Source organism: Scaptodrosophila lebanonensis, unplaced genomic scaffold (genome assembly GCF_003285725.1).
Source record: "Scaptodrosophila lebanonensis strain 11010-0011.00,11010-0021.00 unplaced genomic scaffold, SlebRS2 tig00000147-arrow-arrow-pilon, whole genome shotgun sequence".
NCBI lineage: Eukaryota > Metazoa > Arthropoda > Insecta > Diptera > Drosophilidae > Scaptodrosophila > Scaptodrosophila lebanonensis.
In genome coordinates, this window is record NW_022060591.1 from 762,228 (window position 1) to 834,316 (window position 72,089).

The 72,089-nt window shown below is 39.7% G+C and overlaps 2 protein-coding genes across 4 annotated transcripts; one reads left to right on the forward strand and one right to left on the reverse strand.

Moving 5' to 3' along the window:
* Positions 1-8,910: 8,910 nt before the first annotated feature.
* On the reverse strand, positions 8,911-31,713 carry LOC115629425 (succinate dehydrogenase [ubiquinone] flavoprotein subunit, mitochondrial). Of its 3 annotated transcripts, none has more exons than XM_030525883.1 (6): positions 31,698-31,713; positions 31,475-31,561; positions 9,796-11,190; positions 9,536-9,738; positions 9,323-9,473; positions 8,911-9,269 (listed from the first exon to the last, which is right to left on the reverse strand). In XM_030525883.1, the coding sequence occupies exons 2-6, from the start codon at positions 31,526-31,528 to the stop codon at positions 9,090-9,092; spliced, it is 1,983 nt and encodes a 660-aa protein (XP_030381743.1). In that variant the 5' UTR covers positions 31,529-31,561; positions 31,698-31,713; the 3' UTR covers positions 8,911-9,089. The 3 variants fall into 3 exon arrangements, with proteins under 3 accessions (XP_030381743.1, XP_030381740.1, XP_030381741.1); XM_030525880.1 differs by having other exon boundaries at positions 31,677-31,703; XM_030525881.1 differs by lacking the exon at positions 31,698-31,713 and adding an exon at positions 31,646-31,673.
* Positions 31,714-66,672: 34,959 nt separating this feature from the next.
* On the forward strand, positions 66,673-68,089 carry LOC115629426 (thioredoxin-related transmembrane protein 1-like). The gene is made up of 4 exons (XM_030525884.1): positions 66,673-66,857; positions 67,044-67,205; positions 67,282-67,456; positions 67,513-68,089. Exons 1-4 carry the CDS (start codon positions 66,700-66,702, stop codon positions 67,918-67,920), a joined length of 903 nt encoding a protein of 300 aa, XP_030381744.1. The 5' UTR covers positions 66,673-66,699; the 3' UTR covers positions 67,921-68,089.
* The last annotated feature ends 4,000 nt before the right edge of the window (positions 68,090-72,089 follow it).

Below are 72,089 nucleotides of genomic sequence, written 5' to 3' on the forward strand. Positions count from 1 at the left end.
CCGTCACTGAGTTATATGCGCCCATAGCAGCAAAAAGAGGAAGAAGAAGAGCGAACTTGTTGCTGCAGTTTGTGGGGGTTGTACTGGCGAGAATTTGTTTCGCTAATAACTTTTCTTAGAATTGACCGAATTGAATAAAATTTTAAACAATTTTAGACAATTATATATAAATTATGTGTGCAAAGTTTGGTTTAGGTAGCATTTGAAATGTGGACGCTATTGACGAAATTCTGTAGCGGGGGAAGGGGGGGAAAATTAAAAAAAATAAAATAAACTCGTCCTTTCTCGGACCTAGGAGAATCTGGATGCCAACTTTGGTTATTCTAGCTTTTATAGTTTCTGAGATCCTCGCGTTCATCCAGACGGACAGACGGACAGACGGACGGACGGACGGACATGTCTAGATCGATTTCTCTCGTCATGCTGATTGAGAATATATATACTTTATGGGGTCGGAGATGCTTCCTTCTGTATGTTACATACTTTGCACAAACCTAATATACCCTTTTTACCCTACGGGTACAGGGTATAAAAATCAACTTCCTCCAGTTCGAAAGGTCGCGAGAGTGTATCGGCTACAATATTGTCCTTGCCTTTCCGATGCTCAATACTAAAGTCGAACCTTTGCAGGGCCAACGACCACCGCGCTAATCGGCCGCGCAACTCCTTAAACGACATCAGCCACCGCAGGCTGGCGTGATCAGTCACCACTTTAAGCGGCATCAATTCCACGTACGGCCGGAATCTTTCGACCGCTTTTACCGCAGCCAGGCATTCCTTCTCGGTGACACTATAGTTTAGTTGAGCGCCCCGAAGCTTCGCTGAAAAGAAAGCTATTTGCCTTTCCGCACCGCCTGCATCCTGCTGGGCATCGCTTGACTCTCGTCACATTGGATCACGAACGGCTTCCGAAAGTCTGGATGCACCAACACCGGCGCACAGGTGAGTGCCCTTTTCAATTCCTGAAATGCCGCAGCCGCTTCGCCCGTAAACTGAAACTTCCCTTTTCCTTTCAGGCAGTCTGTCAACGGCGCGGAAATAGTGGACAAATTCCGGATGAAACGCCTCTACCAGCCCGCGGTCCCCAAGAATCGGCGGAGCTGCTTCGCGCTGGTCGGCGAGGAAATCGCCCGAATCGCCTCGACCTCTGGGTCTGTCTGCAACGCACCATCGCCAACTATAAACCCCAAATACTTCAGATACCTATAGCAGAACTTTGATTTTTTCAAGGAGATCGTCAAGTTGGCTACCTTCAAGGCACTCGCCACGTCCAACAGCACCCTTCAATGCTCCTCGAATGTCCCGGATATGATGAGCAGGTCGTCCAGGTAGACGAAAACGTGGTTCCTCAAACGCTGGGGAATCCCCTTATCCATCACACGGCAAAGGCGCTGCGCCGCATTGCACAGCCCAAACGGCATGGCCTTAAACTGGTACCTTCCTGGTACCGTAAACGCGGTATACTGCCGGCTTTCCTGATCCAGTTCGATCTGCCAAAACGCATGCTTCAAATCCAGGCTGCTGATGTAAACTGTGTCCTCCACTCGGCTCAAAATCGATTCAATGCTCTGGAGTGGGTAAGCATCCTTCACCGTGAGCTGATTTAGCTTTCTCGCGTCTAAGCATAACCGGTTCTTTCCTGGCTTCCTTACCAAAGTCACTCGGTTGCTCCATGGACTCTCACTTGGATCAATCACCCCTAGCCGAAGCATCTCGTCGACTTCTGCAAATAACAGCGTCTGCACTGCCGGCGACACTGGATAAAAGCGCTCTTTTACTGGCAGCGCACCCTCTGCCAACTGAATGTGGTGCTGCTCCATTGGCGTCCTACCCAGACCAGGTCCTCGAAGGACCTGAATTGGGCCACGACTCGCTCTAGCTCCTCCTGTTGCACCGCCTCTAACTCATGCGGCTCCGTGGGTGAGCTCTTTCCCAAACGCTCCTCATGTCCGACTCTGTTCCGCTATACTGCACGCGGGCCTTAACGCTGTCGATGATGTGATGCGGCGCGCCTCCTGCGGTTTTTACAGAGGATCTGGTTTCGTGAACTACCAGCCCTAGGTCCTGCACTGCTTCCATGGCACCAGCACCCAGCAGGCTTACCGATGCCCCAGTGTCCAACCATCCGGTAAATTTCCGCCCCACGATCACGACCACGGCATAGGGACGACTATCCGCGCGACCGGCCGACCGCATAGCTGCGCAAACGGCCAGCCGTTTCTGCCTGCGCTCGCTGTGCCTCCTACGCGCCCGCAGAGATACCCTAGACGCGCTTCCCGCATCTAGCTCGTGTTGCTCACCAAATATGCGGCTTCTGGCTGCTTCATACTTGCGCTGGCGCTGTTCCAGGGGCTTCCGCTGTTACCATACTTTTTCCGGTAGGACTGCTTGATTAATCTTACACACGCGTGAGTAAATATGGCTATTAATATTATCCTTATCATTACTAATTCCTATTTCTACTCTGTTGTTGTCGGAGGTACGCGGCTTATTATCTACCGGGAGTGCGACTCCTCCGGCTGCGTCGGACTCCTCTCCGAGTTTCCCGGACGGCCCTTCGGGCACTTCGGCAACGCCTGGCTGGCCACACTTATAACAAAATATATTGCGCACAGCGGCCTCGCAGTCAAAATAGGTATGCCCCGACTGTGCGCAATTCCAGCATTTGAGCTGCGACCGGCTCCCACCAGCTTCATGTAGCCTATACACTGCCTCCAAATTCTCTATTCGGACGGCCCCTGGATTTTCCGCCTCCACGTCCAGCTCGTGTACACGATGCTGCTCCCGCTGCTGTCCATAGCTCGTACTGGCTGAGGGCCGCGCCCAACGCGTTGCAAGCATTTTCTCAGCGTCTTGGCACTCTTCCCGAAGCTTTTGCAGGTTAGTTATATGCATCGGTTAGATGACTCGCGATACCGTATCCCTAATATTCGTCTTTATCACCTTAATAAGGTCATAATCCGAAAATGGACACACCAACCGAGAACGCAACACCAACATCGCCTGAATATACTCTTCTATGCTCTCGCCATGCCACTGCTTCCGCTCCCTCAGCTCCTGCTCTCTCTCAAACTCGGATCTTCGAGCTTGGAACTGCTGCTGCAGGACATACCTGCGATTCGGCCAATCGGGCACTCCCGAGGTACGTATATACATCCAGTACCAATCCCTTGCCCTTCCACTCACCAGACAATGGAAGTCACGCAGCACGTCAGACCATGGCACTTGGTACAGCGACTGTAAGTGCTCCAGGCGGAAAATAAACACAGCCACTGGCATGTCTTTGGCTTCGCCATCAAATACCAGGCCCCACTTCCTGATGTACACCATATCCGGTTTCGGATCGCCCACCTAGATCCCGCATCCACGGATCAACCGACCAGGTGTCTTCTCCTGCCTCAACGCCGCCACTGCCTCGTTGATCTCCCGCATAAAGGACAACATACTGGCCTGCATGGTGTCGCGTATGGACTGCACCTCGGATGCCAGCGACGCGCGATATGTTTCATGCGCCTGTGCCAAAGCCACGTTGATCGCAGACCGTATTTCACTTGGCAGCGCGGACTCGGCTCTGCCGACCTGTTCACTTGTTCACCACTGCTGCGTTCTTGTGCGCGCGCATCGGCCGCCGGCCCGGAACTGTTCGGCAATTCATCCGCAAATCCTCTGAATGCTGCTCCGCCTACGCTTGGCGGCGACGCTTCATCGATGAGCGCCTCGGCTGGTTTGTCCACCTCACTCAATCCTGCGTAAGGAGGCGAGTCCAAGTGCACCAACTGCCTATGCCTGCTGTACTCCTGGCTACGCCTATATATGTATACTCTATTATAACCGGGTAGGGCTTTATGCTAGAAATCCTTCTAAACCAAACAATAAACGAATAAATAAACCGACCTGTGTACGCATATGTGTCTCTAAATGGGCAGCGGGGATAATATACTCCCGCCGCTATATACACACTATATAACAGCAACACCAGCTTATCTACATAAAATAATTAAATATACAAGTATATACAAATACCAAGAAAAAGAAAACCACAAATAACCAAGAAAATGGGAATAGGTAAATACAAAAACATAAATGTACTCCACACGCAAAAACATCCAATAAATAAATAAATCGTGAATATAATATACGCCTCCGGCAAAACCAAAAAACAACTTAGACTAACAAAAATAAATAAATATGTAAATGCCCCACGCAAAAAATATGGGGATAAATAAGTAGAATAATAGTAAATATATGTCACCGAGTTCGACGATCAATAAATAAATTCAATTTAACCAAGCACGTATCCTCTACCTAACAGAATAAATACCCAAACCTAAATATCAAGAAAAACCTTATATAAATACAAATGAAACTTCAAATTCCCGCCCTACGCACAGACTCGCCAATCTGTGCCAAAATACCCTACCGATACTTATTAATATCGATGGCTCAGCCCAGGGACAGCTGTGCTAGACCGGTACCATTCACAATGGACTTCCTGTCTATTGATACTTATTTGCTGCTACGCAAATAAATAAATAAAAGGTAATTATTACACTAACTGACTATAAAACCATTCAAAAAAAAAAACAGATTCTCACAATTACAGAATCAACAACCAAACATGTAAGGGTGAGATGGGGATCCTCCGTATGACGCTGCACCACGGTACGCTGTCACTGCAGAAGGTAAACAACCAAAACAAACATATATTTATCGCATGATTTATACCTCCAAATTTCTTCCAGGCGCCCACCAAAACTCAAATCCTGCTTGGGCTATGGCGAATTGCTGCTCCCATGCTCTGCTACGTAGGGCAACGATGCTGCTTCCGCTTGGGACAGGACCCGAACCTACTACGCAGCAACACACAAGAACTCATACCAAACAAAAAAAAACACAAACAAAAAAAAACTGGGCAACTAATATATTCTTTACTTAACATTAACAGACATCCCTATCTCGATCTCTTTTGGCTCCGGGACACCCTGTAGGGCAACAATGAGTGGGTACTAAGACACCTCACGGACCTGCTACATCTGCCCCTTCGCTGCACCTATTTTGCTGGTTACTAACCTACACCGCGCTGTAAGAAGGATGCCACTGCGGCAACGATGGGCTGAGCCCTAGTGAAGCTCACCCTCGGACCTGGCAGTTGCACCGCTTCCCGCCGGCTAAGGGGCCACTAGCAGCTATTGCTGTAGAAAGTTATTTTGAACCACGTTATTAAATAAAAAAAGAAAAACAAGACTGGCTTTTCTCCTTCGCTTCTCTTCGCAACCTTTGCTAAAACGTATACCCAGGTGTATTTCTTTGGGCGCCATCTTGTTATGTCCGCCTTTGCCATTGCATCCCCTGTCGCAACGCCGGCTAGCCATCGGTCAGATTCGACCGCGACAGGGGTGCAGCAGACCAACAATCGAAATTTATATTTTTTTCAAAACACCTACTCATATTGTCGGCTGGGGACGCCTGTGGAATTTGGGTACTGTGGTGGCTACTTTAATGTCATGTAGCCGCGTGGCCCTCCCTACCTTGAGCCGATATTGGCATCTTTTGCCGGCTCCCTTAAATGACCTTGCTTTGGTTTTCCTTCTGCTCAGTGACTTTTGTCACCCCATCTCACCCCATAAATGGACTCTACTCCAGATTCATGCTCAATTTTAAATTTTATTACAATAAAAATATATTTGTGTAATTAGGCCATTGAGTTTTGGGAAGCTGCAGTTTGTTGGCTCTTTGTGCCTATTTATCTTATTCGATTTTCGAACCTCCTAACCTACCTATACTCGAGTATGTGGTTATGAGGGATATCATTACAAGGAGATAAACAAAAAAAAACTGCGCCGCTCCAATACACATTACAACATTTTATACATTTATCTTTTACTTTTTTTTTCTTGTTTTTTTAAGTATACCTTTAAATCTTTATTTACAATATGGTTACTTGTTTGGTGTTGTGTTTCTGTTTAGGGTTTTATGTTATGTGGTTATTGTTTGGGCTATGTGTGTAACAGAAAATTGTTGTTTTGTGTGTTGTATTGTATTGTATTGTATTGTAGTTTGGTGTATATAAAGGGATTATGTATGTGTAGGCTGTATATAATTTTGGTGTTTGTTTGAATTATATATATGTGTGGGTTTATGGAGTGGATATATATGAGTGTGTGATGTATATAACTTCTGTGGTGTATGTTTAAATGGATTATGTGCGTGTGGGCTGTATATAATTTTGGTGTTTGTTTGAATTGTATATATGTGTGGGTTTATGGAGTGGATATATATGAGTGTGTGATGTATATAACTTCTGTGGTGTGTGTTTAAATGGATTATGTGCGTGTGGGCTGTATATAAATTTTGTGTATGTGTTTAAATTGGGCTATGAAAATGACGGATGTATGTGTGTGGGCTGTATATAAATTTTGTGTATGTGTTTAAATTGTGCTATGAAAATGACGGATGTATGTGTGTGGGCTGTATAAAAATTTTGGTGTTCTGTTTGAAAAGAATATGCATATGTGTATAGATATATGTAAGTTGGTAGTCGTAGGGGTACTTAGCCCGAGTCCAAACGAGCACCGCTGGCTGGAATCAAATTAAAGCTGAGGCCTCATGAAGAATGATGCGTCGCCGGCCGGTGTTGGCGCTGTCGTCTGTCGTGGCTACAATGAAGCCCTCCTGCATCCAAGCTACGCTCGTTCCCCAAACCGCCCACAGCCCAATTTTCAGGCCCCCCCGTCGCTTCGGTTGCCGATCGCCTACCATGCGTAATAATATATTATTTCCTGGCATAGCTCTTTTCCGACTGACTTACCTCAGCCTAGATGTTCCCAAAGATATACTTCCTCGTCCTCTCCTTGTCCTCCAGCTATTCCTACGTTCTAAATCTTCCACTTTGCTTCCTTTTCTTCTTTCTTTCCCTGTGTGCGTTCCAACTACCACGTGCACGTCCCTTTGTCACTTGCCAAAACTGTGCCTTTGCCCTTGTCGGAAACTACTACTTGTCATTCCCAAGGAACCGATAACCTCTGTATTCCCGATTCCCGATGCTACCCCGCACTTTCTAACCCTGCTAAATGGTAGCACTTGTCCACGCACCTCACGCACGAGTACTCGGTGATGGTATCGGCGCACGCCAGCTGGCATCGTCTGACGCCATTTGAGGTTTCTCAATACTGCTGCGTCGCACAAAACAATTTTAATTTTTTGGTCCCCCTTTGGAAAAAGCTGCGGCAACTGCCGCTCTTATTCATTCGCTCACATTTTTAATTTTTCATCATCTACGCCTTTTAATTGCAAAGGCAAAATGCCAAAAGTATACAGTTACCGTCGCTAGGCAACGTCTGAGTAAGTGATAGTAAAGCAGAAACCGAATAACGAAGCTACGCATATTCTGCTTCCATTGCGGGCAGATATACATTCATACATATGTGTGTACATATGTATAAGATTTATTCTAATTGATCTCAATAAATTATAATATATTATTTAGATGTTATGTGCGGCAATCCACCAACCGCCAATAACAAGGTAGGGCAGTCGTGTGTGAGTGACAGGACAAAGGTTTACCAATCAAGGTTGGGTGGTGTCGATAAGAAAAAGAAGATCGGTTCCTTGAGAAAACGATAACCCGATCAAGGGTACAGTTTTCACAAACTCGAGTACAGGTAGGCTAGGAGACTCAGTTACGATAAAGCAATAATTGGCCAAAGAGCCCAAATATAACTGCAACGTCCCAAACAATAAAAACCATTGTTCTAAATGTCGTACTTAAATTTAATGTCAATAAATGTATGAAAAGTTAGCTAAGGATATGAAACTGGAGTAGAGTCATTTATGGGGTGAGATGAGGTAGCAAGGGTACAAACCAAAAGAAAAACCAAACTCATTAAAGGGAGCCGGCAACAAAAATGCCAATACCGGCTCACGGTAGGCTCACAAATTCCTCAGATGTGTAGGTGTGTTGAGAAAAAAATAAATATTGTTTTTGATATTGTCGAGTCCGACCCTAGGCCGCAAGCTAGCCGCCGTTGCGACAAAGATGCAATGGCAAAGGCGGACATAACCATATTCTGTTTATTGCATTCTCACCTCGATGTATCGATATCGATAGTATCAGTGGATGCAACTATCAAAAGTTTTACCCTAGCAAAGGTCAGTGCTTTTTGATCGTGGCTCATCGCTGCAAGGCAGTGACACGAGTGCGGTGTTTCATATTTCGAATTCGTGCGTGATCGTATTGACTCAATAAGTCACGAAAAGATACAAATGTAAATTAAAATTGCGATATACTCTAATAATTATTCCCTTTTTTTGAACATAGTCTATCTTAAAACGTCGCGTTAACTCAATATATATCAAACAGTTTGTCCTGACTGATTAGTGATCACGCACAACCCAAACGGTAAAAGCTAGGAAGGCGAAATTGGGACTCAAGCATCCTTTCATAGTATCCATCATAGTGTAGGTGCGCACTAAGGCTCTTGGAAAATTCGAGCTACAAAGGGGGGAAACGAGCTTAAAACATATTTGTTATAGTGGTCATATGTGTGGACGTTTAACGAACACAAATCTAACGTAAATGTAAACAATTTTTGTCAAGAACAGAAAATGTTCATTTAAATACATTAACTAATTAGGTGAAAACATATGGGTAAGTCATGCACACACAAAATAAATACATACAATTTGAAACATTATATTGAGTCGGGTTAAGAGGGTTATACCTTCTAGTTATATATATATATAGATAAGGGCTCCTATAATAAATATTGTAATTCGTCATCTATATATGTGTTGATACCCTTCGCTTGCCTATTTATTATATACACATGAGCTTACGATTCATATTGGTGTTACAGATTTGCACACCAAAAAATACACATATACCATTATACATTTCAGTAAAAAAAAATATTTTGGTCACACGTAATAATTTTTATAACAGCTCAAGTGAACTACAAATTAACACTAGTGCTTACATATGTATTACACATATATGTTTTTTTGTGACAAATTTCTCCAGAAAAATATTAGATTTGCAAAGTGCTAGGGAGGCGGCTAGTATTGTGGCCAAATTTGCTCTTGTAATCTGTCTAGTAGGATCGAATCGCTGGTGGTACGCTCTGCACCTCATTATCTAGGGTGTGATCAATAACATTTCTGTAATCCAATTGAACGTCGCCTTGATCATTACTAACCCAAGCAAGGGTGTGTTTACGCCAATGACACTCGACAGGCTTCTTATCCTGACCATCGATTGGCTTGCTGTAATCCTGTCGACACAGTTATATATAAGCAAAAAAATTACAGGTATTATGGTACTTACATATTCATCAATTCGGGTCTTAAAGTCCTCTCGTGCGTGTGCACCTCTAGACTCTTTCCGAGCTTCAGCTCCCACAATGGTCATTTGCGCATTCGCTAACAAATTCTGAAGCTCGAGGGTTTCAACGAGATCAGAGTTCCAGATTAGGGATCTAATATTTAGATTATTTGTTTGTATTTGTATGATTTGAAATCGATGATATTATATACACACTTGTCGACTACTTTAATGTCCTTAAATTGCTTGTATATTTCTTGCATTTTGGAAACTCCCTCCTGCAGTATAGGACCATCCCGGAAAACCGCGGCATGGTGCTGCATAGTTTTCTGCATCTTCAAGCGCAAGTCAGCAGTAGTGATTTGGCCGTTAGCATGACGTAACTTATCTAAGTTGGCAACAGAAGCTTCACCGGCGCCCTGCAAATATATACAAATAAATATACAAATATATTCTCACAAAGTTAAGATACGTACATCCTTCAATGATGGTATTTTGGCACCCGGTTTATTTTCTTCTGCAATAGTTTTGGCACAAGCACGACCAAAAACTACCAGATCAAGTAGGGAGTTGGCACCCAATCGATTTGCACCATGGACAGAGCTAGAGGCTGCCTCTCCAGCCGCATATAGCCCAGGAACAATAACATCCTTACCATCTTTTCCCACAGTTAGTACCTGACCACGATAATTGGTGGGAATTCCACCCATGTTGTAGTGCACTGTAGGCAATACTGGTATGGGCTCGCGAGTGACATCTACTCCTGCAAAAATCATTGCCGTTTCAGAAATGCCTGGCAGCCGCTCGGCCAATTGCTTAGGGGGCAGATGGTGGAGCTGCAAGTACACATGATCTTTATCGGGCCCTACACCACGGCCCTCCATAATTTCTATAGTCATCGAACGAGACACCACATCACGAGAGGCCAAGTCTTTAGCCACGGGCGCATAACGTTCCATAAAGCGCTCACCCTTTGCATTGATAAGGTAGCCTCCCTCACCGCGACATCCCTCAGTTATAAGGCAACCTGCACCGTAAATCCCTGTTGGATGAAACTGTACAAACTCAAGATCCTGCGATGGTAAACCTTGACGTGAAACCATCGCCGTGCCGTCACCAGTGCACGTATGAGCTGACGTACACGAAAAGAAGGCTCGTCCATATCCGCCTGTTGCAATTACAGTGTTCTGTGCACGGAAACGATGTAAGCTTCCATCTTCTAGGTTTAAAGCAAGCACACCCCTGCATTCGCCTTCTTCAAAAATTAAATCGAGTGCAAAATATTCCACAAAATAATTGCAATCGTAGCTCAGGGATTGACCGTATAGCGTGTGGAGAAGAGAGTGCCCCGTACGGTCCGCTACCGCGCAGCATCTATGTGCTTGGCCACCTTTACCAAACTTGAGACTCTGACCGCCGAAAGCACGTTGGTAAATTTTGCCGTCCTGTGTACGCGAGAACGGCATACCATAGTTTTCCAACTCGATAACTGCCTTTGGAGCTTCGCGTGTCATATAATGAATGGCATCTTGATCTCCCAGCCAGTCGGAACCCTTAACAGTATCATACATGTGCCACTTCCAATCGTCCTCTTCCATATTTCCTAAAGCCGCATTAATGCCACCTTGAGCTGCAATAGTATGCGAGCGAGTTGGAAAAAGTTTCGTTATGACAGCCGTACGAAATCCTTCAGCTACTAAGCCAAAGGCAGCTCGCAAGCCAGCTCCTCCAGCGCCGACTACAATTGCATCGTATGCATGATCTATTATGGGGTATTGTTTAGATATAATATCAGGATTCGCAGCGGTCCCCAGTGTCCGCTTATGTCCCACATGATAGTTGCGTTGCGGTATGACCAATGCCAAGCGATGCTGCAATTGAAATTATTACATACATACATAACTAACTTGGAGCTAATGTAAGCATATATGTACACACATACATATGTACAAGTATGTAGCTCCAAGCATATGAAGCGTATAAAACCTATATATCACCATCCTCGGAAATCTTTAGTATATTTAGGAAGGTACAATTTTGACACTAGTTATAATCTGTACATGAAATGTACAGAAGTATATTAGGTTTGCGGGAGCTGAAAAATGTAACAGGCAGAAGGAGGCGTGGCAGATAACACAAAGTATATATATTCTTGATCAGCATGACGAGACGAATCGATCTAGCCCTGTCTGTCTGCCTGTCCGTCTGTCCGTCCGTATGAACACCTGGATCTCAGAGACTATAAGAGATAGAGACACCAAATTTTGCACAAAGATGCCTTATGTGTGTATTCTATACGAGTTTGTTTTATTTTTTTTTTGATTCCCCCCCCCCCCCCCCCCCCCCCCTCCCCACCACTTCACCCTATGGGGGTTTTCCCGATTTTCCATTCGTATAATCGCCTATATCTCGGAGACTATAAGACCTAGGAACACCAAATGCCAGATGCCTTATGTGAATACGCAGAAAATTTAAATTTTGGAATTTCCCTCCCTCCCCCCTCTCCACCGCAAATCGTAACTCCCGTAATTCTTGGAATTTCGAACTACAATTTTGGAAATACCCCCAGTTGGTTATTATGTGTCCGTATGCCAAGTTTCACTATGATAGACCGATTTAACGAGAAGTTATAGCCATAAATATATTTGCTGCTGGAGCGTTGCTCAAGCGCTGCCCGCGGCTGTTGTTGATGCTGGTGCTTTGGTTGACTGCACACATGTTCACACAGACACGAATAGATGCGTGGCATACATACACTCACACAGACGCAATTGCTATGTAAATGTGTAATTATAAACCCTTTACGTGAGTTCGAATACCGAGAGAGGTAAAATCGATCACATTTTTTTTTTGTATTTTCTTAATTTTTTTTATTTACTATAATTATTGTACAGAGTATTTCAAAGTCGGGACACCCGACTTCAGCTTTTTAACTTGTTTTCTTTTATAGTGTAGGTGAGCACTAAGATGCAGTTTTGGAATATTCAAACTACATTGGGGGCAAAACGATTCGATTAACTTCCATATTGGGTTGCAAGCTCTCAAAAAGAATTTTAAATATAATGCATACTAAGGATTTTAAAATGTCTTAACATTTTATACCCTGTACAAATATTCTACTAGGGCTGCAGTCTCCATGTTAGTGGGGATGCTCACAGTGGATGCTTATCCAGTTGGCAGGCATACTGCAAGGCGTGGCATACCTTATAATGACTTTTTTAGGAGCTGTAAAGACGAGGAGAATTCGAAGAGCGTTGAACACCTATGTCCCTGCCCTGGGCACCACAATGGGCCTCTCTGATCTCTGATCTAAATAGGGAGTGTACACCAAGGCCCCAGCCGCTCCAACCTATACCTTGTACTCAAAGTGTACACCAAGGCCCCAGCCGCTCCAACCTATACCTTGTATTCAAAGGATAACAAGTTTTGTGCGAATGTATGTCCTCATCACGATGAGTCAAATGTAAAGGAATTTATAGTCATAAGTATGAATCTGCCCATGCTTTGCCCACAACGCATAGACACAATATTGAGGTAAATGTGTGTATTTTACAACTGTACGACTCTATGAACGTGCTATGTATTTTAATAATCTGTACCTGTAGGGTAGAAAGGATATATTAGGTTTGTGCAAAATATTTAACAGCAGAAGAAAGCATCTCCGACCCCATAAAGTATAAATATTCTTGGTCAGCATGACGAGAAAAATCGAGATAGTCATGTCCGCCCGGTGGATGAACGCATGGATTTCGGAAACGGCTGATCGCACTTTTACCAAACTTGGTATGTGAACGCTCCTAGTCTAGTCTTATCTAAATCGATCAAGTCTAACAAATGTTTTTAGCGAAAAAACTCCACTCCAGCACTACGCCCACAAACTGCAGCATCAAGTTCGCTCATCAACATATTTTTGCTTCTGCTTCGGCTTGCTCGTCTCTCTTGTTTTATTTGAAAATATTTATTTAAGGATATTTTTTTGACCAAAAATTTGCTTTTATCTTTAAATACATAATATTTAAGAATTTGGTCTGTTCGACTCTAGCATTCCATTATTGTTATGAATTTCATTATTATAAATCTACATCCATATTTCATTTATTTGTGTCTATACGCGCCCACGTGTATATACATATGTGAATATACAGCAGAGAACTGCAACGAGTATATTCTACCACCCTTGCTGAAAATTCAATCACATCAGATCTTTGCTTGGCTGCAAACGACCTCGAAAGAGTTAGAGTACTCTCAGCATTTTTCTTATGATCGAATGAGCCATCGTTCTATTTCTACGAAAAAGCAGCGGATTTGATTGGTTTGCTTTCGAGCAGACCAGGCTCGGTCACTTCGAGTATTCTGATCGTTGCGAACGGGTATCAGCCTTGATTGGTTTACTTTCAAATAGTTCAGGCTCGATCACGTCGTTTAAGATGACTGGGTACTAATCGAAACAAACCATACTTTCGACAATGAGCGTTTGATCAAACGAGAATAATACAGTTATTACTCGAGTTGTGTTTGGATATTGCGCGAGTTGTACTCGGGTATTATTTGAGTATTGCGCGGGTTTTACCAGAGTATAACCGTATACAAAATAAAGGTTTGTAAATATTTATGTATTTGTGCGTGCATGTGTTTGCAATTATGCGCAAACCTGTGCAAATGTACAAGTATGTACGTATTTTAAATAAAGAGGTACAGAATGAAAACAAAACATATTTATTTATTTTTATATTATGATATTATTATGATATATTATGATTTTATTTCTTAAAAAAGGAACTCAAATATAAAAAAATATATAAAGTAAACAAATTAATATAAATTAAAATAGCATAACTATTTTTAATTGAAATAAAAAGGAATGTATTTCTTTTCGCTTATAGTTTTGTTGGATTCTTTAATTTATATGCATATGCACTTGTATATGAAGTTGCTACTGAACCAATAGCCGAAAAACAATAGTAAATGCAAGTGCACGTCCACGCGCCGATATCATTGCTCGGTTGACATGACACGGGAATTACCCAAACTCTACCGAACATTTCGGTCAAGCGGGCATGATTGTAAATACGACGTTCGATCATTGCTTGCACTCAGGCAAAAAGTTTTGGTAACCACCGCTCATTCTGAGTCTTTGCAGTTTTATTTCGAACTGACTGGTCGGTGAGCGTTCGTTCACAACAGGTCATTGCTTGCATTCATGCAAGAAGTTTCGGTCACAACCGCTCACTTCTTTTTTAGTTTTGATTCGAACTGAGTGTTCGTTGAGGGCTTGTTCACAACCATACCCAAATGAAATAATCATACCGAGTATGGGTAAATACTCGCGTATGACCGAAAATATAGTACTCGTTGCAGTTCTCTGATGTACAGGTACAGGGTGTACGTTTTATTGATAAATGATATAGTACAGTATTATTATAGTATTTATTTACATCATAATAAACAAACAACAGGAGAAGGTAGATTCGGATGTTGACGACATTCAAAGTCGGGACTCGGGTGTTAGATTCTCTACTTGTTTTCTTCTTTTAAACTCCCTGTTTTACACGAATTATCTTGGGCGTTGCAAACTTTAATTTAAACATGACAAAAAAAAGTGCTATAACTTCGTAAATTCTAAACAGAAGTCTTCGACTTTGCCATCGTCATTTTGTCTTGCGAATGACAATTCTTGTAATGATTTGATATGTATGAATTATTTACAAAGTTTTTTCAGTCGACATACTCGTCCGAGTCTTTCAACGGCAATTCATACCCCTTCTGCATTATGCCTTCAAATTTTATATTTTCTCCAATAATTACAGATTCTTGTACTTTGTCTAATATACTTCCCTCTGCAAACCGTTGCTTAAGCTTTTTATTCTGTCCCTTGAGAACGGAATCTTTCCTGCTTTTTGTTTAGTATACCACTCCACAAAAAGGGTTGTAAGTCAGACATTCCTAAATTATTTAAATATTAATTACTTCCTTTTTACAGCATCATTGTAAGTTTGTAATCTCCCCTGCTCTGCATGGATTTTTAAAAAATCGGTGAACAACGACTAATCTGCTAGAATTTACATCTTTCATAAATGATGCATTCCTTGCAAAGATGCAAGCTGATGTTATATATGCAGACTTTAGCAAAGCATTAAATTCTATGAATCCCGACCTCATCTTGAACTCGTATGGGATTACCTTCAAACTCTTTGAATTAGATTTCCTCGTACTTAGAAAATAGGTCACAGAAGGTACTACTCAGGGTGAATATTTCTAAACCTTTCCTCGTAACTTCTGGCGTACCTTTAGGTAGTCATCTTGGCCCCCTATTATTCACCCTACTTATTAATGACCTTCCGTATATCCTGCTGCACATGAAAAGCTAATTTTTTCGTATAAAGATCCTCTTTATCATTCTCGTCTGCAGTAACTGTAATAATTGTAAATTTTTGACGTTCCACCGGTCTAGATCACATCTTGCTATTTATACGATTGACAATATACCATTGCAACGTATATCTACAGTTGAAGCTCTTGTAGTTCTTTTTGATCCCAAATTGAATTTCAATCTTCACATCACCACTATCGTTAACAAAGCTAAGGGTGTTCTTGGTTTTATTAAACGATAGTCTAAAGAATTTTACGACCCCTACACCACAAAGCTACTTTACACTTCTCTAGTACGGCCAGGGCACATTGGGCCAGACGGCTGATTTATTGGGATAAATTCAAATATTTCATGGAACCAAATCCTTATTTTACTTACTTTCATAAACCACATACCCTAAATTCAACAAAAACATATTTTGGATCTTGATGCAACACTGTAATATTGATAACACTTCAAAGTCAGTTGTTTGATCTGCAAGGCGTTTTGGTAAAAATAGCGAGACATTTTTTGCTAATTTTGCGAGCTTGTCAATTTCCTAACCCTTTGTTTGGCACAATCTCTGATTTGAATGATTTTTTAACCGATTTCAAAAAAGAAGAGGTTATCAATTCGTCTGTATTTTTTTTTTTTTTTTTTTTTTTTTTTATGTTTGTTACCTCGGTACACTCGACTGGGTGAACTGTTTTTAATGGTTCTTATACCATTTGAAAGCTGGTGCTTCCAGAATGGTCCCATATTAATTTAGTCCAGTTCTGACAATGGCATCCATGAGAAAACAGCATAAGTCTTAAATTTGTATTAAGTATGTGCAAGACAAATATACGAATAACTTTATATCACGATAACCGATTTCGATGATTCTTTTTTTTATTGGAAAGGATGTACTTCAAGGGTACTTTGATGAGAGTTTGGTTAGGTTCTGCAAACGAGGACGTTCTCAATTCGACTGTATTGTTCATTGTTACCTCAGAACTTTCGACTGTGTAAGCCGATTTTGATGATTCTTTTTGTATTTGAAAGCTGATGATTCCCATGTGGTCCCATTGCAATTTGGTCCAGCTCTGACAATGGCATCCATGAGAAAACATCATAAGTCTTAAATTTTTATTAAGTATGTGCAAGGCAAATGAACGAATAACTTTATATCACGATAACCGATTTCGATGATTCTTTTTTTTATTGGAAAGGATGTACTTCAAGGGTACTTTGATGAGAGTTTGGTTAGGTTCTGCAAACGAGGACGTTCTCAATTCGACTGTATTGTTCATTGTTACCTCAGAACTTTCGACTGTGTAAGCCGATTTTGATGATTCTTTTTGTATTTGAAAGCTGATGATTCCCATGTGGTCCCATTTTAATTTGGTCCAATTCTGACAATGGCATCCATGAGAAAGCCATATAATTCTTAAAACATACAAAATTTTCATGGGTTTTAGATATCATGCGAAGGCACCCGGTAGATGAGTGTCAAATTTAAATGAGATATCATGTGAAATAGAATTTCAATTTCAGTATAATGCCGTCGAAAAAATCTAACCGTAACAATGCGTGTAGCAAAAATACACGACCCCAGCGTTCTAAAAGCTCAAAAGTCAGAAGAACAAACTGCAACAAGAGCCGCAACTCAACAAATCAGAACAGAAGATATTCGCAGACGACAGACATTGTGATGAACGTTTTCGACAAAATATATTGAGAACAAGAGTGGCGCTGTCTCATATGAGAAACACGTTTATTAGGTCTACCCATATTCATACACATTAGTTAGTGTACTTCACATTCACTAAAAATCCAAAAATAAACAACAATTTAAACAAAAAAAAAAACCGATTTCAAACTATTAACAGGCACTAAAAAGTAAAAAATAATTGCGTATTCTTCTACAACTTAATATTCAATATATAATGTAGATACAATTATTGTTATTTTTGGAGTCGGTGTCAGCCAAGGAAACACTACAATATATCAATCAATCAATCTACCAGTAATAATATGAGAATACTTTAAGAAATACTTTTTTTACAAATTAACTTTTATATCAATCTACCAGTAATAATATGAGAATACTTTAAGAAATACTTTTTTTACAAATTAACTTTTATACACCTCTTCTGCGACTGCCCGGCCTTGTCAAGAACAAGACATCGATTCTTAGGAGACAGTCTCCTACCAAATCTATCGGCACTAGCAAACAAGAAGCCGATAGACATCTTCAAGTTCATCCAGGCAGCTGGATGGACGTAATACTCGCGCAGACATGCAGCCAAACACGGGTATTTTGGGAAGTGGACTTGTCCATGCGGTATCACAACGGGCCAATCTACAAGGCCTAAGTGAGTCGGGGTGCATACCCTGGCTGCCGCTCCGACCTACCTACCTACCTACTTTTATACGAACGACAATATACTGTGACAGATTACCAATACCTAATTAAACCCAATTTCAAATTAACTTTTATACGACAATACACGTATAACTACTGTGACAATATCTGCTACCTTGAAACAACAAATAAACCGGTACCTAGTTAAACGAATCAAACGAATTTTAATACGACACTATGCTGAGACATACGGGTAATCAAGGAAATGCTGATACGAAAATATAGTCAACATTAAACAAGGAATTACCGTAAGAATGACGAAGTAGATATAGAAAGAGAAAAGAATCTGAAATGGTTCGTAATGAAGTGCCTCTGTCTCTTGACTGGCGCGGCGCGCGACCGCTGACACCGACTCCAAAAAGAACAATAATTGTATCTACATTATATATTGAATATTTATTTATTTACTTTTTAGTGCCTGTTAATAGTTTGAAATCGGTTTTTTTTTTTTGTTTAAATTGTTGTTTTAGTTTATTTAATAGAAAAGTGAAAATAAAAAATACACTTTCTTTTGTCTTTTGATTTACTGTGTTTTAGAATATATATATTAAATATTTAGTACATTTTGCATTTCTGCAACAAATATGCTTGGGGCGTTAATTTTACTGTATTCTTTATAAGCAGATGTCTTTGTCAAATAAATCGAACATAAACAAAATGTAGTAAAGGTATTTCAAATCCTTTGAAAACATTTATAATATATTTAAAATAAAGAAAAAATTCGTAGAATTCGTGTTAAAAGACAGTAGAACTCCACACTTTTCCCGCTGTTAAGACAGTTCTTCGCACATGGGGTATATAAGTTAACATGACCACTCAGTAACAAAGAAGTTGCCAAATCGGCCACGCAGAGTCGACGTGATAATAGCGCGAAATCAGCAACGTCCGTGGATATTGCACAACGAAAACCGAAAATGTTGAGTGCAACGCTACGTAAGCAGTCGATATGCGACACCATGCACGAGGCGCAGTGGCAGGATGTTTGAGGCACAGGGCTAGCTTTAGTTATAAGAAATATGTTCTTAGCCTTTAGTATTTTGGGATATTAAACCTTTCGGTACATACGATCTCTTGTATTTTATTAGTGCAACCAAGCACTGTGTTAAATGAATAATTAATCCTCAATCGGTCGAACGTAATAATTATCGACGATAGGAACTGCTTAATTTATATATAAGACGCAAGGTTTTTTTCGGTCCAAATAGGCCAATGGCCAAACTGATTAAAATTTTATTTGGCATTTTTTTTTGTGGGACCCCTGTCTTTTTATACCTTGTACCCGTAGGGTAAAAACGTTTCTGCAAGTATGTAACAGCCAGAAGGAAGCATTTCCGACCCAATAAGGTATATATATACTGAATCAGCATGACGAGAAAAATTTATCTAGGCATGTACGTTCTGTCTGTTTGGTCGTATGTCTGGATGAACGCATGGATTTCGGAAACGGCTGAACCCACATTCACCAAAGTTGGTTTGCAGACGCTCCTAGTCTGAAGTCTATACAATTTTGGTAAGCATTTCTGCTACATCAAGTCTGAATTCTGCTACATCAAGTCATTTGCTGAGAATTGAAATTTGCCACGTTATGCATTGGTCCTATGATCTCGTTGGTAATGTTCCTGGTTGAGTCCAATGTGTAGTAAAGAAAACTCTAACTTGCCAACGAGAACTTCTTATTAAAATCTTGTGTCTACCAATTATACTGTTAATTAAATCAACGCTAAGACTCCATTGTCTGCAAGGTGCTTTGAACAAAGGTATTGACGTGAAATAATTGTTGAAATGCAGTCTAAAATCTTGATTCTGAATCAAGAAACTGGCTCATGTGGCACGATTCAACTTCAAATTGTAGCAGAACCCTGATAAACCTTTAATCACTCAAATTTTATATCCACATTTATGGGGTAAACTTGGGTTGTATCCCTTCATAAAATGTATACTTTTGATGGAGCAAATCTACTCATTGACAGACTTTTCCAAAATTGAAATTTAACTCTTGATCAAGCGATCGTAATTGAAAAAGGCAGTCATGTTTAGCATCTTTGAAAGGCGATTTTGTTCATTATGGTTCCTGTTCGTTTCAAATTTCTTGAGAGTCATAATTTCTTGCACGGTTTATATCTTCATTTTCTTGCTTCAATATTGGCAAACCTTTGGCGAAAGACGACATTAATAACATAACAATAAATTGGCGAATTTCCAAAGCCGTGTGACGTTAACATTTAAATAACGATCGGTAGGTAAGGCGGTGTTCAGCAGGAGTTGAAACAGCTTTTCATTCAAAATTTAATTACTTTGCCTCCCTAATACCTTCAATTGTCATCGCCCTTCATGGAGCTCGATCAGAGTCCACATCCGTGACATCTATGACAGGAGTACCACTACCATTCACGTCTAACTCATTTTGAACGTTCAGCTTTGATCAACTTTGTTATCCTCTGGCAAGTAATCACATTCATCCTCGCTTTCTAAACCTTTTTTCACTGATATTATTTCTAATTAAAAAGCACAGCTGGATAACATCATACATAAAATGACCAAGAAGTAGCATACTATGTATATAACATAAAGCAGATAGGGAAGAAAATAGTTTTTGAGCAACAAAATACCAAGAACTTGTGCAATCAGTGTAGCGATTTACCATTTGTGTTAAACGGTTGCGTCAGCTAACAATACTACAAATGTATTTTGAAGCTTATTCCGGGAATATATTCTTGCGATTTCCAAAAGCAGAAACACGCCTTTTACACTCACATTTATATTCAAAAAACACATGAGGATAAGTGTTGAACTGTACAATTGAACACATCTATATGTATATATAAAACAGGTTGTACTGACTGATTGGTGATCAACGCACTGCCCAAACGGAAAAAGCCAAAGCTTGTATGAAAAATCTGCATTTTCCAACTGGTCAACTTCAAACTTAGTTTGTATACTTTCCGAAAAATCCAAAAAAAAAAACGGCATACTTGGTTTTTTGAAGTTTTTCTTAGGGCCATAAATATAGGAGTTTTCCTGTAAAAAATGTTGGGGAACAAAGGGAAACCGCGTCAACTGCCCACAGCCCAAACAGTAAAAGCTAGGAAGCTGAAATCTGGACTCAAGTATCCTATCATAGTTAAGGTGCGCACTAAGAAGATACTTTGGAAAAAAGGTGAAAACGAGCTCCAAAGTTTGTATGAAAACTCTACAATTTACACCTAATTAACTTCAAACTAACTCCCCGAAAAATTCCAAGAAAAACTGCATACTTGGCATTTTGAAATTTTTCTTGGGGCCTGAAATATGGGAGTTTTCCTGTAAAAAAAATGTTAGGGAGCAAACGGAAACCGCGTCAACAGCCCACAGCCCAAACAGTAGGAACCTGAAATATGGACTCAAGTATCCTATCATAGTGTAGGTGCGCACTAAGAAGGGATTTTGGAAAATTCGAGCTCCAATGGGGGGAAAACTAGCTCCAAAGTTTGTATGAAAAATCCTCATTTCTCAACCGATCGACTTAAAACTTGGTTTCTAAAATCAATAAAAAGAATACAAAGTTGCATACTTGGTTTTTTGAATATTTTCATGGAGACTGAATTATTGGGGCTTTTTTGGGGCACAAGAGGAAACCGCGTCAACAGCCCACAGTCGAAACGGTAAGAGCTAGAAAGCTGAAATTTGGACTCAAGTATCCTTTCATAGTGTAGGTGCGCACTAAGAAGGGATTTTGGAAAATTCGAGCTCCAAAGGGGGGAAAACAGTACTGTACAAGAAATGTTAATAAATTAAAAATTATTTAACAATTTTAAAAGTAATTTTTTCTTTGTTTAGTACATTTGGCATTAGGGTTTTCATTAGTAACTTTATGCAGCAAGAACAAATTACAAAGAACGCAAATATCAAATAGTTGGGGACATCATATACACACACTCACACACATAACAAGCAACAGTTCGTGTCTATGTGTGCGGTTCTCTACGTACGGTTGAAAACGTAAAGAGAAACACGCATGCATATGTACATAAATATATATGTATGTATGTATGCCTGTGTACGTACATATATAGCATGTATGTACATTCGTATGTGCATTCGTATGTGCATTCGTATGTGCATTCGTATGTGCATTCGTATGTATGTATGTATGTATGTATACATTGGACAATCGAGCACTGTTGTTGGATTGTAATAAATAATGTTCTGTGGTTTTAAGTCAAATTTTTAAAACGAAAAGCAACAACAATTGCAAGTCATTGGCTCGCTGTTAATTTCAAAGGCAAAATGCCAAAAGTTTACAGTTGACAAAAATATCTAATAACGAATCCGACATGGTGGGGGAATTTTATTTGCCAAACGGCCAGCTATGCCCCGATTCACAGCAGAGAGTAGTGAGATACGTTATTAGACCTATCAAAACAGAAGTGTAGATGAAAAAATATAGCAATAAAAGATAGAAGAAAACAAATTAAAATTAAAATACTTAAATAATAAAATATGAAATATAATTAAAATTTAAAGGTGAAGAATCACTGACCCGTTGGGGGGAAATTTATTAGCCAGTTCGGCAAGCTATGCCCCTACTCACAGCAGTGGTGATCAGTGATTCTGTCGGAGGTAGCTGAAAATAGAAGATTTTAGTGAGGGGAGAGAGTGAGCTCACTTGAGATTAAAAAGTAAAAATTATTATAATTAGCGCATACTACTTGAAAAGGATTGTGCATGGCGTAATCACTAGTGCACCTATTAAGTTGAAGAGGCCGAAAGATCCTTGTTGGCCTAGAAGGAACCGAAAAATTTATATGACCTAAAAGCATTGAGGAATCAACATCTCCGACAATCAATTTGTGGAGGAACAGAACACCAAGAACTATTCTACGGTGAGCTAGAGAAGGGAGGTTAATAAGGAAAAGTCTACTGGAGTAGGAAGGTAATCGTAGATTAGGATCCCAGTTTAGACCACGAAGAGCAAAAAGAAGAAATGGTTTCTGATCCGACTCAATGCGATCCTGATACAATTTATACTGAGGACACCAAACACATCAGCAGTATTCTAGCACTGGGCGTACTAGAGAACTGTACAGTAACTTGGTGGTGTAGGGGTCGTTAAATTCTTTGGACCAACGTTTAATAAAACTAAGAACACCCTTAGCTTTGTTAACGATAGTGGAGATGTGAAGATTGAAATTCAATTTGTGTTAAAAAATAACTCCAAGATTTTCACCTGCAAATATACGTTGCAATGGTATATTGTCAATCGCATAAGTACCTAGATATGGTCTTGACCGGTGAAAAGTCATAAACTTGCATTTAGAACAGTTAAGGTGCAGGTGGTTGACCAAGCACCACCGTTGAATACAGTACGATCTAAGCGTACTGCAGACGAGAATGATAAAGAGGATCTTTATACGAAAAAATTAGCTTCACATCATCGGCATACATTAGTATGCGGAAGTGCATCAGGATGGACGGAAGGTCATTAATAAACAGAGTGAATAATAGGGGGCCAAGATGACTACCTTGAGGTAAACCAGAAGTTACGAGAACAGGTTTAGAAGTATTCGACCTGAGTAATACCTTCTGTGTCCTATTTTGTAGGAGGTACGAGGAAATCCATTTCAAAAAGTTTGAGAGAAATCCCATACAAGTTAGTTTCAAGAGGAGGAGGTCGTGATTCACAGAATCAAATGCTTTGCTGAAGTCAGTATATATAGCATCAGCTTGCATCTTTGCTAGGAATGCAAAATTTATCAAAGATGTAAATTCAAGCAGATTAGTCGTTGTTGACCGATTTTTAAAAATTCCATGCTGAGCATATTATTTTTTCAAATAATTTAGGAATGGCAGAAAGTTTAGCAATGCCTCTATAGTTGGAAATGTCTGACTTACAGCCCTTTTTGTGGAGTGGTATAATGAACGATTCTTTCCAAGAAGCAGAAAAGATTCCGCTCTCAAGGGACAGATTAAAAAGCTTAAGCAACGATTTGCAGAGGGAAGTACTACACTCTTTCAACACACAACTAGGAATGTTGTCAGGCCCAGGAGAGAATGAAGTTTTTACAGATTATATATTAGATAAAATACAAGAATCTTTAATAATTGGAGCAAATTTAGAATTTGAGGGCATAATGCGGAAGGGGTAAGAATTACCGTTAAAAGACGACTGGAAAAAATTTGCAAATAATTCAGCACTTTCAGAGTCATTACAAGAGTTGTTATTGGCAAGGAAAAATGACGATGGCAAAGTCGAAGATTTTCGCTTAGAATTTACGAAGTTATAGAACTTTTTAGGGTCATGTTTAAATTGGATCTTGCAACGCTCAAGATAATTTGTGTAACACAAGGAGTTTAAAAGAAGAAAATTAGATTTTGCAATACAATATTTAGAGAAGTCAACACCTAAGCCCGACTGCTTGAACTTTTTTTAGGTTAGAAAGTCTACGCGTAAACCATGGAGGCTTGAGAGAAGAAAATGATGCGACAAACACAGACATCGAAGATAGATTACATGGCGTCATAAAAAATTTTTGAAGCAACATCTATATCGACAGAGCTATACAAGAAAGACCAATTAGCATTGGAAATCAAACGGTTGAGCATAACAAAATCACATTTGCGATGCACGTTACACTCAGAAGACCATGCACTAGATCTAGAAAAGGGAAGACAAATTTCTAGAGTAGGAGAATAAATATCTTCAGGCAGTGTTAAAGGAGAAGATCTAGAAACAACATTAATAAAAACCAAATCGGGATATCTATGAAGGTGATTGTATATTGGATTAATTTGAACTAAAGAGAGTTCAAGAAGGCAATCCAAAAAATCATGCTCTGACAAAGGAATAAGGTGAGGGGAACTATTAAAGAATGGCCAAGAAATGCTTGGTAAATTAAAATCCCCCACCATAACAATCAAGTCATTGTCACGCAGGCGGGAACAAACTTCTCTGATACAAGTCATATGGAGCATATAAAGCAAGTGATATATAGGGATCGAGAAGGAGATGTTGCCTTAACGCAAATAAATTCAAGGTCTTCCGGCATATTAAGGTGGATAATTTCCGACTGGATGGTGGCTTTAACTGCAATCAATACACCACCTCCACGGCGAACAGGTCTATCACGTCTATAGATTATGAAGCTATTCGACAAAATTAAGTAGGATTAAGCCACTTCTCTGACAATGCAATTATGTTAAATTCAAACGAAAGACTATCCCTATATAAATCACTAAGTTTAGATGCAATACCTCTAACGTTTTGGTTAATGTAAACTAAGAGATTTAGGAGAAATTTCTAGTTTTTTGAACCATTGTTAGTAGGCGGTATTGAAGCACTAACTGGCAGGGACACCGGAATTGGAATAGTGCGTTTTTTCAGTTTGAACTCATGAACTATCATATGCGGTGGCCAAAATTTTGGGTCACAAATAGTTTCAAAAGCTTCAAACGGAACACTAATCTTAAAAGAAGCAATTTCTCGGGGCACGGCAAAATTAAATTTAGAGATGGAAACGCTAGCAGAAGATTTGCTAGCGATGTAAGCAGCGATAGACTCACAGCTAGTATGTATGTATATATATGTATGTACATGCATATGAGGATAGCGCCTGCATAAAAAATAAAATGTACATATCAGCGTTGCCAGACGGCCCGATTTTGGCGGGACATGCCGATTTTTAAATCAAAATTAAATGTCACGCGCAGGACATGGTCACACAGTGGTTCCGCCCATAGGCCAAAATTCAAAAAATGAATGCGAAAAAAAATTGGCAAACAGTAAAAAAACTGTCTCTGAAATGTCCAAACTTTTCTAGTGCAAACCGGGTTTTTGTAGAATTCTAATGGGACTTTCTAAAACAAGAGTGAACGCTACAGTCGAGCAAGCCCGACAGTAAAATAGCCTGTACTATCCACAAAAAAGGAAAATTAAAAAACAAATTAAATTATTAAAAAAAAAATGAATGAATTAAGTAATTAAAGTAAATTAGAAGGCATGTTTTTGTTCAGTTTTAACAGCATACATTTACATCACGTGCCTATTCGTGTTTATATGCGTGTATGTATGCAGCACAAAGTTAAACCAAAGCAGCAACAACAACAGCTGCGGGCGGCGCTGCCGGCAGCGCATGAGCAACGATTTTATTTATGGCTATAACTTTCTTCACAATTGACCTATCACGATGAAACGGACACATTAGTACTAGCTGGATGTACCTATCAAAATTAATTTCAAAATTCTAAGAATTACGGAATTTATAAACAAAAACACGAATTGCGGGGGAGTGTGAGGTGTATCAGAATAAAAAAAATGAACTTGACCTGTCTAGGACTTAGGGGAACCTCGATACCAAGTTTGGTTATTCTAGCTCTTGTACTTCCTGAGATCCTTGCGCTCATACAGACAGACGGACGGACGGACAGACGGACATGGCTATATCGACTCGTCTTGCCATCCTGATCAATAATATATATACTTTGTGGGGTCTGCCACGCCTCCTTCTGTGTGTTACATACATGCGCACAAAACTAGTATAGCTTTTCACCCTTTGGGTACAGGCTATAAAAATAGCATTGAAGATGTGAACACGTGTTCATTTTTAAAGCGCAGCTGCATGCTGGAAGTATTTTTCACAACAAGAGCGAATTTAAGTTAGTTTTAATGGATTTCAAAGTTAAAGGTATTTATTTTAAATTCGTATATTAAGAAAAATGTCTTGTGTTGTAGTTATTTTAAAATTGATGATTTAGTAGAGGTGTTTATAATCACAACAATATACTAACGCCGTCTTTTTTTTCCAAGGTCAAATTTTCTTGCGAAGCGGTTGCTTTGCCTTGTGTTTGTGCGTTGTCTGTGTTTACGTCTTTCGTGTTTTGTGTACTTAAGTTAAAATTATAGTTTCTAATGCTTTTTTTACAATTTGGTTTTAAAAGGCGACTCTTATCAGTGTGCAAAATTGCAGCATTTTGGATTCAGTATAAACGTAAGAAAGCAACCATACTTCAAAAAAAAATCTAATTGGCTAAATGCAAAGGAAAATATTTCAATAAAACGCACGGAGAGTATACCTCAAAGAATGGGTAAAAGTGCAAAGCGTGGACGCACGAAAGGTGATTTTTGTGAGTCTTCCAACAGAACAAAGCGACGAAGAATTGAGCTGTCAAAAAGCAACGAATCTGCGCTTCTGCTTTACGATCGTGCAACATTCCAATAAAGCAAATGTTCATCAAAGCTGACGTCGACGAAGTCAAACATCAATATTTGCTAATACGAAGCTTTATAAATTCTAAAACGTCCTTCGAACTTTTAGCAAATGCTACAAAGCTACAAAAATCAGTGTGAGTGAATCACAAGCTGAAGTGGAGCTGCAGAACTTGCTTGATAATACGGCGTCGCGGATTATAAAACTTCAGCGTGATGTTCTTGACAACATTGCAGGTGATTTCGGTGAGAACCTAGTTCTAATTGGAAAATGGGGGTTTGACGGCAGCTCCGGATATTCAGAATGTAAGCAGAGTCATCAATAATGATATGAATGATTCCAATCTTTTTGTAACATCATACGTGCCATTGCAACTTTAAACAATAGCAGATGATCCTAAGCACCGCAAGATACTTTGGAAAAATCCGCGACCTTCATCGACACGTTACTGCCGACCTCTAAGATTTCAATTTAACAAAGAAACTGCTCAGTTAGCTGTAAATGAGGAGAACTATTTGAAAGATAAAATGGAGCTGTTACAGCCAACAAAATGTTCAGTATCGGCAAAACAAATTGAAATTAAAATTTGTTTGCAGTTAACTATGGTGGATGGCAAAATCTGTAGTTCTCGTAGTAAAACATCATCTTCTAAGTGCTACATATGTGAAGCGAATCCAACAGAGATGAACAATTTGGAAAAGTGCTTGAGAAAGAAGGTTCATGAAGCACGCTTTGAGTTTGGATTATCGCCACTACATTCATATATTCGATTTTTTGAATATTTTTTGCATGTCTGGTACAGACTAGAACTAAAAAGTTTGCGAACTAATACCGCAGAAGGCAAAGAAGCCCTGTTGCACAGGAAAGCCAAAATACAACAAGATTTTCGTATAAAAATGGGTCTTTTGGTGGACAAACCCGGAAGTGGAGGAAGTGGCGCTTCAAATGATCACAATACGGCCAGAGTACTTTTCAATAACCCGCAAATGGCAGCTGAAATAACAGGAATTAATGAACATGTGCAACATTGCTGCAATGTATGGCATCTGGTTACAAGATAAATGTAGACAAATTTGGCGAATTTCCACTTGACACTGCTAAAGAGCTTATAAATTTATATCCCTGGTACTATCTACCACCCTCACTACACAAAGTTTTGGTTCATTCCCCGGACATTATAAATCATGCACTTTTGTCAATCGGGGAGTTATCTGAAGAAGCTGCAGAGTCAAAAAATAAGGACATTAGACTGTTCAGAAGGATTTCATAAATAGATTGCTTCTAAGCTCAGATCCATTTCTTTCTGGCCAAAGATAACTCCCATGTACAAAAAAGTCATTATTATTAAAGTCAGCATATGATCTATTAGATAAAATACAAATATAATAGCATGTCATAATATTTTTTTAAGTTTTTGTGTTTTTTATTTATATATTAATATAATTCATCAAATTATTAACTTTATGTGGGCATGCTAAAAAACCACGCCCCTTTTCCTCAAAATATTAATATTAATTTTATTAAAATAAAAAAGTTGAACAACGAAAATAACAATGTTCTTTAAATTTGGCCAAATCGTTCCTATAGGAGCTATAGGATATAGTTATCCGATATGGCCCATTTTTTTTATTTTAAGTTCAGAATATTTTTCTAGAATTTTGGTAAAAATTTCATAACGATATGTCAACGAGAAATATTTATGACCGCCTTCCCATGTAAGAGGAACCACTGTGGGTCAGTCCCGATTTTCGGGAATAACTCGTGCAGCGTGCTGAGGAGTTTCGGACAAGTTGCACTTAAACGTGAGGACTGTATGTATGTCGTTGTTAAATTTTACAGTGCAATTCTAGAAATTAACTCTTTAGAAATTTTAGAGAGTGTCGGAAGAGATATATCATATAGTAAATAAACGTATAATTGTAAGCACAAATACTTAGCCAGCAAAAACGGGCAAGACCTGCTAGTATTTGTATAAAACTTATCCAAAGTGCCCGTCTATTGTGGATTGAAAAAATACTTTTTGCAATTTTCTGCGAAAAAGTAATATTGCCAAACTAAAGTTGAATATCTATATTAACTTATGTTAAATATTCTTTTATTTTGTAGCTGAGGTTAAATTCTGCATCCAACATTGCTCAATACTTGGAAGGTGACGCGATTTCCAGCTGAATATTTATGCAACTAAAGAAATATAGTTTAAGCCAAAAGAAAAAAATGAAATTGTTATAAAAATAATACACTTTGATATTTACATCCGAAGGAATTTACCTAAATGTGTTAGAAATATGCGAACCTATCTGTGGGGCGAGCACACAATGCAAAATGGCAATATTTAAATCTTGGCATGAGTTTTGCATCCAATTTGTTGAATTATTTGTAAGTCAAAGCATAAACATAAATAATAGCGATATTTAGTAAATTACTAATACACGAATACACATTAGTTGAAAAACAAGTGGCAACATCTGTGTCATATATGGGTGGTAGGAGTGGTCGAATTTATGCCAAAAAATCGGTTGTCTGGCCCAATGTGCAGGGCTACAATATTACTCACGTGTTTGGTGTCCAGAAACAATTTCTTCTTTTTGCTCTTCGTGGTCTTAACTGGGATCCTAATCTGCGACTACCATCATAATCTATTAGACTTCTCCTTATTAACCTGCCTTCGTTAGCTCACCGTAGGATAGTTCTTGGTGTTCTGTTCCTCCACAAATTGATTGTCGGAGATTCCTCTATGTTTTTAGGAAGTATTAATTTTTGTGTTCCTTCCAGGCCAACAAGGAATTTTCTGCCTCTTCTACTTAACAGATGTACTACATGCCATTATGATTATTTTTACTTTTTAATCTCAGGTGAGCTCTCTCGCCATACTAAAATCTTCTATTTTCAGCTACTACCTTCGGCAGAATCACTTATCACCACTGATGTAAGTAGAGGCATATCTTGTCGGCCTGGCTAATAAATGTTCCCTCAACGGGTCAGTATTTTATCTTTTATTATTTAAGTATTTTAATTTTAAATTGATTTCTTTTATTTTTTATTGCTCTTTTTTGCTATTCATCTTCACTTCTTAGCTTCATAGCTGGCTGTCCACCGAATCAGATTCGATATTAGATATTTTCGTCTTTTTTATAAAATTTTTTATTTGTTTAGTTTTATTTAGTTAAGTTTTCTATTGTATTGATGTTTTTACTTTTTTACATCGACAGAATTGTTTGACGATGAAATAAATAAATCACTACCTGGATGTAAATAAAAATTGAAGTTTGAAATTCCAAGAACTGTGGGAGTTATGGAAAATCGTGTATTGCGGTGAATAGTTTCAAAAGCATTCATTTAAGTCAGAATCGTGTCTATGCTTGTTTATTTGCGTGTTTGTGTGCAGTACAGTAATAAGTCAAAGCAGCAACAATAGCTGAGGGCAGCGCTTGAGCAGAGAGAACATATGTACATATATGGCTATAACTTCGTGTAAAATCGGCCTATCATGATGACTTAGCTACGGACTCATAATCACTAAATGAAGGTATTTGATCAATTTCAGTAAAAAGAATTACGGGAAAGAAAATTAGTTGTGGAAAATTATTTTGGTGTCCCTAGATCTCATAGACTCCGCGAGATACATAAACGTGATTATACGGCGTTTCCGAAAATAAAACAAACTCGTATAGCGTACACGCGTAGGGCATCTTTGTGCAACATTTGGTGTCATCTCTTATAGTCTCTGAGATCTTGGTGTTCATACAGACGAAAGGACGGACAGAGAGGTCTAGATCAAATTGTCTTGTTATGCTGATCAAGAATATATACATACATATACTTTGTGGGGACTGCCACGACTCCTTCTGCCTGTTACACTTTTCACCTCCTGCAAACCTAATATATTCAGAGTATAAAAATTGCTTTTCGATGCATGCGGACGATTTAAAATTATGCCCTGTGCAGATGAATTTATAGTTCCATGGAGAATCCGCCGATATAGTGATGAGAAATTAAATATTAGCCTTTAATATACCGATTTATACAATTTCTTGAACAACTAAAAAATTACATAACGAAACAATTTCGGAATAAAGCAAGGTTGGAAATTTCTTATGTATACAAACACACGTCAGATGCTCTTATTTATATATCATTGGGGAAACTTTTCTTTTAAACATATTTACATATACATGAAAATATGGAGTATAGGCTTTCGTCTGATACTACCTACGTACCATTGAATCAGAATTTTTTGCCAAAATCGATGCCAATCGCGTTATTCCATACATATTTGTTGGGAGTGAAAGACTTTCTTTGGTGTGCTGAAATTGTAAACGTAATTTATTTTAAAATGGTCCTCTAAAGTAGCTGTAAAATGCTAATTTTTGGAATCTCAAAAATAAAACCTGCGAACACCCAGAAGATAAAAATCCGCACCCACTTAATACTGCCACTCGCCTGGCTCAATAGTAGGGATGTAAGTCAAAGCCAAACATCGATGTCTCTTTCAACAAATAGAAAAAATATCGATGCATCAAAAAAATATCGATGCATCGATTTTAAAAAAAACGAGCTTTTCATAGACAAAGATGCTCGTGTTAAGCAGGAAATCCACAGTCGAATTTGTTGCCAGAATTTTTTGTTGTACGTCTGTGGAGATGTTCGAGCTAAATTTAAGTCTTCGACGTTTTGTTCGCGAAGAATGGATATGTTTCTATCTTGCGGCTGTTCGTGACAGGCAGTGCTGCCTGAACATCATACATATGTAAACAAGAAAGGACTGCTAAAGTCCAAAGGGCTCAACTCTTAAATACCCTGTGGGCAGGGGGTAAATTTGTTATGAGATGCCACAGAAATCTCTTTCGCCCATGTTTCGCCTCAAAATTATCGGGGTCACAGAAATCTCTTTTGGGATGTTTCAAATCGTTTGTTTCTCCAGGATTTTGATTAAAAGAACTAACAAAGACATTTTTCGTCATAAAAAAATCATTGGAATAAACCTTTTAGTTTTCCTGAACAATCTGCATCAAAAATATTTTGCATATCCTATGTAAATATTATTAAATTAGCAAATTACTAGTTGTATACTTAAAACACTAGCATTAACACAAAGGGCATACATATGTAGGTGGGGGGGCCAAAAAATTTTGCCATATAAAGTCGACCACACGTTCATTATAATGACGCACTACTTCTTAAAATGGACCTGAGTTGGATTTGTCGAAGTTTTTTCATTGATCATATGCATAAATTATTTTTTAAATGCATCGTGCATTATTTAATCAAAATTTTAATTTTTTGGGCCCTCCATTGGTAAAAGCTGCCCATGCCCTTGTATGTATGTACATAAATACATAAAATTTTTTTCGTGCACCAATAAAGTCCCAATGCAAAAAAATGGGTTGGAAAAACAGATATATTATACAAACGGTTTTACATACATATATGTATGTATGTACATACATACATATATAAACCTGTATATACATAAAATACACGCATACATATATACACATGCATAAATATATAGATTTCTAGAATTAAGCACTGTAAAATTTAACACCGACATACATACAGTCCTCACTTATAAGTGCAACTCGTCCGAAATTCCTCAGCACGCTGCACGCATGGTCGAGTTATTCCCGAAGAGTGGGACTGAGCCTGTCCCGCGTGGTATATTTAATTTTGATTTAAAAATCGGGATGTTCCGCCAAAATCGGGACGTCTGGCAACGCTGATATGTACATACATACATATGTGCTTTTTATTTTTTGATGCAGGCGCTATCTATCGTCATATGTACAAACATATACACACATATATGTGTGTATGTATTCAATTGTACACTTCAACACTTATCCATATGTGTATTTTGAATATGATTGTTGTGAGTGTAAAAGGAGTGTTTCTGCTTTTGTAAATCGCAAGAATACGTTCACGGAATAAGCTTAACGCTTAATGTCTCCCAGAGTTCTTCAGAATCCATTTGTAGTGTTGTTACCTGACGCAACCGTTTAACACAAATGGTAAATCGCTTGTAAATATGCGATCAGCTGAGATACTAGAGATGTGCATGTGTCGCGATTGGCTGTAAAATATCACGAATACGTATGCACGGTGAGTGGATACACAATTTTTTCCTGGAGTTGAGTAGAGCCTCTACCTCCACCAGATGTGTGTTTAGTTCTGCCTGCGTCATATTGGCGTTGCCGACTCCTCGTAGAAGGCGATTCTTGGCGGCCTTCACTGCTGCTTCCCACAGTCTTTCGAAGTGGGGTGCTCGAGGCGGGATGAACACCCAGTCGATCCCTCAAAAGTTCGTGGCTGTTTCACCCGTGTGTGGAGACTGTGCCGTGGAGTGGAGTGGAGTGGCGATTGTTGCGAAATTAAAACTTGGCGGAATGGCAAATGTGGCAAAACTATGGTCATTCACCCACGGTTACCGAATCATTTCATAAATTTTCGCGACTTAAATTTTTTTACGTGACACTCTCAGTTTCATTTTTTCTCTTGCCCTTGACAAATGGCACGGCCTGCTACTCTTGATGGAACCGATAATTTCAATTATCCCCGATGCTACCCAATATCGATTTCTATAATACAATTGGTAGCACTTGGCCACGCCACTCTCGCAAGAGTACTAGGTGTTGGTATCGGCCGGAGCTAGCTGCTAATTGCGCGAGTTGCCATCCCCTCCGTCCGACGCCATTTTATGTTTCCCAATACTGCCACGTCGCACATAACAACACACACCGGTTTTATTTTGTGTCAATGTATGTCCTCCAATTCATATAGGCTGTTGCCCAAGCTGCTCCTGATACGGCATTTTACATATTTGGGGCATAGCTTCGCGTTTATGTTGTCTTTAAATCGCCGGTAACACTCCTTGCTCGTCTGTCGTATTGCCGTTTTGCCTTTGCATACGCTAGCCGCATACTCTGCTGGACTTCATTACGCACCACCTGGTGCTGATCTGGCCTGGGCAATACGCGCAATTTGGCATTCTCCAGGACTCCCAGCTTGCGTCCCAGATTGTAGTCCTTCTCGCTGGTGACCACTTCGTGTGGTCGTCTTGCTCATAGGTCCTGATGGCCGCTAACACCGGCTGGTTCACGTGTTCAGCCTCTGGAGGAACCCCGTAAACTGGCTGGACACAAACTGCTTCCCATTGTCTGTATGGTCTCAGGGACTCCAAATGCAGAAAATACCTCCTCTTGTAAAAACCGGACCACTGCCGCTGCAGTTGCTTTTGGCATTGCTTGTAGCCACACGAATTTGGACATATGGTTCAGAACTACTGGAATTGTGGTATTTCCTCTCATGGACGGATACGGCCCCAGAAAATCTAGATACAGCCTGTGCATTGGCCGGAGCGACATGGTTTCGACACCCATTACTGGCCTCGCAACTTGCGTGCTGTGTTTCGTCGCTTTGCAAGTTTCACAACCGGCCACGTATATTTTCACCTGCGCCACCATCCCGGGCCAGGAGAAAAACTGTTTGAGCCGTTCCACCATTGTCTTCATGCCCCATGCATGGCCGCGTCGCTCTCGTGGGCCTGTTGTATAAGGGCTGCGGACACAGGACGCGGTACCCAGAGCTTCCAGGAAAATTCCCCTCGCTCAGGCCGCGTGAACTGCGCCCGCTTATACAGCAGCCCATCCTCCACGCGTAAATCCGGAAATAGCTCCGCGTTCTCCCGCACTTGCTTAAGCCGCTCAGTATACTCCGCACTTTCGAACTCGGTTGTCTCGAAATCAAAAAAATCAACTTCCTCCAGTTCGAAAGGTCGCGAGAGTGTATCGGCTACAATATTGTCCTTGCCTTTCCGATGCTCAATACTAAAGTCGAACCTTTGCAGGGCCAACGACCACCGCGCTAATTGGCCGTCCAAGTCCTTCAACGACATCAGCCACCGCAGGCTGGCGTGATCAGTCATCACTTTAAACGGCATCAATTCCACATACGGCCGGAACCTCTCGACCGATTTCACCGCAGCCAGGCACTCCTTCTCCTTCTCGATACTTCGCCGAAAAAAATGCTATTGGCCTTTCCGCACCATCTGCACCGTGCTGGAACAACACAGCTCCTACGCCCGCATGGCTCGCGTCGCACTGGATCACGAACGGCTTCCGAAAGTCTGGATGCACCAACACCGGCGCACAGGTTAGTGCCCTCTTCAATTCCTGAAATGCCTCAGCCGCTTCGCCCGTAAATTGAAACTTCCCTTTTCCTTTCAGTCTGTCAACGGCGCGGAAATAGTGGAAAAATTCCAGATGAAGCGCCTATACCAACCCGCGGTCCCCAAGAATCGGCGGAGCTGCCAAGGAGATCGTCAAGTTCGCTACATTGAGGCACTCGCCACGTCCAGCAGCACCTTGCAATGCTCGGAAAATGTTCTGGATATGATGAGAAGGTCGTCCAGGTAGACGAAGACATGGTTTCTCAAACACTGGGGAATCACCTTATCCATCACGCTGCAGAGGCGCTGCGCCGCATTGCACAGCCCAAACGGCATGGCCTTAAATTGGTACAGTGGCCTTCCCGGCACTGTAAACGCGGTGTACTGCCGGCTCTCCCGATCTAGCTCGATCTGCCAAAACGCATGCTTCAAATCTAGGCTGCTGATGTAAACCGTGTCCTCCACTCGGCTCAAAATCGACTCAATGCTCTGGAGTGGGTAAGCATCCTTTACCGTGAGCTGATTTAGTTTTCTCGCGTCTAAGCACAACCGATTCTTTCCAGGCTTCCTCACCAAAGTCACTCAGTTGCTCCATGGACTCTCACTCGGCTCAATCACCCGTAGCAGAAGAATCTCGTCGACTCCTGCAAATAATAGCGCCTACACTGCCGGCGACACTGGATAAAAGCTCTTTTACTGGTAGTGCGCCCTCCGTCAACTGTATGTGGTGCTGCTGCACTGGTGTCCTATCCAGACCGTGCTCCTCGAAGGACCTGAATTGGACCACGACTCGCTGTAGTTCCTCCTGTTGCCCCACCTCTAACTCATGCGGCTCAGTCGCCACGTGACGTCCCTCGCCTTCAGCCGGTATCACATCCGGAGCTAAGCTGAACATGCGCCAAAAATCTACGCGCATATAAAGCGGTTTGCATAATGATGGGCAGACGTGGAATTCCATGTCTACTTCCGTTCCATTATACCGCACGCGAGCCTTCACGCTGCCAATGATGCGATGCGGCGCGCCTCCAGCCGTTTTCGCAGCGGATCTGCTTTCGTGTACCACCAGCCCTAGGTCTTGTACTGCTTTCACGGCACCAGCACCCAGTAGGCGCACTGATGCCCCAGTGTCCAACCATCCGGTAAATTTCCGCCCCACGATCCCGACCACGGCATAGGGACGGCTGTCCGCGCGACCGGCCGACCGCATAGCTGCGCAAACCGCCAGCCGTTACCCTAGACGCGCTTCCCGTATCTAGCTCGTGTTGCTCACCAAATATGCGGCTTCTGGCTGCTTCATACTCGCGCCGCCGCTGCTCCAAGGGCTTACGCTGTGACCACACCTTTTCCGGTAGGACTGCCTACTACTAATCCCTATTTCTACTCTGGTGTTGTCGGAGGCACGCGGCTTACCTTCTAACGAGAATGCGACTCCTCCGGCTGCGTCGGCCTCCTCTCCGAGTTTTCCGGACGGCACTTTGGGCACTTCGGCAACACTACGCCCGGCTAGCCGCACTTATAACAAAATACATTGCGCACAGCGGCGTCGCAGTCAAAATACGTATGCCCCGACTGTGCGCAATTCCAGCATTTGAGCTGCGACCGGCTGCCACCAGCTTCATGTGGCCTATACACCGCCTCCAAATTCTCCCTTCGGATGGCCTCCGGATTTTCTGCCTCTACGTCCAGCTCGTGTACACGATGCTGTTCCCGCTGCTGCCCGTAGCTCGTACTGGCTGAGGGCCGCGCCCAACGCGTTGCAAGCATTTTCTCGTCGTCTTGGCACTCTTCTCTCAGCTTTTTCAGGTTGGTGATATGCATCGGATAGATGACTCGCGATACCGTGTCTCTGATGTTCGTTTTTATCACCTTGATTAGGTCAAAATCCGAAAACGGACACACCAACCGGGACCGCAGCACCAGCATCGCCTGGGATGCCTCTGTTGGTGCAATATGCGTGTTCTCCTTTCTGAGCACCGCCACTGCGTCATTGATTTCCCGCATAAAGGACAACATGCTGGCCTGCATTGTGTCGCGGATGGATTGCACCTCGGACGCTAGCGACGAGCGATACGTCTGATGCGCCTGTGCTAATGCCACGTTGATCGCAGGCCGTATTTCACTTGGCAGCGCGGATTCGGCTTTACCACTCTGTTCACGACTGCATTGTTCATGAGTGCGCGCGCCGGCTGCTGCCCCGGAACCGTTCGGCAATTTGACAATAACAAAGAAAATGGGATCAAATAAATAAGAATAAATAAATGTACTCCACACGCAAAAACCACCAATAAATAAATAAATCATGAATATAGTATATGCCACCGGCAAAACCAAAAAACTTAGACCCAAAAAAAAAAAAAAATGTATAAGTTCCACATGCACAATATGGGGATAAATAAGTAGAATAAATAAATATATGCCACACGAATTAAACACAAGGAAAATATTAAAAAAAAAAAATTAAATAAATAAGAACTTATGCCACCTACAAAAATCAAAATAAATAAATAAATACAATGCAACCAAATATGCAATTTCCTACCTAAATGGACAAATACCTAAACTTAAATAACAAAACAAAACAATATATAAATACAAATGGGACTTCAAATTCCTGCCCTATGCACAGACTCGCTAATCTGTGCCAAAGCACCCTATCAATACTTCTATCAATACTTCTTTATATCGATGGCTCAGGCCAGGAACAGCTGTCTATTGATAAACTATTTGCTGCTACGAAAATAAATAAATAAAAGGTAATTATTACACTAACTGACGAAAATACCAATCAACAAAAACAGATTCTCACAATTACAGACTCAACAACCAGATATGCAAGGGTGAGATGGGGATCCTCAGTATGACGCGGAACCACGGCACGCTGTCACTACAGAAGGTAAACAAAACTAAAACAAACCTAAATTTATCGCACGCTTTTTTTTTTTTTTTTTATTCCTGTTTTACTCCACTTGGGAGCTTAGGGCTTCTACAAGTACTTTCCATCGAACTCTATTTCTGGCCGTCTGTCTAGCTGTGTCCCATGTGATGTTGTTATGGGATAATTCCTGAAGGGTGGTCCGTCGCCAAGTTATCTTAGGTCTGCCGACCCGTCTGCTTCCTTGGGGGTTCCAGTCTAGCGCCATCCCTACAATGCTGTGTGGGTCCTTTCGCAGTGCGTGGCCAATCCACATCCATTTCTTCTTCCTTATCTGGAGGTGGATTGGAGATTCACCAGTCATGCTCCACAGGTCTGCGTTTGATATTCTGTTCGGCCAGAATACCCCGCATATAATTCTGAGGCATTTGTTTATAAATGCCTGCAGCTGTTGGATCATTCTTTGTGTGGTCAGCCACGTCTCGCTCCCATACAGTAATGTGGATTTCACGCAGGCATTGAAGATTCGGAGTTTGGTTTTTCTGCTTAACTGTCCGCTTCTCCATATGCGATACAGTCTTCCGAATGCTGATCGGGCTTTGGTAAGACGGCTCGACACATCTTCATTTACGCCACCATTTTTGGAGATAATGGTGCCGAGGTATGGGAAGTTATCAACAAACTCGATTGGGTTCCCACATATGTTGACATTTCCTTGTCTGGCGTGATTGAATCGCATCGCTTTTGTTTTTGCCGTGTTTATTTCCAGCCCGACTCGACTGGCTAACTCCACGAGGTCATCAGTTTTGGATTGAATATCACAGAGCCTGTGAGAGATCAGACAAATGTCGTCCGCATAGTCCAAGTCTTCAAGATGTCTGTTGAAGCTCCACGTGATGCCACGCTTGGACTTGCATATTTCCCTCATGAGTTCGTCTACCACGATGTTGAAGAGCAGTGGCGATAGAGGGCAGCCTTGCTTGACTCCTGTGTTTGTCTGGAAAGGTGCACTTGTTTCTCCATTGTGCAAGACCGCCAGGTTGGCATCATCATACATCGCCTTAATTATGGCGATAATTTTGGTCGGTACTCCTCTCCTTGCAAGTGCGCCCCATATTGCCGCTCTTTCCACTGAATCGAAGGCCTTCTTGAAATCGATGAATAGGAGGTACAGGGGGGCCCGCCATTCCACAGCTTGTTCGGTAATTATGCGTAGTGTGTTTGCCTGGTCTACGCAACTCCTGTGTGGTCTGAATCCTGCCTGTTCATCACGTATTGATGGCTCAATTTTTTCCTGAAGACGCTCGTTCAGTAGTGTGGCTAGAACTTTATAGCTCGTATTCAACAGCGTGATTCCTCTCCAGTTGTTACAGTCGCTAAGGTCACCTTTCTTGGCTAGTTTTACAATGATTCCGCTTTTCCAGGTAATTGGAATCTGTTCGCTCTCCCATATGCCAGCGAAGTGTGGATGCAGTATGTCCGCCATCAGCTGGGTGTCAACTTGGAGGAGTTCGGCTGGTATGCCGTCTTCTCCAGCTGCCCTGTTGTGCTTCAGCTTCATTATTGCGTTGCCGATTGGTTGATGGTGGTGCGGACGAGATTCTCAGTATCCCATTTGTTGGTGCAATACCTCTGAAGTCATCACTACTGCTTGGTGTGGCAGTGTTGCTGATCTCCATGAAGTGTTGACGCCATCTCTCTATTTGGGCTTCATCATTGGTCAGCAGGTTTCCATGTGTGTCTCTTATTGGTTGGGATTGCCTTTGGTAGCTTCCAGAGATTCGTGCTACTAACTGGTATAGTGAGCGCATGTTGTTTTCGCCGGCTGCTCGTTCTGCATCGTTTGCAAATCTATCCATTAGAGCTCTCTTATCGTTTCTGGCGGACTTTTTTACAGCTTTACACAGTTTGCGATGTTCATCACGATTGTGGCTGTTTTGGTCTGCTATAGCCTTCAGATTGTTTCTCCTCCTAATTAGGTCCCATGTCCTGTCAGATATCCAATTGGTTCTTCTGCGTTGTTTAGTGCCAATAATCTCTTATTTCGTCATCCTCAGCGTCCTGCATGTTTGTTCCCAGGGGTGATTTTGTTGCGGTGACAGGTGTGCTCGTAATGTAGATGCCAGTCTTGCAGTGATGTTTTTGTCGCCGAATAGGTGAAGGTTGAGGGGGAACGGTCGGCTTGTGGTGTTCGCGATCCGTGGTCGTTTCCGGTTCAACTTAATTGAAAGTTCACCTACGACCAGTTCGTGATCGCTGTCTATCGATGCTCCCCGCTTGTTCCGTACATCTAGTAGCGAGTGCCTCCATTTCCTGCTTATGCATATGTGGTCAATCTGGTTGCGTGTATTCCCATTTGGAGATGTCCAGGTGTATTTGTGGACGTCTTTGTGAGGGAATAAACTGCCGCCAATGACCAGTTGGAATGTCTGGCAAAGTTCTGTAAGTCTTTCACCATTGTTATTACGAGTCCCGATTCCATGTTGGCCCATGACTGATCTCAGTAGTGGGTTGTTGTTGGGACCAATTTTCGCGTTAAGGTCACCCATGAGAATGTTGATGTCACCTCGGTGTATTTCCGTGAGAGTAGTTGTGAGAGCAGCGTAGAAGTCGTCTTTGGTGTCGTCACTGGCGTCTTCTGTTGAGGCATAGCATTGCACGATGGTGATGTGTCTAGCTTTGCATCTAAACCTGGCCTTGATGAGTCTATCAGATACGGGGGTCCAGGAGAGTAGTGTCTTCTTCATCCTCCTTGCCACGAAGATTCCTACCCCGTATTTGCTGCCGTCACTGTTGCCACTATGCAGAACTAAGTTGCCGTTTGATGTTGTTGTCGTCCCATTGCCACTCCATCTCATCTCACTGATCCCCGCTATTGCTATCTGCAGCTTGTCCATTTCTCCTTCAAATTGTGCTAGCCTTTAGAGTTCTCACGTTCCATTGTCCGATTCTTGTCCGTTTCGAGATGCCTATGGTCGTCATCGAAGTGGTGCCGTTTGGATTTATTTCTCTTGTATTAGTTTCGGTAATCATTGAATTGTCAGTCGAACTGGTGATTGGCCAGATGCGACTTATCCCAGTGGTGGGGCTGCCACCTGTCGCCGCCGGAGAGAGGCGTCTTGGGGGGGTTACTGTTGATGTTATCCAGATAGCGTGGATGGATATGTTTTGTGGTTATTATTAAAATGACCACGACGTTGAAGGCATGTATTCCGGAGAGTTTATCGAGAGGAGAAATTTCGGGGGTCATGCTCTCGCCATGAGTGGGGCTCGAACCCACGACCTCTTGTTTGGTGTGCACGTGCGCTATCCACTACGCCACCGAGGCCCCAGGCACGCTTTATACTACCAAATTCCTTCCAGGCGACCAGAAAATTAAAATCCTGCTTGGGCTATTGCGAACTGCTGTTCCCATGCTTTGCTCCGTAGGGCAACGATGATCCTTCCGCTTAGGACAGGACATGGATCTACTACGCAGCAACACACCAGAACTAAGGGGCCGTCTAAGGGGCCGCTAGCAGCTATTGTGGCTGGAAGCTACATTGAAACAAAATAAATAAAAAAACAAAACCAAAAAATAAACACAGCAAGACTCTGGCTTTTCCTTGTCTTCAGAATGGGGGAAACATTGGTTAACATGTATACCCAGGTGTATTTCATTGGGCGCCATCTTGTTATGCCCGCCTTAACAATCGTAATTTATATTTTACTCTAACACACCTACTCATTTTGCCGGCTACTCCAGATTCATGTACACTTACTGTTCAGGCATGAACATACGGTATCGTTGAAGGACTAGCTCAAGTGTCCCACGACTGCCTTAAAGATCAACGGACGTTACATTGCTGCAGGCGTTATGTAGACGCGATCCTAAGGATCGCGCAGCTGTATTGTTTAGAATTACACTTATAGATTAAAGTTTACACAGCTGCATACAACACTATGTTAGTTAAGATAGGCTAACCAATAGAATTACACGTCCTCATGCGGCGCCGTACAAACGCAGCATGCGGACCATCATTATTATAGATATTGTCCAATAGAAATCAAGTTACACAGGGTGCTGCCCTACAACGCAAAAAAATTCCTCTTGATCATATGATTCGTGGAGGGAAGCCACATATATATAATTAAATTAGGTAGCCATTTAAAAACCTATTTCATAACGTGTATTTAAATGTTATTGAATGTGTTTTCTGTGATTGGTGGTGTATTTAACTGTTTGTGTTTCGGCTATGAGTGTGTGTATTTTATAATATTGTTAATGGTTTGATGTTGTGTTTCTGTTATGTATTCTGTTTTGGCTATAATGCTACTTGGCTATGGTATAAATATGATTTTTTTTTTGCATGTTTGAATTAGGGTAGGTGAATGGAGTATGCATATATGTGAGGAATATATATAATTTTTGTGTGGTATGTTTGAATTGAGTGTATGTGAATAGGCTATGTATATGTGGGGTGTATATAACATCTTGTGTTTTATGTTTGAATGGAATATGTATATAGATGTATGTATGGGTATGTATATAAGTTTTGTGTCTTAGGGGTACTTAGCCCAGCATGCGCCTCTCTCTTTCATAACGGGGTATTCCTTCTGCCTGTTACATTTTTCAGCTCCCGCAAACCTAATATACTCCTGTGCATTTCATGTACAGAGTACAAATAGTTTGTATAATATATCTGCTTTTTGAACCCTTTTTATAGCTCTTACCCAAAGGATATATTAGTTTTGTGCGAATGTATGTAACACACAGAAGGAGGCGTGGCAGACGCCACAAAGTATATATATAATATATAAGATGAAGAACATCAGGATGACAAACCGAGTCGATATAGCCATGTCCGTCTGTCCGTCCGTCTGTATGAACGCAAGGATCTCAGAAAGCATAAGAGCTAAAACAACCAAACTTCTTCTAAGACCGAGAAAATACGAGTTTACGTTTTTTTTTTTCGATGCACCCCCAATTCGTGTTTTTTTATAACTTCCGTAATTATTGGAATTTTAAAATGCTTTGGTTCAACTGCATATTGCTGCATACATACACGCATATAAACACGCATAGACACGATGATGTAAATGTATGCTGTTAAAACTGTATATAAACATGTCTTCTGTGTATGTATTAAATACATTTTCTTTATTAATTTAATTAATTCCATTTTTTTAATAATTTAATTTTTCTTTTTTGTGGAGAGTACAGGCTATTTTACTGTAGGGCATGCTGGACTGTAGCGTTCTCTCTTGTTTTGCATTGGGGCTTTATTGGTGCACGAATAATATTGCATGTATTTATGTACATACATATATATGTATGTACGTAAGTATGTGCAATCAACGCACAGCCCAAATGGTAAGCGTTAAAAAGCTGTTAAAGTGTAGATGAGCACCAAGAAGTGGTTTTAGAAAATTAGAAATCCGATTAACTCTAAACTTGGTTTATGTATTTACTCTGAGAAAGAATACAGAATAAACTGCGTTGTATTTTTGTAACTTTTCATTAAAGAGTAGAAGAATACATGAATACATTAACAAAATAGGCTTAACGGTAAATGACTCTTAGATTTGTTCAGAATACATTTGTAGCATTGTTAGCTAACACTAACACGGTAAGTCGCTATAAATATGCGATCAGCTGAGATGCTAGAAATGGGCATGTGTCGGATGCTCTATGTGGTAGAGCATCAAAACTATCGATAGCTGAATCCGTCGATACAATCAATAATAATTCCATCGAAGTTTGAATGCAATTAACAGAAAATTTAAATAATAACATCTTATATCGTTGAGAGAGCTTTCTCTTATGTTCCAACAGACGCGTTTTTTGTGCTCCGAATTTTTATTTATTTTTGGTTGTTCTTTTTGAACTTAAATGTAATATTGTTGCATACAAATCTTGTTTTTTATGTGCTCTATACTGTGTTGTGCTTGGTGTGATAACTTGTGCAGAGTTAGGTATCAAATCCATAATTTAATATTTTTGTCATTGGTTGCTGTGCTTGTTGTTAGTGCCTCTTTATTTTGCTTTTCTGCCTGCCGTCCTGTTTCAAGAAGTTTGTGTGTGTGTTTTAGTGCATTTTTTCTTTTGAATCGCGCCCATATAATTGTTGTTGTACTCCCGCTCTCACAAATTCATGTTAGAGCTTTATCTTAGCGTCGCTCAGCTAAGTACGGTTCTTTATATTTCTGTCTTTTTGTTGTTTGTGCATTGCGCTCGCGAACTCTACTTTTTCGTTTACATATTTTTAACCCTAGAAAACTTGTTGTGGTTAATATGTCGTGCTGCAAGAAGTCTTGCACATATAAAGCTGCTCTGGATAGTGACCAACTGCAGTTGCTGGTTGTGTGACAATATTATGCATATTACATGTGCTGATCTCAGTGGGAGGGACCGTGATAAGATCATCGCCAAGCCCCAAAAAAGGCTGCGGCGGTGTAAAATGGTCTTGTCCTACGTTCATTGATATGCAATTTGATTTCTCGCGGATGTACAATAACGTGAGAAATCGTTTTGTAAAGCTGCACAAGTTGACTAACCACTTGGCGAGTGATTTCGACTCAGGAGTTAAGTTGCTTAGCAAGTATAAATTTGACTCTCCACCTAAAAAGAGGTTGGAGATACAATTTGTAAATTTGCCCTCCGTTGCGTCCTCTTTGTCGCCTCAATCGCTTGCTCCTCTCCCATCAATTCCTCAAAACATTGACTGCTCTCCAATGCTGTCACTGTCTACCTCTCCAAGTATTCTATTTAATACTTCCCCTTTACCCTCGCCGATTACCGTTTCAGCGACCCCTATTTTTGTGCCACCGGCACGCAGCGAAGCAGCAGCGGCGACTCATAGGCGTTCGCAAGAATCAATGCGAACTGCCCTCTGGTGTAATGGTCTATACTGCTTTTACCTCACCTGCATGCCCTCCTTCCCTTACAGTTGTAGCACCTCGGAAGCAAGTATTTGTTTCAAGGATGTCTGCTGATTCTAGCTGTGAGTCTATCGCTGCTTACATCGCTAGCAAATCTTCTGCTAGCGTTTCCATCTCGAAATTTAATTTTGCCGTGCCCTGAGAAATTGCTTCTTTTAAGATTAATGTTCGGTTTGAAGCTTTTGAAACTATTTGTGACCCAAAAGTTTGGCCACCGCATATGATAGTTCATGAGTTCAAACTGAAAAAACGCACTATTCCAATTCCGGTGTCCCTGCCAGTTAGTGCTTCAATAGCGCCTTCTAACAATGGTTCAAAAAACTAGAAATTTGCATTGTCAGAGAAGTGGCTTAATCCTACCATATTTTTTTTTTAAATTTTGTCGAATAGCTTCATAATCTATAGACGTGATAGACCTGTTCGCCGTGGGGGTGGTGTACTGATTGCAGTTAAAGCCACCATCCAGTCGGAAATTATCCACCTTAATATGCCGGAAGACCTTGAATTTATTTGCGTTAAGGCAACATCTCCTTCTCGATCCCTATATATCACTTGCTTTATATGCTCCATATGACTTGTATCAGAGAAGTTTGTTCCCGCCTGCGTGACAATGACTTGATTGTTATGGTGGGGGATTTTAATTGACCAAGCATTTCTTGGCCATTCTTTAATAGTTCCCCTCACCTTATTCCTTTGTCAGAGCATGATTTTTTGGATTGCCTTCTTGAACTCTCTTTAGTTCAAATTAATCCAATATACAATCACCTTCATAGATATCTCGATTTGGTTTTTATTAATGTTGTTTCTAGATCTTCTCCTTTAACACTGCCTGAAGATATTTATTCTCCTACTCTAGAAATTTGTCTTCCCTTTTCTAGATCTAGTGCATGGTCTTCTGAGTGTAACGTGCATCGCAAATGTGATTTTGTTATGCTCAACCGTTTGATTTCCAATGCTAATTGGTCTTTCCTGTATAGCTCTGTCAATATAGATATTGCTTCAAAAATTTTTTATGACACCATGTATTCTATCTTCGATGTCTGTGTTTGTCGCATCATTTTCTTCTCTCAAGCCTCCATGGTTTACGCGTAGACTTTCTAACCTAAAAAAAGTTCAAGCAGTCGGGCTTAGGTGTTGACTTCTCTAAATATTGTATTGCAAAATCTAATTTTCTTCTTTTAAACTCCTTGTGTTACACAAATTATCTTGAGCGTTGCAAGATCCAATTTAAACATGACCCTAAAAAGTTCTATAACTTCGTAAATTCTAAGCGAAAATCTTCGACTTTGCCATCGTCATTTTTCCTTGCCAATAACAACTCTTGTAATGACTCTGAAAGTGCTGAATTATTTGCAAATTTTTTCCAGTCGACGTACTCCTCTGAGTCTTTTAACGGTAATTCTTACCCCTTCCGCATTATGCCCTCAAATTCTAAATTTGCTCCAATTATTAAAGATTCTTGTATTTTATCTAATATATAATCTGTAAAAACTTCATTCTCTCCTGGGCCTGACAACATTCCTAGTTGTGTGTTGAAAGAGTGTAGTACTTCCCTCTGCAAATCGTTGCTTAAGCTTTTTAATCTGTCCCTTGAGAGCGGAATCTTTCCTGCTTCTTGGAAAGAATCGTTCATTATACCACTCCACAAAAAGGGCTGTAAGTCAGACATTTCCAACTATAGAGGCATTGCTAAACTTTCTGCCATTCCTAAATTATTTGAAAAAATAATATGCTCAGCATGGAATTTTTAAAAATCGGTCAACAACGACTAATCTGCTTGAATTTACATCTTTGATAAATTTTGCATTCCTAGCAAAGATGCAAGCTGATGTTATATATACTGACTTCAGCAAAGCATTTGATTCTGTGAATCACGACCTCCTCCTCTTGAAGCTAACTTGTATGGAATTTCTCTCAAACTTTTTGAAATGGATTTCCTCGTACCTCCTACAAAATAGGACACAGAAGGTATTACTCAGGTCGAATACTTCTAAACCTGTTCTCGTAACTTCTGGTGTACCTCAAGGTAGTCATCTTGGCCCCCTATTATTCACTCTGTTTATTAATGACCTTCCGTCTATCCTGATGCACTTCCGTATACTAATGTATGCCGATGATGTGAAGCTAATTTTTTCGTATAAAGATCCTCTTTATCATTCTCGTCTGCAGTACGCTTAGATCGTACTGTATTCAACGGTGGTGCTTGGTCAACCACCTGCACCTTAACTGTTCTAAATGCAAGTTTATGACTTTTCACCGGTCAAGACCATATCTAGGTACTTATGCGATTGACAATATACCATTGCAACGTATATTTGCAGGTGAAAATCTTGGAGTTATTTTTTAACACAAATTGAATTTCAATCTTCACATCTCCACTATCGTTAACAAAGCTAAGGGTGTTCTTAGTTTTATTAAACGTTGGTCCAAAGAATTTAACGACCCCTACACCACCAAGTTACTGTACAGTTCTCTAGTACGCCCAGTGCTAGAATACTGCTGATGTGTTTGGTGTCCTCAGTATAAATTGTATCAGGATCGCATTGAGTCGGATCAGAAACCATTTCTTCTTTTTGCTCTTCGTGGTCTAAACTGGGATCCTAATCTACGATTACCTTCCTACTCCAGTAGACTTTTCCTTATTAACCTCCCTTCTCTAGCTCATCGTAGAATAGTTCTTGGTGTTCTGTTCCTCCACAAATTGATTGTCGGAGATGTTGTTTTTTCAATGCTTTTAGGTCATATCAATTTTTCGGTTCCTTCTAGGCCAACAAGGAACTTTCTGCCTCTTCAACTTAATAGGTGCACTAGTGATTACGCCATGCACAATCCTTTTCAAGTATTATGCGCTAATTATAATAATTTTTACTTATTAATCTCAAGTGAGCTCTCTCTCCCCTCACTAAAATCTTCTATTTTCAGATACCTCCGACAGAATCACTGATCACCACTGCTGTGAGTAGGGGCATAGCTTGCCGAACTGGCTAATAAATTTCCCCCCAACGGGTCAGTGATTCTTCACCTTTAAATTTTAATTATATTTCATATTTTATTATTTAAGTATTTTAATTTTAATTTGTTTTCTTCTATCTTTTATTGCTATATTTTTTCATCTACACTTCTGTTTTGATAGGTCTAATAACGTATCTGACTACTCTCAGCTGTGAATCGGGGCATAGCTGGCCGTTTGGCAAATAAAATTCCCCCCACCGTGTCGGATTCGTTATTAGATATTTTTGTCATTTTTATAGGCTTTTTTATTTCTTTAGTTTTACCTATTTTAAGTTGGATGGAAATAAATAAAAAAATAAATAAATATTTTATTGAGATCAATTAGAACAAATCATATACAAACACACATGCCCGCAACGCGAAGCAGAATATGCGTAGGTCCGCTTTCGGTTTCTGCTTTACTATCGCTTACGCAGTCGTTGCCTAGCGACGGCAACTGTAAACTTTTGGCATTTTGCCTTTGAAATTAACAGCGAGCCAATGACTTGCAATTGTTGTTGCTTTTCGTTTTAAAAATTTGACTTAAAACCACAGAACATTATTTATTACAATCCAACAACAGTGCTCGATTGTCCAATGTATACATACATACATACATACATACGAAGGCACATACGAATGTACATACATGCTATATATGTACGTACACAGGCATACATACATACATACATATATATGTATGTACATATGCATGCGTGTTTCTCTTTACGTTTTCAACCGTACGTAGAGAACCGCACACATAGACACGAACTGTTGCTTGTTATGTGTGTGAGTGTGTGTATATGATGTCCCCAACTATTTGATATTTGCGTTCTTTGTAATTTGTTCTTGCTGCATAAAGTTACTAATGAAAACCCTAATGCCAAATGTACTAAACAAAGAAAAAATTACTTTTAAAAATGTTAAATAATTTTTAATGAATTAACATTTCTTGCTCTGCCAGTGCAAGACGAGTGTACACACATACATACATAGATGTGTACATGTACATAGATGTTTTTGTTTTATATTCTACTTTATTGCGAACAAATGTGGTACAAACAAACAACTATCGTATTGTGGACTGATGTAAGATGGTGCACTACGGAACCGCCGCTAAGAATTGCGTCGTACGGGCTGAGACATCCTTCACAGGCCCGCTCTGGCTCTCTCCAGTTTTCGAAGCTCGACCATAACGGCCGCAGAGAAACGATTTGTTGCCTCCCATCCATCCTTGGTGGACAGCATAAGGCTCACCAGATTGTCCGAAGAGATAGGAGTACCTAGTGAGATCACCAACTCACTCCGGTTCCTCGGGCACTCGAATATAACATGGTTGGCGTCTTCTTCAACTCCATTTCCACACCAGGTGCACTCTGAAGTCGTGTCATGCCCAAAGCGATGCAGGTAATTCCTGAAGCAGCCATGACCGCTGAGGAACTGAGTGGTGTAAAAGTTCATCTCGCCGTGCGTGCGCTCGATCCACGCTTTTATATTGGGTATTAAGCGGTGCGTCCATCGGCCTTTGTTGGATTCGTCCCAGTGCCGTTGCCAGCGCTCAATGCTACGCCGTCTAACCCTCTGCCGTAACGTGGTCAATGTTGAGGTGCCTCCCACCGAACCGCGGGCTTCAGTATGCAATTCTCGCGCCTCCCAGGCCAGCTCCTCAATAGGGATCATGCCCGCTATGACGAGAGCTGCTTCATCTGATATGGTTCTAAAGCCACTGATGACCCTGATGGCGCTCAGGCGGTAGGTGGCCTCGAGGCCTCTCCTGTAGGACCCCGTCTCCATTGCATGGGCCCAAATTGGAGCAGCGTAGAGCATAACAGATCTCACTACTTTTGTTAACAGTGCTATTCGGCTTTGTTTGGGACCACGTGTATTAAGCATGATCCGTGCTAGCGCTCTCCCAGACTCCGACGCCTTATGGTTTGCATAAGCTAAGTGCTCTCTAAAACAGAGCCTAGTGTCTATCATCACGGCAAGATATTTTACAGCTCGCTTCGATTCCACCGTTGTCCCGCCTACCGTAATGCGCGCCGTTTCTACCGTCTTCCGGCTGCTGATAAGAACAGCCTCGGTTTTGTGAGGGGCCAGCTCTAGTCCGGCAGTGCTGAGCCACGCTGCAATTTGTACGACCACTGCATTGCAGGTCGCCTCCACGTCACACAGATTTTTAGCTACCGTGACAACGGCCACGTCGTCCGCGAATCCAATAATATGGACACCACTTGGTAGATGCAGCCGCAGTACTCCATCATACATCACATGTACATAGATGTGAACATACGTATGTGTGTACATTCACACATTAGTGTTTCACATTTTGCTTTGGCTATTTCAATCGTTTGCACGCAACTACACGAACAGTTGCTTGTATTTATGTGTGTGTGTGAGTGTGTATACATACATACAACTTAGTTGTCCCCAACTGTTTGATATTTTGTATTGCTTGTTCTGCCTGCATTTGTAAAATGCATATTTTGAAAATCCTTGAACGCAAAGTTGTAGATTTAGTTACGTAGATTACAGTCCCCAAATTTGAAATCGATCGGAAAAAATTTATAACACAAACTTTTCATTTGAAAAGGTAAATAAATATTAAAACCCCAATAATTCAAGCTCCACCACCAATTTCGAAAATCCGAGTATGCAGTTTTGTTTGTGTTCTTTTATAGTTGTTATAATTTAAAGTTAATCGGTTCAGAAATGCAGAATTTTCAAACAAACTTTGGAGCTCGTTTTCGTTGGAATTTTTCTGAGAGTAAACAAACTAAGTTTAAAGTTAAACAGATGAAAATTGTAGATTTTTCATACAAACTTTGGAGCTCGATTTCCCCCCTTTGGAGCTTGATTTCCCCCCTTTGGAGCTCGAATTTTCCAAAATGGGCACCCACACTAAGAAAGGATACTTAAGTCCAAATTTCAGCTTCCTAGCTTTTACCGTTTGGGCTGTGTGTTGATCACCAATCAGTCAGTCAGGACAAACTGTTTTATATATATAGAGATAAGTCATCGCGCCGCTGCCGGAGTAACATAATCAGTAGCTTAACATAATGTAACAATAAAATATGTAATAACATTATGTTGTATTAATGTGATCTATCAAAACTGTGTTAATGCATTCTACCTCAGTCAGCAAAGATCACGCCACCAAGCTTTTTAGAGCGGCTGAGCCAAAGTCATCGAAGGCATAATACTCCATGTCAATAATGTCATTGAAGGTCATGGAGCTTTTTGGAGAGCGAGGCTTTATCTTATATTAAGTCATTAGGCTCAAATTAGTCTTAGGGTGACCTCTAAAAGTGCAAGATTTTTTGCAACACGTTATATTCAAAAACAAATAGTAAATTCCCACTGTGGATAAAAACGGTGTAAAGTACAAGATAAACAGACTGCAGACGGCAGCAAAAGTAAAAGCTCTAGCACAAAAAATGTTAAGAGAGCGAAACACAACAAAGTGCGTGGGCGCGATGTATCGTCGCTTTATTAAAATGAATATAAAATACAAAATTTCAGTACACAACTGATAACACAAAACGCAAAACTCGGGCTTACCGCCTAAGCAACAAATTTGAAGAATTTAGACTGATATAAGGCAAGATTTATCGAGAAAAATAATTAAGTTAAAGAGCGCACAAGAAACACGACTGACTCTCTCAACATAACTTCTTCTTCTTTGATCTCTGTTACAACTTCTTCAAACCGAATGTGAGGAATTGGTAAGCTCATCTGGCAGGGTGAACCAAGCAGACTTTCTACTTCCCTTTCTATTAAATTGTTATCAATATCATTTGTTTGAAATACAGAGTGCAAGTGTTGCCCAAATGCTTCAGTTTGCTTGTCATTAGACCTACACCAATCCCCATTTCTTTTCCGAGCTATTGCGTTTAGCAGGTCGCTTAAGGTATTTAGTCGCTTTCCATAGATTATGTAATTTCGAGAATGGAGGTCAAGATTTCTCAAGTATGTGGCAAGAGATTCATTTTTCAAATCACAGTAATTTCTTGACATCAGATGTGGCCTTGTTGTACAGCCTTTTGTTCGGATTTCAGCTGAAAGATAGAGTTGGCTGGATTGTTGATACCTAACATGGAATTTTATTGCCGGCTCCCTTTCATGATCTTGTTTTGATTCTGGTTTATATCCTTGCTACCCCATCTCACCCCATAAAATACTCTACTCCAGTTTGATATTGTTATTCAACTTTTCATACATTTATTAAATTTAGGTATTACATTTAGAACATTTGTTGTTTGGGACGCTGCAGTTATGTTTGGGCTCTTTGGCCAATTATTGTTTTACCACAACTGAACCTCGTAGCCTCTGTACTCGAGTATAGGGTTGTTTGCTGGATGATCACGGCGTTATTTCTAGAGGCAACTAATTAGTGTAACACAAAAAACAAAACTGCGCCGCCCCAAGACCAACTACAATTTGGTTGTTTTTTTTCTTTAAATTAAATACATTTAATGTGCACATACATATATGTGTTTGTGTTGTGTATTTTATGTTTGTTGTTCATTGTAAGTGTTTTGTGTGTGTATCGTATGTAGGTTTCTATGAATATGGCATATGTGTATTGGTGTATATAAACTGTTTCGTGTGTTGGATGATTATATGTATATGCGAATATGATTGTTATGACTGGTACAAGAATGTTGTGTATTTCCTTATGCTTTTGGACTATTGCATGAATATATTTATTGTGTGGTCTATTTGAATATGGCGAATGTGTGTTGGTGTATATAAACTGTTTGGGGTCTGGGTTTATGGCTATGAGTGAGTGTTTATACTCTGTACATTAAATGTACAAGAGTATATTAGGTTTGCGCGAGCTGAAAAATGTAACAGGCAGAAGGAGGCGTGGCAGACCCCACAAAGTATATTCTTGATCAGCGTGACAAGACGAGTCGATGTAGCCCAGTCTGTCTGTCCGTCTATCTGTCTGTCCGCCCGTATGAACACCTGGATCTCAGAGACTGTAAGAGCGAGAGACACCAAATTTTGCACAAAGATGGCTTATGTGTGTACGCTGTGCAATCTTGTTTTATTTTTTGGATTACCCCCCCCCCACTTCCCCCTATGGGGCTTTTCCCGATTTTCCATTCGTATACTCGCCTATATCTCGGAGACTCTAAGACCTACGAACACCAAATTTTAGTCTAAGATGCCTTTTGGGAATACGCCAAAAATGTGTATTTTAAATTACCTCCCTCCCCCCCTCTGCCACGCAATCCATAACTCCCGTATTACTTGGAAATTCGAACTCGACAACTTGGCAAATACCTCCAGTTAGGGATTATAAGTCCAAATGCCAAGTTTAATAATGATAGGCCGATTTAACAAGAAGTTATAGCCATATATTTACACGGTGCGCCATCTTTAAGACCAAGCAGTGCCCGTAGCTGTTGTTGTTGTTACTGCTTTGCTCAGGCACACGAGATATACACAGACACACACAAACACACGCATAATTATTCTTCACATATGTACAGAGTATTTCAAAATCGGGATACCCGACTTTAGCTTCTCTACTTGTTTTAACCTGTACCCAAAGGGTAAAAGGCTATACTAGTTTTGTGCGAATTTATGTAAGGAGACGTGGCAGACCCCACAAATTATATATATTATTGATCTTGATGACAAGATAAGTCGATATAGCCATGTCCGTCTGTCCGTCGGTCAGCCTGTCTGTGCTCAGGGAACCGATAATTTCCCCTTTTACCGGCGCTAAATTATGCACACTTCTTAACCCTGCTAATTGGTATCACTTTTCCCCTCACGCACGAGTACTTTGCAGGGTCATCGTTGCCGTTCCTTTCATCAAATTACCGCACCGCACATAACAACATTTGAACTCAATGGTTGCAGCTTGCATAGAGTTTTCCCTGGTGCTGTCCATAATTTTGAACTTTAAGCAGTTTTTAATGAGAATAGTAGCGCCTCCTTGAGCTCTACCGGCCAGATGGTCAGCACTGAATATTTCATATCCATTAACTCTAGGGAATGATCTACTGGTGAAATGTGTTTCAGATATTAACATGATTTGAATATCATTCGCTTGTAAATATAAAGATATTTCATTTAAATGGTTGGCATTAACTCTAGGGAATGATCAACTGGTGAAATGTGTTTCAGATATTAACATGATGTCAATATCATTCGCTTGTAAATATAAAGATATTTCATTTAAATGGTTGGCAAGCCCATTGTCATTCCATATTCCGATATTTAAATTTACTTGCATAACTTATTTATTAGTAGTTCAAATTGTTTTTCTAGTAGATGTTATATTCTTTCAAGTGAATTATTTGTATTATTGTTTCCAGCAGTGACTTGGGCAAAGGATTGATAATCGTTGGATTTTTGGGTTAGGGCTGATTTATTGGGCGGCGCAAAGCCTTGTGATATTCTATGGACATTTTTATCCGCGGGTGTAGTGTTCCTAATGCTTTTACGATCGGTAAATGCTCTTTCTTGTTTAAGCTGATATGTATGATACTTAACAGAGCCATCACTAAGAATTTTAACTAATTTCCTATATTCTTCAATAGACATAACCATAATTCTTACAGGTCCATCGCGTTGGCTCTTATAGTAAAAATCTTCGTTATTAATTCTAGTAGTAAGGTAAGTTTGCATATCACTTATCTCGTTAGCGTTGGATAAGAAGATAGGTGGCGGGTTGGAAGAATCATTGTTGTCATCTTCAGTTATCATTTCTATCGTTTTTTTTTTTTGGTTTTTGCTTGACTTTCTGCCAATGACAAATGGTTAGGTCTTCGTTGTTATCACTCATGTTGACAACAACACATCTTAAACAGTTTATTGATGCTTATCAACAGTCAACAACAGTAACTGCACTCAGACTAAAGTGCTAAGAATAGAATACAGCTAAGCCAGATAGTTAAAGCGAGGCTTCCGCTCAAAATTAGGCACGTCTAAAAATTAAATGAAATTAAATGAAAAATATTTAATACAATACATAATTGGAGACATATATTTACGTGCAGTTTCAATAGCATACATTTACATTAGAATCGAGTCTATGTCTGCTTATATGCGTGTATACATATGTAAATTCAGTACAGGAAAAAGTCAAAGCAGCAGCAACAACAACAGCGGGCAGGGCTTGGGTTGAGATTGGGCAGAGATTATATTTATATATTTAATTTTTATTTATTATATTTAATTCAAACGTAAACAAACCAAACAAAAATATTGAACATCAAACAAACTCAAAAGTAAACGGATCTACACGAATACGCACGTCAAAAAACAATAAAAGGACCTACATATGTTCGGAAGGACAGCAATTGCGGACTCGAACAACTGTATGGGATTTAGCTCTTGTCATCTCAGGCGTACCCACCCTACCTGTACCCAAAGGCAACATTTCTTTTGCCGAACATAGTGCCGTGTTTGGGCTATTCCATGCCACAGGTAAGTCTCTCGCCCCTACTTATGCTGCTTTAATGCGCTATCATCATTTACAATTACGTGGCTACAAACATATATTTTAACTAGCAGGTCTTGCCTGTCTTTGCTGGCTCAGAGTTCATTTCCCAAATAGCAAATTACTTTCGAGAGCTAGGACGTAAAGTACAATAAATACTATGTATGGATATATGTGCATACATACATATGTACATACATACAGTGACGAACAAAATTATTGGCACAGTTGGCATGTCTGACTTTCGCACAGTGTTTCTCCATGAAATATGGTGATATTTAAATAAAACAAATTTTGTTCATATACATTGATCAATTTCCTACTAAAATTACTTTATTTCATTCATTTATATTTTTCCATTAATTTAAGAAAATTAAAAATATAAAAAAACAGCCGTTTTCGCCTGAACAAAATTATTGGCACACTTAACCAAAAATACTTAAAATTAACATAAATAACCGTTTTTAAACATAAATTAATATTTTGTGGCTAAGCCCTTATGTTTAATGACTGCTTCCAAGCGTCTGGGCATCGAAGAAACCAAACTTTGAGTGGTTTCTGATCCAATATTGCGCCACTCTTCCACCAGTGCCACCTTCAGCTCGGCCTTTGTAGATATAGCGCGTTTTTTTACACGTCTATCTAATTCTTCCCACAAATGTTCGATGGGGTTTAGACCTGGAGATTGGGGCGGATGCGGCAAAGTATGTTTTACATGATGTGCAAGCCACATGCGCAGATCATAAGCCGTATGCTTTGGGTCATTGTCGTGTTGAAACGTGAACGTGGCTGGTATGTTCAACTTTTCGGCACTTTTTTTTAGATTTCTCTTAAGGATATCTAAATAATACTTTTTGTCCATAGTTCCTTCTATAAATTCAAGTTCGCCAACACCACCAGCGGACATGCAGCCCCACACAATGACGCCTCCACCACCATGCTTTACAGACATAGCGATGTTTTTTTTCCAGTTCCGTATTAGGCTTTCTCCAAACAGTTTGGCGGCCATCAGATTGAAAAATGTTGAATTTACTTTCATCGGAAAAGATGACATTGTTCCAAAAGTCCATCGGCTTACTCAAATATTCGTTTGCATAGGCTAAGCGCTTCTTCTGGTTGACAGTACATACATACATGGTACATACATATGTACAAGGTATGTTTCAAAGTAAACAGGACTTTTTAAAAAAAAAACAGATCAAATGGTTTTTTCGGCAAAATAAATTTATTTTATTCAAAATAGTCTCCTTCTGCTTCAATACAGCTTTTTGCACGATCCAAAAGCATGTCGAACGAGTGTTTTAGCTCCTTGGCCGGTATGGCCGCCAGTATGCCGGAAAGCGTTATGCAGACGTAGAGGTCATTTACGTCTGCATAACGCTTTCCTTTCATGGGCAAATGCATTTTTTCGAAAAGGTAGAAGTCGCACGGTGCTATATCAGGTGAATACGGCGAGTGGTTAATGTTGAAAATGTGATTTTTGAGTCAAATAATCGGTCACAAGCGACGATCGTCTGAGCAATTTTTGGTCGTCAGTCAATTTGTGCGGAACCAACCGTGCACACACCTTTCGTAAGCCCAAATGTTTGGTCAAAATGCGATAAATCGATGTTTTGGAGATGTTCAATTCCATTTCCATCAATTTCAATGATGATTTCGTCTGATTTTTGATGAATTCACGAGCAGTTTCGGTGATCACGAATTTTGATTGGCCCACATGTTGATCGTCATTTATGTCCTCACGACCACTTTGAAAACGTTGAAACCACTCGTGCACTCTGCTACGGGATAGGCAATCATCGCCATAAACTTGTTCCATCAATTGAAACGTTTCGATAAAAGTTTACCAATTTTAAAACAAAATTTAATGTTGGCTCTAGCTCATTTTCGCACCGATAACACAAACATACTGACACTTAAAACGCAATAACTTCACTTTCAATAGATGAAATGTCATGAAATTCTCACTGATAGCGCCACCAGCGGGTGCTAGATTCAATTAGTCCTGTTTACTTTGGAACGCTCCTTGTATATCTCTATATATAAAACAGTTTGTCCCGACTGACTGATTGGCAATCAACGCACAGCCCAAACGGTAAGAGCTAGGAAGCTGAAAATTGGACACATGTTGTCTTCAGTGGTGTAGGTGAGCATTAAGAAACGGTTTTGGAAAATTCGAACGCCAAGGGGGGGAAAACGGGCTCCAACGTGTGTATGAAAAATCTACAATTTTCATCCAATTAACTTCAAACTTAGTTTGTATACTCTCAAAAAGAATACAAGAAAAACAGTATTTTGTATTTTGCATACGCAAAATGCCAAAAGTTTACAGTTACCGTACACATACAAATACATTTGTATGTATGTATGTATGTGTACAGTGAACAATCGAATACAGTATTATAATCAATAACAGTCAAACGATGTTTTTCGATGTATTTGTATTCGACATGTATTACGATATATCAACACAAGTATCGATATTTTCGATATATCGCATTTAATTTTATTATTGGGGTTTTAATATTTATTCACTTTTTCAAATGAATAGTTTGTGGTATAAATTTTGTCCGTTCGATTTCAAATTTGGGTAATGTAATCAACATAACTACAAGTATATCAACAAATTGGCATTCAACGATTAAAATATGTTTTTTACTTGCCATATATCAAATATCAAATAGTTGGGGACATCACATACACACACTCACACATACATACAACAAGCAACAGTTCGTGTCTATGTGTGCCCATGCATACATACATATTTACATGCATATGTATGTATGCCTGTATATGTATGTAGCATGTACATACAAAACAACAACAACAACTGCAAGTCATTGGCTCGCTCTTCTTCTTTCGTTGTGACCATTTTATGTTAATTGCAAAGGCAAAACGCCAAAAGTTAACAGTTACCGTCGCTAGGCAACGACTGCGTAAGCGATAGTAAAGCAGAAACCGAATAACGGAGCTACGCATATTCTGCTTCGCATTGCGGGCAGATGTATGTATGTATATGATTGGTTCTTATTGATGTCAATAAATAATTAGATTTTGTTATTTAAATATTCTGCTTATTGCATTCAAACTTCGATATTTTGATGGTATCGGTGGCTTCAACTATCGAAAGTTTTACTCTAGCAAATTGAGATGAGAATTGTCAGTGCTTTTTGATCGTGGCTCATCGCTGCACGGCATTCACACGAGTGCCGTGTTTCATATTCCGAGTTTGTGCGTGACCGTATTGACTCAATATGGCACGAAAAGACTCAAATGTGAATTTAAAATTAGGATATACACTTATAATTATTTCCCTTTTTTGCACATACAAGTAGTCTATCTTAAAACGTTGCGTTATCTCTATATATAAAACAGTTTGTCCTGACTAATTGGTGATCAACGCACAGCCCAAACGGTAAAAGATGAAATTTGGACTCAAGTATCCTTTCATAGTATCCATCATAGTGTAGGAGCACACTAAGAAAGGCTTTTGGAAAATTCTAGCTCCAAAGGGGGGAAAACGAGCTTTTAAAAATATTAGTTATAGTGGTCATGCTCTTTTAACGAAATAGTTTGGCAAGAACAAAAATGTAACGGACTACTGAACCATTTTTTGTCAAGAACAGAAAATGTTCATTTAAATACCTTAAATGCCTTCCTACTGGTAACTTATAAGGTGAAAACATATGGGTAGGTTATGCACACACAAAATAAATACAATTGGAAACATTATATTGAGCCGGGTTAAGACGGGCAATACCTGCTAGTATTGTATATACATAGATGTAAGTGCGTCCTATAGATGCTTACTATAGACAACTTGTGTATTCCCTAACTTTCAACTAGCTTAAGCTGCCATATTGGTAGTAGAAAACTAGTTTAATAAATTGTACACATGAAATAAAAATAATAAAAAAAACTTGTTCTCGTAACTTCTGGTGTACCTAAAGGTAGTCATCTTGGCCCCCTATTATTCACTCTGTTTATTAATGACCTTCCGTCTATCCTGCTGCACTCCCGTATACTAATGTATGCCGATGATGTGAAGCTAATTTTTTCGTATAAAGATCCTCTTTATCATTCTCGTCTGCAGTACGATCTAAGCTGTTTTCACCGGTGCTGCTTGGTCAACCACCTGCACCTTAACTGTTCTGAATGCAAGTTTATGACTTTTCACCGGTCCAGACCATATCTAGGTACTTATGCGATTGACAATATACCATTGCAATGTATATTTACAGGTGAAAATCTTGGAGTTATTTTTTAACACAAATTGAATTTCAATCTTCACATCTCCACTATCGTTAACAAAGCTACCCCTACACCACCAAGTTACTGTACAGTTCTCTAGTACGCCCAGTGCTAGAATACTGCTCATGTGTTTGGTGTCCTCAGTATAAATTGTATCAGGATCGCATTGAGTCGGATCAGAAACAATTTCTTCTTTTTGCTCTTCGTGGTCTAAACTGGGATCCTAATCTACGATTACCTTCCTACTCCAGTAGACTTGGTGTTCTGTTCCTCCACAAATTGATTGTCGGAGATGTTGTTTTTTCAATGCTTTTAGGTCATATCAATTTTTCGGTTCCTTCTAGGCCAACAAGGAACTTTCTGCCTCTTCAACTTAATAGGTGCACTAGTGATTACGCCATGCACAATCCTTTTCAAGTATTATGCGCTAATTATAATAATTTTCACTTTTTAATCTCAAGTGAGCTCTCTCTCCCCTCACTAAAATCTTCTATTTTCAGCTACCTCCGACAGAATCACTGATCACCACTGCTGTGAGTAGGGGCATAGCTTGCCGAACTGGCTAATAAATTTCCCCCCAACGGGTCAGTGATTCTTCACCTTTAAATTTTAATTATATTTCATATTTTATTATTTAAGTATTTTAATTTTAATTTGTTTTCTTCTATCTTTTATTGCTATATTTTTTCATCTACACTTCTGTTTTGATAGGTCTAATAACGTATCTCACTACTCTCTGCTGTGAATCGGGGCATAGCAGGCCGTTTGGCAAATAAAATTCCCCCACCGTGTCGGATTCGTTATTAGATATTTTTGTCATTTTTATAGGCTTTTTTATTTCCTTAGTTTTACCTCTTTTAAGTTCTCTATGGTATTGTACATTGACTGTACTGTTTGTCGATGGAATTAAATTAAATAAATAAAAGTTTGTCAGGCGGAAATCGTAAATCGGCGTAACGAGCCTAAAGTGCATTACCGGGTTAAATAAGAACGCAGAGAATAATGAATGAAAATTGGTTAATTATTTCATGATTGATTCTTAGTAATACATGATTAAGTAATATAATATTTTATGATGTATTGAGCCCGGACATCGGCTACACACGACCACTCTCTCAGACTAAAGAGAAGCATGAGAATCGGGATGCCAGATCACTTAATAATCTTCAGTGTCTCTATTGGGTGACATACTATGTCTTTTGTGCGCTTGAATTATGCATATGCAATGTTCCAATATTATTTCAATATAACGTTATCATGTCATGGTCATGCCCGGTATGTATTGAAAGGCAATTTGATTTTTCACGTATATATAACAGCGTGAAAAACCAATTTGTAAAATGCACAAGTTTTCAAAAAAACTTGCCAGCGATTTCGATTTAGGAATGACTTGCTAAGCAAGTATACATTTGAGTCACCATCAAACGCCGGTTGGATTCGCAATTTTTAAATGTTCACCCATCTATCTCTTCTGGCTCAGCCTTGCCACATTTTCCCCTCTCGGCAACTCCTCATTATGAGATTTGTTCTCCAGTTTTATCTCTGTCAGCTTCCCCTAATATATTTGATGGCTCCCGCCTGCCTTCTCCAATTGAGGTCTCATTGACGCTGTCTTGAGTACTGCTTCAAAAAGGTCCGCACGCGTTTCTGACTTAACGCCTAAATTAGAGTAGGTTGCAGCTTCTGCTCCCAATCCCCCTACTCTCAATGTCGTGGCCCCTCGGAAACAACTTGCAAATCCATTAAAACTTATAGCGTCGTTCAAAATTAGCGTTGAATTGTTTCCAATCATTTGTGAGCCTACATTTTGGCCTCCTCATATGACTGTTCATGAGTTCAGACCAAGAAAAAGAAAGCAACCAGCTCCTGTTTCATTGCCTGTTACCCCCTATTCTCAACCTACCACTAGTAATGCCTCAAAAAACGAGACCATGTTCACGTTCCGCTTATTCTACATTTCCAAAATGTTAGAGGTCTTTTATCTAAGCTTAAAAACTTATTTAAAGACAGAATAGCATTCGAATCTGACATTATTTCATTTTCGGAAACATGGTTCAATGACTCTGTTTCTGACTTTATCTTTACCATTTATAGGCGCGATCGCCCAAATCGTCGTGGTGGTGGTGTACTGATCGCTGTCAAATCTACATTTCGACCAGAACTTATTTATATAAATATGACTGCTGAAGTATAGTAGAATTTATTGCTGTTAAAGTAATTCTACCTTCACATGCGGTATTTATCACTTTTATTCTTTACGGTGAGTTTAATCTGCCAAATATTTCATGAGCTTTTTTTAAAGTCTCTAATCACCTTGTTCCCTCATCACATCATGTCTTTCTTGATTCTCTCTTTGAATTGTCTTTGGTTCAAATTAATTCAATTTTTAATAACATATATAGACTGCTTGACCTCATTTTTGTAAACGAGGCCACAGATGCTCTACTTTCTAGATCTTCACCTCATTCTATTCCCGAAGATCCGTATCACCCTATTATTGAAATCTCGATTTCTCTTTACGAAACTAAAGCCTCTCCCTCATTGACTCATAAAAGTTCACGCCGTTGTTTTCGGAAAGGCGATTTTAATAAGCTCAACAGATTAATATCAGAAACTGATTGGTCATTTCTATACAAATCCGTTGGCATTGAAATCGCATCTACTTTTTTCTATGAGACCATTCTCTCCCTTTTCGATGTCTGCGTTCCCTTTCGGACTTTTCAAAATACTCTATAGCCAAATCGAACTTTCTTCTTCTCAATTCTCAGTATTACACTGAGTATCTTGAGCGCTGTAAAGCTCAATTCGTTCAAGACCCTAATCAGTTTTACAATTTTGTGAATTTCAAACGTAAATAGTCAGCTTTGCCTTCTTCTTTTTTTCTTCATAATGAAAATGCAAGTAATGATTCGGCTATTGTTGACTTATTCGCTAAGTTTTTTCAGTCAACTTATTCATCTTTTAGTTTCAATGGTGATTCATACCCTTATTGGATTCCTTATTCTAATTATATTTTTTCACCCATAATTAGCTGTTCCTGAATTCTGTCAGGTATTAAGGCAGTCAAATCTTCATATTCTCCTGGGCCAGACAACATTCCCAGTTGTGTGCTCAATGAGTGTTCTACCTCCCTATGCCAACCATTGCTGAAGCTTTTCAATTTGTCGCTTGACACTGTAGTTTTTCCAACTATTTTTAAAAACTCCTTCATTATTCCGCTCCACAAAAAGGATGTAGGTTATACATTTCAAACTATCGAGGTATCGCTAAGTTGTCCGCCATTCCTAAATTATTCGAAAAAATAATTACTTCCACTTTGCAGCATCTGTCTAAGTCGGTTATCTCCCCTACTCAGCATGGTTTTATCAAATATCGTTCAACAACATCCAATTTACATCATTGATAAATGATGCAATCCTAGCTAAAATGCAAACTGATGTTATTTATACTGACTTCAGTAAGGCATTTGATTCAGTGAATCACGGCCTACTCCTGTTGAAGCTTAATCGTATTGGGTTTCCTTCCAATTTTTATACTCTGTACATGAAATGTACAGAAGTATATTATGTTTGCGGGAGCTGAAAAATGTAACAGGCAGAAGGAGGCGTGGCAGACCCCACAAAGTATATATATTCTTGATCAGCATGACGAGACGAGTCGATCTAGCCCTGTCTGTCTGTCTGTCCGTCTGTCCGTCTGTCAGTCTGTCCGTCTGTCCGTCCGTATGAACACCTGGATCTCAGAGACTATAAGAGATAGAGACACCAAATTTTGCACAAAGATGCGTTATGTGTGTATTCTATACGAGTTTGTTTTATTTTTTTGATTTTCCCCCCCACTTTCCCCCTATGGGGGTTTTCCCGATTTTCCATTCGTATAATCGCCTATATCTCGGAGACTATAAGACCTAGGACCACCAAATTTTAGTCCCAGATGCCTTATGTGAATACGCAGAAAATGTATATTTTGGAATTTCCCTCCCTCCCCCCTCTACCCCGCAAATCGTAACTCCCGTAATTCTTGGAATGTCGAACTAAAATTTTGGAAATACCCCCAGTTGGTTATTATACGTCCGTATACCAAGTTTCACTATGGTAGACCGATTTAACAAGAAGTTATAGCCATAAATATATTTGCTGCTGCAGCGCTGCTCAAGCGCTGCCCGCGGCTGTTGTTGATGTTGCTGTTTGATTGACTGCGAAAATGCTTACACAGACACGAATAGATGCGCATAGGCAGACGTACACTCACACAGACGCAATTGCTATGTAAATGTGCAATTATAAACCCTTTACGTGAGTTCGAATACCGAGAGAGGTAAAATCGATCAAATTTTGTTTTTTTAATTTTCTTAATTTTTTTATTTTCTATAATTATTGTAAACATATGTACAGAGTATTTTAAAGTCGGGACACCCGACTTTAGCTTTTTTACTTGTTTTCTTTAGATTTCGTCTTATCTTAAAAATAGGACCTAGAGAGTACTACTCAGATCGGATAGCTCTCAACCTGTTCGTATTACTTCGGGTGTACCTCAAGTTAGTTATCTAGGCCCATTGTTATTCACTCTTTTTATAAACGACGTTCCATCTATCCTGTCACATTCTCACATTCTGATGTATGCTGATGATGTGAAGCTCATTCTTTCATATAACAATCCTCTCTTCTACACTCGTTTGCTGGATGATCTGAACTGCATGCAGAGATGCTGCTTGGTTAACCAATTGCACTTCATAAATGTAAGTTTATGTCCTTTTATCGGACCAGACCTCATCTTGTCACCTATACGATTGACAATGAATTCTTGCAACGTATTTCTACTTGGAGTTCTGTTTGATTCAAACTTGAACTTAAATCTTCACATTTCTTGTATCATAAACGAGACTTGGATTCGTTAATCGTTGGTCCAAAGAATTTGATGATCCTTAACCACTAAACTACTTTACAGTTGACTGGTACGGCCTATTCTAGAATACTGCTCATGCGTTTGTTGCCCGCAGTACAAAACGCATCAGGATCGAACACAGTCTGTTCAGAAACAATTCCTTCATTTTGCTCTTCGCGGTTTAATCTGGGATCCCTACCTTCGTTTGCCGCCTTACTCGAGCAGACTTCTGCTTATTATGCTTATCTTCCATCATTGGCTAATTGGAGGACTGTCCTCCACAAACTGATTGCCGGTAGTGTTGAATCTCATTGCCTATTAGGTCGTCTTAATTTCTCAGTTCCTTCCAGAACGACAAGAAATTATCTTCGCCTTTTCCTTAGTAGGTGTATAGTACAACTGGTTATGCATCGCACAGTCCTTTTCGGGTTTTATGCTCATCTTATAATGGGTATTTTCACCTGACCTCAACTGAACTGTCTCTTCCTATAATAAAAGCCTCTCTTTTCAGCCATCTCCGGAATCTCTCTCTGGATCGGCTGTGAGACGGGTCTGCGATTCCATTTTTTTTTATTTTTTTTTTTATTTTTCACTTTTTCCTTTTTTTTTAAATTAGCTTTTAAGTAATTCTAAGCGTCTCTCTTAAGTTTTTCTTTTTTTACCGGTAGATCTATCAACGCCTCTGACCACACTTGGCTGTGAGACGGGGCACAGCTAGCCGAAGGGCAAATAATATTCCCCACCGGGTCGTATGCGATTATATTTCTCCTTCTTACGCTTTTCTAGCTTATAAGATGCTTTTTATAATTTTTAAATAAACAGTCAATGTTTGTTGACATAAATAAATTAATAAATAATAAGAAAGCACCTGGCTCGGACAAAATCGATGGAATAACCATCAAAAAGCTCCAAGCAAAATGCATACGTCTGTTAGACTAGACCAGACTAGACCACTTCCCAAGTCAATGGAAATGTGCAGAGATAATAATGATCCTAAATCCAAACAAACAAGAAAATGAGCTCTCGTCATAGCGTCCTATTAGCCTACTGTCAACATTTTCCAAAGTATTTTAAAAAATACTATTAAAGAGAATGTTGCCTACATCGGACAAACTTGCCATCATTCCTGAACATTCAGAAGAGGCCACGCTACCCCTGAACAATGCCAAAGAATTATAAACGAACTCATAACAGTCTTTGAAAAAAATATTGTACTGTAGCGTTTCTTGACGTTCAACAAGCGTTTGATCGAGTTTGGCATAACGGTATTCTATATAAGATTAAAAAAAATTGCTACCTGTACCATACTTATTATTAAAGTGGTATTTGGTTAAATGAGACTTCTACATACAGCAAAAAAGTGAATCGTCGCAACTGTTCCTCATTAATGCAGGCGTTCCGCAAGGCAGCGTCTTAGGACCTATCTATTTTAACCTGTTTACAGCTGACATGCCAGTTTCAAATAATACAACTGTTGCAACTTACGCCGATGGAACAGCCATTATAGAAACTAGCTCATCAAAAGGGGAAGCTTCTCAGCATCTTCAATCAGAACTCAAACTTATTGAAGCCTGGTTTCTCCATTGGAAAATAGAAGTTAATGCCCTAAGATCTGTTCAAGCTACATTTACATTAAGAAATGGCGATACATACATGTTACAGGCTACAGGCTATAATTAGGCTATAATTAGGTTTATTATATAAAAATGCATTTATAGCATTTATATCTACCTTATCATCGATTTTTTTTTTCAGTAAGAGGTAGTAAATAAACATGGAACATTAAAACAATACATCGAATACATTGAAAAAATTACAAAACATCGAGGAATCGATGTTTTGTTCATCACTAGTCCCTTCCATCCGAGAGAACTCTGTATATACCAAACACGAAATGGGACGCAAGCATTTTGATGTACGCAAATTGATGGAAGTTATCTTTGTGTCAATTATATTTGTTACAATCGTAACAGCATCGACGCCTGAGAGTTTAATTGAATTGGATGAAGATAACTGGAATTTAATGCTAAGTGGCGAGTGGATGATTGAATTGTAAGTAAGAAGAAAGCAGCGAGTTTTTTATTTATTATTCCTATCTACACATAAATATATGTATAACAATCATTGCTTGCCGGTTACTTTGAAGCAAAGCAAACGAATTTAAATTGCAATATTTTATGTCAAATAATTAAATATATTTCCGATTCTTTTTGCATTTCATTTCTAAACATATTATAGCTTTGCGCCATGGTGCCCTGCCTGTAAGAGCCTTGCTCCTACATGGGAACATTTTGCACGTAAAACCAATGACCTTAATATTCATGTGGCCAAAATTGATGTTACTACTGCACCGTCCCTCAGTGGGCGTTTTTTTGTTACTGCTCTCCCGACGATTTATCAGTAAGTATTCATAAATATTACGGTCTAATAACATCTATACAACATTTTTACATCTATATGAATTATTAACATACAGTGTCAAAGATGGTGAGTTTCGTCAGTATCGCGGGGCTCGTGATGGCGACTCCTTACTCTTCTTTGTAAAAAATCAACAATGGTTGAGTACAGAACCACTCTCTGCATGGAAAAAACCAGACACCATCCATATGTCTGTTCTCTCGTATTTTTTTAAGCTTTCACACACTTTGAAGGTATGTTAGGATAATGAGGCCTTTTAAAAATATTTTATTTATACAAACTCTGTTAGAACTTTAATGCACGACTGCAAGATGACTATGGTCTGCCCACTTGGGGCTCGTATGCGCTATTTGCCATTGCCACAATATTTGTGGGTGCAGCTCTTGGTTTGCTGTTGGTATGCCTTGTGGACTTTATCTACCCACCAAAGAAATATCAGCGTCAAGGTTTTTCGGGATCTCACGATAATCTTGCAGAAGGTCTCGAAGATCTAGCTACTGAAGAAATCGCTGATGATACCGATGCTAGCGAAGACGAGAAAGGGAAAGAAGAGGACGATAATTCACAAACGAAAGACGGCAAATCTGAAACAGAGACTTCTGAATGTCAAAATGGCGGAGTAGCTGATGATGTGGAGAAAAAAGAAAAGCAAACCACAGATCAAGTACGAAAACGTAAACCACGTAAGGCGGATTAAATGGTTGGATGATGTACGAACAAGTGGTAACAAAAAGACTACCATCTTAAAGGAAACAATTCTGCAACTTTAAATTGTTTTTTGTCTACACAGTCTACGTTATAATTTTGAGCAATACTAAAGTATGTATGAACTATTTGGGCCTATAAATTTGCAATCACTTGTTACATTTTTTTGTGGTAATGATGCTTGTGGTATAACCACATTCTAAACCTTACTAATATGAATGCATTATTTGTGCTTTTTTAATCAAGAAAACATGCTTGCAATTGCTTTAATTCCTACTAAGTACATATGTATGTACATATATTATGAGCCACTAGCCACAAGTAATGACAAAGTACAGGCATTAGTACTCAATGTGCAATTTAAAAGAAATGAGCTGAGATGGTTAGGTTGGTCAAAAGTAACATTAATCTAACTTTTGGCTCATGTATGTTTATGTATTGTATATTTGAAGATGCTGCCACTAGTTGAATTTGTGCTCAATTTGTGGTGCCGATGGAATAAATGGCCAGTTTCGCCATTTTTCGCAGAATTGCTAGTTTTTATACTCTGTACATGAAATGTACAAGAGTATATTAGGTTTGCGCGAGCTGAAAAAGTTAATAATCAGGGGGCGTGGTAAACTTCAAATCGTCTGTTTCTGATTTTGAAGCCGAATCGCTTGCTGTTTACGCTTGTTTTCGTAGTAATTTTTCTAATAGAGCTGGAAGAACTTCGATGTTTTTTGGGTTAGGAACATCGATTTATCGATGCGTCAAACCCCTACTAAAGAATTTTCAATAAGATTTTATTGATGTCTATACATAGTGCACTTCATTTTGATTTTTCTTATTTATAAAGCTAATAGTTTCCTATAAATACAAAAGGTTTCAAAAAAAAGATATTTTCACAAATTCAAAGAATATACAAAAACCAAAGAAAGTATAACATACAAAAATAACAAGAAAGGAATGCTAAAGTCGATCAGGAAAAAAAAACATTTTTTAATTAATTTTAAACAATTATATTAATTAAATTAAATACAAATTATTCAATACATACAATACATATATATGTATATATATATGACAGAGGACACATAATCATTAACGGGATGTAGTTACCAAATTTTAGTTCGAAATTCCCAAAATTACGGGCGTTATGGAAAAAAAACACGAATTGCGTGGGTGTGGAGGGGTGTATCAGAATAAAACAAGAGAGAACGCTACAGCTACGCAAGCCCGACAGTAAAACAGCCTGTACTCTCCATAAAAAAAGGTAAATTTAAAAAAAAAAAAAAATTATTAAAAAAAATTGAATTAATTAAATTAATAAAGAAAATGTATTTAATACATACACAGAACACATGTTTATGTACAGTTTTAACAGCATACATGTACATCATCGTGTCTATGCGTGTTTATATGCGTGTATGTATGCAGCACAGAGTTTAACCAAAGCAGCAACAACAAAAACAGCTGCGAGCAAGAATTACGGAAGTTATAAAAAAAAACACGAATTGCGGGGGAGTAGGGGGTGTATCAAAATAAAAAAAAAAGACCTGCCTGGGGCTCAGGGAAACCTGGATACCAAATTTCGTCATTCTAGCTCTTGTACCTTTTAAGATCCTTGCGCTCATACAGACGGACATGGCTATATCGACTCGTCTTGTCACACTGATCAAGAATATATATACTTTGTGTGGTCTGTCACGCCTTCTTCTCCCTGTTACATACATTCGTACAAAACTAGTATAGCCTTTCACCCTTTGGGTACAGGCTAAAAAAATAAACTTGACCTGCATAGGACTTGTTCCCCTAAGTCGATACCAAGTTTGGTTATTCTAGCTCTTGTACGTCCTGAGATCCTTGTGTTCATACAGACAGACAGACGGTCAAACGGACATGGCTATATCGGCTCGACATGTCACCCTGATCAAGAATATTAATACTTTGTTGGCAGACCACGTATCCTTCTGCCTGTTACATACATTCGTACAAAACTAGTATAGCCTTTCACCCTTTCGGTACATTCTTTAAAAATTCAGTGATTGGCAAGTAGCAAAGAACATCAACCATCGGGATTAAAACATCAAAGTTTAAAAAAATTGTTACGAACGAAAATAAATACACATCAAGTTCGTCTTTCACTATGAACACCTGTCAGCTTGATCGCAACGCAAGCAATTCGGCTCAAGCTTCGTCGTACGGGCCGGCCTGTAGAATTGGAGCGCTCGTTCCTGCCAGGCAGTCATGCTCGGCTTCTACAGGCCGGCTCGTACGACATTCTGCTTCTGCCGGCAGCGACACACTCGACCCACGGGCTCTGCCAGCAGCGACCCACTAATACCCGCGACACCATTATTTTTGGCTAGCAGCGGGTAGTGAGCACATTTTACGAACCCTGTAGTGGCTAAAACTTTCTTCATGTTCGACCTATCCTGACGAAACTTGGCATTTAAAATTCCGAGAATTTCGGGAGCTGTGGAACATAGCGAATGGCGGGGGAGTGGGAGCATCAGAATGGTAATCAGTTTGATAATTCTAGATCTTGTTCTTTCTGAGATCCTTCCGTTCATACAGACAGACGGACATGGCTATATCGACTTGGATTGTCACCCCGATTACCCTTTGGGTACAGGGTATGAAAATGTGTACATATTGGTTGTTGGTCATACATTACCAACAACATAATACAACAATCAATGACCGGTTGTGAACAAGCCCTTAGCGAACATTCAGTTCGAATTAAATCTGCAAAGACTCAGAAATGATCGGTTCTGACCGAAAGTTATTGCCTGCATCCAAGCAATAATCGAACGTCGTATTTACAATCAAAGCTGCATAACCGAAATGGTCACTAGAGTACGGGTAATGCTCGAGTCATGACACCGACAATGATCTCGAATTTGCAAATTTTCCATTGTTTTTTCGAGTATTGGTTCAATAGTGACTTCATATACAAGAATTTGCATATAAATTTAAGAAACTAACAAAACTATTAGCAAAAAGAAACCCCTTTCTTTTTATTTAAATTAGAAACAATTATGCTATTTGAAGTTATATTTTTAATCATTTATTTAGTTTACGAATTTTGAGTATCTTTTTTATAAATCAAAATCATGATGTCTGTATACTTGTATATATAAAACAATATGTCCTGACTGACTGATTGGCAATCAACGCACACCCCAAACGGTAAGAGCTAGGAAGCTGGAATTTGGACAAAAGTTGTCTTTTAAGGTAACGTATTCTTGCTGAAGCGCTTTCCAGATGCAGTGGTTGCTGAAGAATTCGGAAGCGGCACGATGCCGGTTTACGTTTAAATAATACGTTGGGATAGCCAAAGCTTTCCAATATCTGGCCTTGTGGCGCAGCAATAAAACAAACGGAGCAATGTATTTTTAAGGTATTACACCTGTTTCACGCTGATACAGAACTGAATACAAGAATCCAAATTTGGTGCAGCTTAAGCTAAAGACAATAATTGAAAAGCTTAATCTATATATATAAAACAGTTTGTCCTGACTGACTGACTGACTGATTGGCAATCAACGCACAGCCCAAACGGTAAGAGCTAGGAAGCTGAAATTTGGACACAAGATCCCTCTTATAGTGAAAGTGAGCACTAAGAAGGGGTTTCGGAAAATTCGAGCTCCAAAGGGGGGAAAACGAGCTCCAACGTTTGTATGAAAAATCTACAATTTTTATCCGATTAACTTCAAACTTAGTTTGTATACTCTCACAAAGAATACCAAAAAAACTGTATACTTGGATTTTCAATATTTTTCCTGCGGCCTGAATAATAATGATTTTCCGGTGGAAAATTCGGTAAACGAAAAGCTATGTGCAATCAACGCACAGCCCAAACGGTTAGAGCTAGGAGGCTGAAAATTGGACACATGTTGTCTTCAGTGGTGTAGGTGAGCACTAAGAAGCGGTTTTGGAAAATTCGAACGCCAAAGGGGGGAAAACGGGCTCCAACGTTTGTATGAAAAATCTACAATTTTCATCCAATTAACTTCAAACTTAGTTTGTATACTCTCAAAAAGAATACAAGAAAAACTGTATACTTGGTTTTTCACCATTTTTCCTGGGGCATGAAAAAGGGGGGGTTTTCCGTGGAAAAATTGAAACACAATCAACACCCCACAGCCCAAACGGTAAAAGCTAGGAAAATTTGGG

What these genes read in the sequence shown, in the direction of transcription:
- LOC115629426 (XM_030525884.1), top strand. Translation starts at nt 66,700, where the DNA reads ATGGGACGCAAGCATTTTGATGTACGCAAATTGATGGAAGTTATCTTT. An exon ending in GCTCTCCCGACGATTTATCA is followed by an intron (nt 67,206 to 67,281) that starts GTAAGTATTCAT and finishes ATTAACATACAG; the next exon opens with TGTCAAAGATGGTGAGTTTC. An exon ending in AGCTTTCACACACTTTGAAG is followed by an intron (nt 67,457 to 67,512) that starts GTATGTTAGGAT and finishes AAACTCTGTTAG; the next exon opens with AACTTTAATGCACGACTGCA.
- LOC115629425 (XM_030525883.1), bottom strand. Translation starts at nt 31,528, where the DNA reads ATGTATGGAATAACGCGATTGGCATCGATTTTGGCAAAAAATTCTGAT. An exon ending in GACATTAAAGTAGTCGACAA is followed by an intron (nt 9,474 to 9,535) that starts GTGTGTATATAA and finishes TCTAAATATTAG; the next exon opens with ATCCCTAATCTGGAACTCTG. An exon ending in AGACCCGAATTGATGAATAT is followed by an intron (nt 9,270 to 9,322) that starts GTAAGTACCATA and finishes CTGTGTCGACAG; the next exon opens with GATTACAGCAAGCCAATCGA.